The sequence below is a fragment of the Hydra vulgaris genome, chromosome 01 (assembly GCF_038396675.1).
Source record: "Hydra vulgaris chromosome 01, alternate assembly HydraT2T_AEP".
Classification (NCBI taxonomy): Eukaryota; Metazoa; Cnidaria; class Hydrozoa; order Anthoathecata; family Hydridae; genus Hydra; species Hydra vulgaris.
Genome location: NC_088920.1, coordinates 15,603,300 through 15,664,247, shown reverse-complemented (window position 1 = coordinate 15,664,247; position 60,948 = coordinate 15,603,300). Strand labels below are relative to the sequence as shown.

The window sequence follows — 60,948 nt, the reverse complement described above, 5'->3', positions numbered from 1 at the left end:
TATTCTGCACATCATAACATTTATGCTTATGCAAACTATTTTTTCAAGTGTTTGCCATTTTTTTAAAGATTTTTTTGTCATCGAAACAAAAAAATTCGAAATTTAGTTTTATTTCAAAAATAAATTTCATTTATTTCAAAAAGGGGTACCTAAAATATGTCAAGAAATTAAAAAAGGGATATTAAAAATAAATATAAACAGTATTAAAGAAACATTTTTGCTAAAATAATTTAATTTTTTTTAGTTATTTTTTAACCCAATGATTAAAAAAACTTACTAATTTTTTTATTAAATGTCAGAAAAAGCAAAAAATAAGAGAGTACTAAAGAATAAAAAAACAATTTGTAACATAAACTCTGTTTTTTTAAAAAAAAAAATTAGGTATCTCTTTTGTAATCTATCATAAATTCAATAAAGACTGATTAACCTTCAGATGCTGTTTCTGTTTCACTATTGTATTCTACAGAATTTTTCTGGTTCAATTTTAAGTCTTTTTTTGGATTTTTTTTTTTTATTCTTATTTTTACTTTGTGTAACATCTTTCTTATCACCACCTTCGTTTTTTTTTTCTTATTTAATATGTCTAAAAGGCTCTGGTCTAAAGCTTTACGAAGATTTAAGACGTTTTCACAAGGTAACTTGATATACACAGCATTACGAATAAATGGCACCAAACCACGAGCTCTAAATCTACTTATTATATTTTTCTCGAATATTTATTAATGAATGTCATTAAATCATTCAGTAACTTAGAGAAATCTTCTTTTGGTAACGTCGCAAATTTTTTGCTAAGAGAAGTAAGTTTCCAACCCAGAAATAAACTTCTCCATTCATTTTTTTAATGGTGCAAAGAATGCAACATCAAGATTTTGAAGCAAATGAGTTGAATTGGGCAGAAGGCATATGAATCTAATGTTATGTTCCCATTTAAGGCATAAAGTTATTCACAAGAACTTTATGAGAGATTGTCACCTATTAATACTTTTTTCCCAGTTTGTTTCTTAACGCATTAATAATGTTTGAAAATACCAATCCTTAAAAGTAACTTCATCAAATCAGCCAGATTGGGTTCTATTAAAGCGAGAATTGTTTGGACATTGTTTTATCCATATATCGTATGTGTGCTTTTGAAAACTGTGTATAGTGGGAGAATTTTTCCAACACCATTTCCACAAAACATTACAGAGAAACAAGCCTTTTTGCTATTCATTATTCTCTCAGGGTACTTAGTTCCGTGTTTCATAACAACTTTTTTATTTCCAGGGTCATCACGCAAATTTGTTTCATCATAATTCCAAATGTTACAAGGTGGAATTCCTTCAAGCTCAAGTCTAATATTGTCAAAATAAATTTTTAATTGTTCTTTGTTTATAGCTGCACGTTTTCTTTTAATATTTGATGCAATTCTATGGGTTAACTGTGAACGGTTCATAAAACTTGCGACCCCACACACTTAACCTTGATTCTAGATGAAAATAACTGCTCCTCATCATAAGTAAATATAGTTGGTGCATCGATGCATTTTTTTATGCTTTGACTTCATTTTATTATGTATAGTGCTTCTTGGTATACTAAACCTTTTTGAGGCTTGACGAATAGACATACCTTCAATAATTGCACTCATACACTCTTTCAAAAGAATGGTATCAGAACAATTGTTGTATGCACGTTTTCCAACATTATGGTTGTTATATTTACGAGGCATTATGCTTTTAACAAAAGTAAATATAAACAACAAAAGCAAACTGCAATGTAGTAGTTTTTCAAACTATTATATAATTTTATTAAATTGCAATTAAATTTAAAAATCTAAAAATTTTAATTTTGTTATAAAGTTAATAAAATCATGGTATAGCAACAACAACAACAAATAGTTAACAAAAAAATATACTTTTTTTAAAATCCTAAAATACATTCATACTAAAAACTGTTTTTCAAAATAAATTATTAGGAAATTATTATTAAATTATTATTATTAAATTATTATTTCAAAATAAATTATTTGGATATCATGCTTCAAAAAAATATTCTAGTTATAATAAACAACTTTAAAGTGCATATTATTTACTTGGCCAAAGTTACCCCGAAAAAAGTATAAACCTACGGGGTAACTTTGACCATCCTGTAAAAAAACCAGAATGTTGTTACTTAAGCCAAAAAATTTTTCGCTTAATTTTATCTTGAGTTTTTGACTGGGGATCTAAACATTGACCTAAAAAAACCTGCTTCATTATAATGTAAAATATTTTATAAACACTCTTCTTCAAAATAACTTAATTTCAACAATAAACAAGTAGGAGGGATAATTGCTCCTTTAGTGCACTTAGTGCGGTGGAGTTTTAGATGTTCCAGGGGACTGCCTACACCAAACTTAGAAATAATTTCACAAAAATGGTCAGCAATTGAAATTGCTGAGTGACAGCATATACACATAGCATGACAGCATATATAAATAGCATGACAGCATATACAAGCTGAATGTCTGCTTTTTGGTTTATCTGAAATTTTTACTTGACCTGGAAAATTAATCTTCTTTTGAAACAGATTCAAGGTTTTTCTTTTTTAAAGCTGCTTTTTGATGTTGCTCTAAGGCAGAGGCGACAAAAAGCTTGTTTAGATGCATCAGAGATTTTTTTTACCCAGGTAAATTCTTTTCCCAATCACTTCGATAACTATGAGAGTTTTCATAAGATTTTTTGTTTGGCATTGTCAACTTAAAGATGTTAATCTAAAACAAAAAATCGAGTATAAACTACAGATTTAAACTTAATAACCAATAGGTATGATCAATTTATTAGATATTTTAAGAAGAAAGCAAAGATAAATTAGTCGTTATTTAAATAGTAACAGTTACTAAATTTTCAATATTCGCAGAAACATTCGTTTTATCTTTTTTAAGTAAAGTATTTCACTTTAAATCGTCTTTTTAAATGCAAGAATTTTCTAATATTTTCCGCAAATGCAATAATTTATTCAAAAAAAACTTTTTAAAGAAAAAAATCGAATTTTAAATGAATGGAACGAATCCAAATAAATTGTTTGAACTTGTTGAAACTCATGAATGAAAGTTAATTAATTCTTTGAATTTCTGTAATAAGCCGTAATAAACAAATAACAAATTTTTTTACTCATTTTCGTTATTTTTTCCATGCTCTATATAAGGTTACTTTCTATATACGTTTGTGTGCCACAAAATTTGAAATCAATTTTTGAAAGCTTTTTTCTCAACCAATTTTGCTCAAATTTTGCACACTTAATCATTTTCGATGACAATACAAGGAAATGGAAAAATTTGACCAAAAAAAGTTAATTAAGTTAACAAAAATTTAATTTGTATTTCCCCATACATTTTATTTATTTGATATGAATTGCGTATTACGTCACAAAAATCATTGATTTGCAAATTATTTGCAGTTTCGAAGACAAGCGCAGCGATTCAAAACCTATTGTTTTTTAAGTCTTAAGTTATTAAGTTAAAAAACAAAAATTTAGTAAAAACAGTAATTTTTAAATTTAAAAAAAAAAAACAGTAATTTTTCCTTCTACAAAAGATAACAAAAAAAGAATTCCTAGACCCAATAGAATTCTGCTTGCATAAAGCATGGATTTGAAAAAATAATTTTTTTTTGATTTACTAGTTTCTTTTCGTTCATATTTTCATTCATTTTTGTTTATTTCGCTCAGTTTCACTTTTTTTATGAAACAAAAAAATTGATTAAATTGATTTAACAAAAACAAAAAAACCAGAATTAAACCAGATTTAATAAAATAATCAGAAAAGAAAAAAACCAAACACTTTTTAAAAAAAAACAGATTTAAACCAGATTTTCTAAAATTTCAACCAAAATCTAATAAAAACAAACCAGATTTGAGAACTCTGGCTTCAAAAAATACAGATGGCAACCCATGGTCTCTAAAAATAATTCAAAAAAATTATATATTCAATTCATGGACTTTATTTGTGGAAAAAGTTTCCTAATATTGCAAATACGAAAAAAATTAGTATACATCAGTTAAAAAATGAATCGAAACAGGTGTAATTATGGAATTTAACATATCCGATTTTAAATGTTTTCTTTTAAACTAAAATTCAATTATATAAAATATGTCTCAGAATTTATCAACTTTTTTCTTTTCATTATTTCAGATATGGTGTTTCCTCTAATCTTAAAAGTTTTTGTTAAAATCTAATCTGAGTTCTTAAATATTTCTTATTAAAATTTTAAAAATTTTTTAACTAATAATATATATATATATATATATATATATATATATATATATATATATATATATATATATATATATATATATATATATATATATATATTATATATATATATATATATATATATATATATGTATGTATATACAAGGGGCGAACTTAGATCACGAATTAAAAATTCCGTAAAAAATTATGGTCTTTAAATTTGTAAAACTTTTTTGATTGGTCCGAAAAAAACGTGCAAAAATGGTTTTCAAGAAAAACAAAATTCAAAGACCAGAAACTTTTACGGAATTTTCAATTCATAATCGATTCGCCCCTTTATATATATATATATATATATATATATATATATATATATATATATATATATATATATATATATATATATATATAATATATATATATATATATAATATATTTAATATATATATATATATATATAATATATATATATTATATATATATATATATTATATATATATATATATATATATATATATATATACATAAATATATATATATATATATATATATATATATATATATATATATATATATATATTATATATATATATATATATATATATATATATATATATATATATATATATATATATATAATATAAATAAGTAAGAAACACTTTTCTGACTTTTTTCTTCAACTTTAAGTTTCACCATTGCTGGATCATCAGGAAGAGTTATTAAATCTCAAAAAAATTCAATTTACAGAAAAAAATATTTTACAGAAAGTTATAAGTTATTATAAAAAAATTTTAATTACCATAGTTTTTTGGTTAACGGGAAGTTACAGAAAGTAATTGTTAAATAAATTTCTTTGGAATGGGGATAGTTTAATTTGGTCATTTGTTTTTATAACTTTTTAAGAGGTATTTATTTTCGTGCCTACATTTAGAAATTAATTCAGATTTTTTATTTAATAAATTTTCTTGATTTAAATGAGTAATTATTTCAAATTTCTCTTGCAAACATAGCATACATTTTTTGGAAATGTTATTATAGGCAGGGGCAGATTTTAGAATAGACCAAATATATTTTGACAGCATAGTCTCTTTTGAATATTTTTTGTGTTTAAACGATTGTTTGTGGTTGGCATAACGTTTTTTCCATTCCCCCTCGGTAAAGCCAATATATTGTTTATCAGGATTATTTTGTGAGGAAACAATGCACTTGTAAATTACATATTTTGAAAGGCATTTTTCATTTAGATGGCAATTTATTTTTTGTTTACAATTACAATAATCAGTGTTTTACGTTCTTTTTTATTAATTAACGCGTAGTTGTGGCCTTTTATAATTCTTTCTAAATTTTTTGTACAACTATAACTTACTTTAGTGGTATTTCTGTTAAAAATCTTATGTAATTTATAAGAGGGAGGGAAATGTTTGTCTACTAATTTTAGAAAAATTTTACCTATATTTGTTGAAACATTTTTGCTGTACGGGGGTTGAACCAAATTATGTTTCTATTTCTATTACGCTTTTTTGCAATTTTCTTTTCAAATTTTAGCTCGAAATTTTGAAAGCCACTTTTTTTAAGGGCATCTTCATAAACGCGTTTAGAGGAGTTGAAAATATTTTCATTAGAAGAGTTTTGGTTCAGCCTATTAGCAATTTTCATACGACGCGGTTTAACTTAGCGAATATTGCCTGTTGGGACAAAATTCTAGTCAATCAGATAATGTTTCTAGATTAAGCGATATTCAGTTTTTTTTCTCGATTAAACTACTAAAAATAGCGTAGTACTTGATACAATCGAGTCAAAAATATATATAAAAATTAAAACAAATATTTTTTTCAATATGCTAATAAAATAAGTTAGCGATATGTAACTATTATTTATTTTAATAAAAAGATATTAAACATTATTAGATATCAATTTATATTGATTGTATCACTTAAAAGAAATGATTAACTGGTTTTGTGGCGCAGCATTATGTTTTAACAAATTTAGAACCAAAACCACTAGCGGAGAACGTAAAAAGTTTTACAGGCTTCCCAAAGATGTTTCTATTCAGAAAGAATATATCCGAGTTTTAAATACAAAGGGAATGAATTTCAGAAATGGGCATATTTGTTGTGAACATTTTTCATCTGGAATAAGAGAGTTATGCACTGATATTCCAGACATAGCTGCACCACCGAGCCAAATTGTTATAATGGAACGAAAATACGCAAATGCTCTGTCCAAAATAACTAAATCAAGAAAAACTACTGAAGCTGATAAAAAACATTAGTAAGGGTTAAAACGTAAGCTTAGATATCCTTGTCTAAACCTTGTCCTATTCGTAAAAAACCAACAAACCGACCTTCTTATGTTACAAAATCTCCTTTATTGTTACTTAAACCAACAAAACAACAGTTATTTTCTAAATTAAAAAAAGAAGCAGATGCTAACAAAATTCTTCTAGAAAAAATAAACAATGCAAACAATTATATAAAACAGCTTAAAAAAGAAAAAAATAATAAACAAAGTAAAGAACGATATGTTACATAAAAAAATATTTAATTTTATCTGTAAGAAATCAAATTTCAAAAAAAGAACTAGACAAATTTGAACAAGGAATGTTTAAATATTCCAAACTTAAAGACACACCAAAGTAGTTTAAATATTTATGTGGCTTAACTGTCCTGCAATTTCAACTCCTTTATAATTGTGTAGCACCATACTGCCACTTAATTGAATATCCGGATTGCAAAGGAATTGCAGGAACTAGATTCCTTGAAAAGAAAACCGAATTGTTTTTAGTTTTAACATTGTACAGACATGCATTTCATCTTGGTGTAATTGGATTTATGGCTGGCGTTTCTAAAAGCACCATGTATCGTGTTTTCACTGGATGGGTTGTATTTCTAGACACAATATTTTCAGAGATAAATTTAAAAGTCGAAAGCACTTATATTTCCCTGATGATGCCTTCTGTTTTAAAAAACTGGCCATGGTGAAACCGATATTGTTGTGGATGCTACAGAATTTAAGTTTCAACAACCAACCAATTATGACCTTAACACTTTAATGTTTTCAAGTTATAAAAACTGTACAACAGGGAAAGCTTTAATTGGAATCTCTTCACATGGGTCAGGATTGCTTTTTGGAAACATATACCCTGGTTCGATCACAGATAATGAATTAACAGAACAATCTCATATTTTAGAACTAGTTGAGAAAGAACACGAAGTTATGGCAGATAGAGGGTTTTCAAATCAAGATTTATGCGCTTCAAAAGGAATATATCTGAATCGACCATGTCAAAAATCAAACCATCAGTTCCCACAAGCTGATGTAGCAGGTAATTTTGATATAGCTTCTACCCGTATTCATGAAGAGAGATTCATAGGATGCGTACGTGATTGGTCAATTCTTAATGTGGTGTGACCGGTGCAAAGAATGGACTTACTTTCTTCAACATGGAAAATGTTATGTCATGTTGTAAACCTTACAATGCGCCCCATCGGGCCAAAGGCAGAATCTTGTAATTAATAATATTTTGTGAATATATATAACCATATAAAAACATATTTTATTGTTTTATCATAATTTTAAACATTTATATCAATTTTAATAGAAAAGTTGATGTTTTTACAAGTTCTTTAATAAACGATCTAAGTGGTTTTAGTTCTTTAAAATCCGGAATTTTCCCCAACATTATTTCCAAGAGTAGTGAGCAAAGAATGTTCATGATGTTGCCAATTTTTTATTGGATTGAAATGCAAAATGCTATCTGATATTTCCTTGATAACTGACATCAGTAAATTATTTAGTTGAATAATAAAGAAATTTGAGTTTGAAGTTTCAGGATGATAAGATTGTAAAATGCATTATTTAGATTTTGTACATAGTAGTGCAAGCTGAGCCTGCACGTAATACTGAGGTTGGTTTTTTAAATGGGTCAATGGACTGTCACTGTTTTTTGCTCGTGTTTTAATTTCCAAAATAGTTTTATGTGACACAAGGCTATCTGGACTTGCCCCATAATTTAAATCATCTGGGTGATAGAAAAATCCACACATTTAAGGAGAACATTTCGACATCTTTGCAAAGTGCAATAAATTCATATTTATAACCACGCTCAAAATTTTTTATGCTTTGTGTGTTATAGATATCATTTTCATTTAATCCTTCCTTAACTATCTTCCAATAATTTGCAAATTTTTCCTGTCCATATATTCCTAGCAATGCTGGTAATCGACTCCCCGTTATTTTCCCTTTTCTTGTGTCCATCCACTCCTGGGTATTTTGTTTGACATTAATATGATTTGTGTAATGTCCTTGTGATGGTATCAGATTTATCAAATCAATGCAAATAACAGGATCCTCATTTAAATGTTGTTTATTAATTTTTTTTAAAACAATAACTTGTTCAGGCGAAACTATGATTACCTCGATGTTTACTTTATTTTGATTTAGTATTTGCTATATTGTTGGTATTTCACTATAATTATCTTGGCATTTTTGTGGGTTTACTGCTTGTTTATTTAAAGTACGACTTTTTGCATTTATAGAACTTAACTTATTGAATTTGGATTTAAAACTTTCAGGGTCATATCTAAATCTTAAGTGCCCCATTATTGAAGATTCATATCCAAGATCTATTGAACAAAGAGTATCATATTCGTGTCTTTCAAAATTGGGTTCCTTTTTCAGCCATTCCTTAATTTTTTGCTTCATTTTTAAAACACCTCTTTTAAAAGATGAACTTTCTAAATCTGGTGGAGTAATTTTTAAGTTTTCAATTGTTCTTTTGTTTCTTGCTGATTTTACTTTAATATGAGATAGTGGGACTATTGGAATAGAACCTTTTTTTGATCTTTTATGTCATTTCTGTATCACTTGTGTGCACGTTAATTCTAAAATTGTTATCTTTGTATCCTCATAATGCTTTAAATAAAGAAGGATAGCTAAAACATGACAACAAAGCCCACTACGACCAACGGGGCATTCACAATAACCTTTACGAGGTATCCCTCCTACAAAAAGTAAATAAGCAGGGCGTGCATCATGGCTATAAGATTTTCTTATGAAAGCTCTTACATATACTATATCGTTATCTAAAAGTATTTTAACTGATATAATTTTTCTGCTAGTTAACATTTGGTATGCTTTTTGCTGTTGTCCAAATGTACCCTCTCTTGTATTGAGTATGTATTCTTTAAAAAGTTCAGAGTTTACACAAGGGTAGAGGTTTACATGTGTGGTATCTCGTCTACATGTGTGGTGTCTCGTCTACATGTGTGGTATTTCGTCTTCATGTGTGGTATCTCGTCTACATGTGTGGTATCTCGTCTACATGTGTGGTATCTCGTCTACATGTGTGGTGTCTCGTCTTCATGTAAGCTTGTTTTGAATAAGTAGTTTTTTTTTGCTTTTAGATAAAGTTTCTTAACTAGTTTTGGATATGGTAAGAACTTCAAAATTCTGCCTTGCAACTCTATAACAGAGCCTGTGACACCCAGTCCGTGGTTAACAAGCCATTCAACACAAATCTTTCTTGATGCAGTTGAAATGTTACCTACATTAATATTTAATTCCATTTATAACAGTAATAGTAAATTAGTTTATTTTTATATTAGCTATATTTTGCTTCACTTTAAACTGCCATAAATGCAAACAAACGCAATAAAATTTTTTGTCCCTACAGCTCAATTATTAGTACCCAGACCTTCCCGTATGAAACTTGCTAATTGTTAATTGAAATTGGAATTTGTTTTAGAATTTTAGGGGGATGGTTTGAATTCAAATATATAAAAAATTTTTTCGTCATTAGGCTTTTTATAGGAATTTTCTGAGAGGTTAAATGTTTACATATATATATACATATAAATGTATTGTTCTTAGAATGTTCTCTTCCATCAAAGCTCTTCTAAATATAAGTCTTTGTTCCTTTAAATTCAATAGTTGGAAAGATTGTTTTACAATTGCGGCAATATTGGTATCCAACACTTCCTTAGGGCGTGCAGTTTTAATTTTATTGCCCTCGATCATATATTGGAGCATATTTATACCAAAAATATGTTTGCATATTAGCAATATCTCACCTACAAATAAACTTTTAATATTTATACACGGCAACTGAGTCATTATAATGGAGTAACATATAGGTTCATTAAGTAGCCTGATAAATAAGTTTAATTTGTTATGAATAAGAATGTTCGATACAGAGTCTACTTGGAAAAATGAATTTTACTAAGCTTAGAAATATTAAAAAATGATTTTAAGACAGATCGTCCAACTATATCAATATTCTGTAGAAATTTATTGATGCAATCACCCAGGGCTAATCCGTATAATAGCGTTGGAATAGCTGGGAATTAAATAAATAAATAATCGTAGCAGGCTGGCAAAAGCGAATTCCGTTTCTTATAAGAGCTGTTGCAACAGATAAAAATTGCTTTGTACGTTCATTTATATTTGTTTTTTGGAGTGTTGCCGTCATACTTTTGTTCTTATTATCCCAAAGGAAACCAAGATGTTTTAAATTGCTTTGAAACTTAATAGGAGCGTCGTTAACATAAACCACGTTATTGATAATCGAGTTTACTCCAGATATTAAAAATTCAGTTTTTTCTGTATTTAGTTTGATAAAGTTAGATATTCCATACTTTTGAACGATGTTAACAAGATTTTGAAGACCAGATATAGCAAACTTAATAACTTTGCAAAACTATATCATCCGCATACGCAATGACACCAGTGTATACCCCATTTATTGAAGTTCCTACTTTGGATTCTGAGACAATTTTCTCTAAAAGATTGGGGGGGGGGGGGTTGGTGCGGCGCTGGGCCCCCTGCGTTAGCCACAGCAGGGGGTGCGCCAGTGCGGCGCCTGGACTGGGGGGGGTCGGGTGATCCTCTTTTAGGGGAGAAGAAAACCGAAGAATTTTTTTTATTCCCTGTTTTTAATGGGTTGAGTGATTTATAAAAGGCAGTTCGTTAAAAGTATTTATGTAGGAAAATTTTTAAGAATTTTAATTATTTGATCCTCTAAAAGAAGAAGAGTAAACTAATGGAAAGTTATTTGGCTCATGACCAGAATATAAGGGTTCGATTCCTTTCTCTTTATTTTTAAGTTAAAGATTTAAATTATAAAAATAGAATAATCAACAAGAATAATATTAATAATATTGTTATAATCTTTTCATAAATGATTAGACTTAAAATGAACTGAAATATCTTAGTAATTATAAAATAACATTATGAAAGTAAAGGCGATTGAAATCATAATTTTTTCTTTGAATTTACAAAATAAAACAGTTGATTATATCTATAGAACTAGTATTGTGAAGGAAATTAATAAATAATTTATATTAAAAAATGAAAATCATTCACCTTTTGTATAATGGGCTTATAAAAATATAATTAGCAAGCTATAAGGCTAAATAATTTATAAAGTTAATTATTCCCGAAACTTAACGATCTAATTGTGAATAATTTATAGAATGAACCAATAAATGATAAAATTTTTTGGATAATTTGCAATTGGCAGTGAAAAACAAATCGAGTTAAGAAATAGCTGGTTTTTCATGAAATTTATATAAGTAATTTTTTTTAAAAAAAAGCAGTTATTTAATGCAAAGATTATTTAACGAGTAAAAAACAATTTATATCCAACATCAATGAACCTTATAAACACTTAGAAATAAATTTATGATTTAGACAAAAAGCAAATAAGCTTAGAATCAGCTATATTTTAAAAATTACGTAAAACTTTACTTTAGAAAAATTATAATTTTATAATATAGTCAATTATTATCATTTTTGTGGAAAATAGTAATGAAATTTCTTTTAATACATTATGAAAATTTTAAAAGAGTAATAATATAAGCATTAGTAAAATTAAATTTATCCTATTTTTTTCTTAATTTAATAAATTGATTAAGGTAATACAATTTTTCAATTTATAAGGAATATATTAATATATTTTTCAAGAAAATTTTAGTTCACATTTTGTAAAAATCTAAATCAAGTTGGGATGAATAATAAATTAATTTTTTCTTAAGGAACTCGGCAAAATAAAATATCGACTGTTTACCAAAAACATAGCCCTCTAAAATATTGAAGGTGAAACCTGCCCAATGATATAAAAATAATTATAATCTAATTTAAATAATATTAAATGGATGCAGTAACTCTGACTGTAATAAAGTAGCATAATTAGTTGTCATTTAATTGATGGAGAGAATGAATGGTTACACGAATTTTTCACTGTCTTAAGAAAAATTTTTTAAAATTGAAATAATAGTTAAGATGCTATTTAAAATTGTAAGACGAAGAGACCCTATAGAGCTTTACTATAAACTTTTTTTTTAAGTAATAATAAAAAATTATTAAAATTAGAAAGTTTGGTAGTTTAGTTGGGGCGACTGTTTTTTAAAAATAACAAAAATAAGCAATATAATAAATTTATTTATTGTATAATTAAACAATTTAACAATTACTATAGTAGGCTATAATGACCCGCTATTATAACAAACAATAAATAACGATTAATTAATAAAAGCTACCTTAGGGATAACAGGATAATTTTGTTTTAGAGTCCTTATCAAAAACAAAGTTTATCACCTCTATGTTGAATTAAGATATCCTAATAATGCAGTAGTTATTGAAGGTAGGTCTGTTCGACCTTAAAAATCTTACATGATTTGAGTTCATTCCGTCGCAAGACAGGAAGGTTTCTATCTACAATTATAAAATTACTTTAGACTTTTAGTACGAAAGGAATAAAGCTTCATTTAGTCAATTAAAAAAACTAATAAAATTTTTTTGAAAGAATCTAAAAATTTAAAGTAATTATTTAATAAAGAGGGTCGATTAAGTAGATCAAATAGTCTTCAAAATTATTAGTATTGGTTCAAATCCAATACCCTCTGTTTATGAAAAATTTACCATTTTTAATAAGTTTTTTCACTTGTTTATTATTTAATAATTTTATTTATAAAGACATTCCTGAAACAAATCAACTTTCTTTTCAGGAAAGTGCCTCATCTTGTAGTAATAATTTAATATTTTTCCATGATGATACTATGTTTTACATGGTAATTATTCTTGTATTGGTAGGATGATTATTATTTTCTGTAATTATTAACAAAAATTATAATAAATTTTTATTAGAAAATAATTTTATTGAGATTGTGTGAACATTAATACCTGCTATTATATTAATTATTATAGCTATACCTTCTTTATTTTTATTGTATTCTATTGATGAAAATGTTGAACCTTCTTTAACTGTAAAAATAGTTGGTCATCAATGATATTGATTGTATGAATATTCTAATTTTTCACCAAACATAGAATTTGATTCTTATATGATTCCTACTGCAGATTTAAATCAAGGTGATTTTAGATTACTTGAAACTGATAATGATCTTGTTTTGCCAGTCAATACAAAAATTAAATTGATTGTTTCAAGTGCTGATGTTATTCATTGTTGAACTGTTCCTTCTTTAGGTGTAAAAGTAGATGCTATCCCAGGTCGTTTGAATCAATTAAATTTTATTATTAATAGACCTGGTAAATTCTTTGGTCAATGTTCAGAATTATGTGGTCTTAATCATTCTTTTATGCCTATTTCTATTTACTCTGTTTCTCAAGAAAAATTTATAAATTGATCAATTAACAAAACTTAAAATGTCTCAATTAGATTTATCTTTATATTTCAATCACTATCTTGTTTTACTATTATTATTATTTTTATTAATAATTTTATTAAGTTTAAGATTTTTTAATTTTTTTTTGATTTTTAATATAAGAAATAAATTTATTTCAAATAATTTAGAGTCAAATAAAAATAATTTTAAACAATTTTCTATATTATGTAATATACTAAAACTATAATGTCTTCTTATTTTGATCACTTTTTAATTATTAAAATTTTTGGGTTTTTATTTGATTCTCATTTAATATTAGTATTATCTGTATTTATAATTTTCATAGCTTTAAATTTTAGTTTTATAATCCCCTCAAGAATTCAATTGTTTTTTGAAATGATTATTAACCATTTTTTTCAAATTGTAAAAGAAAATTTAGGAAATAATTCTCAAATATTTGTATTATTTCTATCAACTTTATTTTTTTATCTTTTATCAATTAATTTACTAGGATTTTTTATTTTTACTTTACCCCCTACTACTCATATTTCATTAACTTTTGGATTGTCGTTTTTTATATGATTATCAATAATAATATTTGGATTTTTTAATTTTAAAAGTACTTATCTAAGTATGTTTATGCCAACAGGAGCTCCTTTAGGTCTTTCTCCTTTATTAGTATTTATAGAATTAGCTAGTCATATTTCTAGACCTATAGCTTTAGGAATGCGTTTAGCAGCTAATTTAACAGCTTGTCATATTTTATTAGCTATTCTTTCTGATTTCATATTTAAAATGATATGTTTTTCTTCTTCTCTTTTAAATCTATTTCCACTAATGATTATAATATTTATGATTATATTAGAAATAGGTGTTTTAATTATTCAAGCTTATGTTTTTACTCTTTTGTGTTTAATTTATTTAAAAGATAGTTTAATCTTACATTAATGGAAAAACATTATCATCCTTTTCATTTAGTAAACCCCAATCCTTGGCCATTTTGTATATCAATGGGCGTATTATACTTAACTTTAAACACTGTTGCCTATTTTCATAAAGGATTTTATTATCCTTTATTATTAAGTTTTATTTTATTAATTTTATTCATGGTTTTATGATTTACAGACATATATATAGAATCCAGTTTAGAAGGGGCTCATACTAAATTAGTTTTAACAGGTTTAAAATTAGGTTTTATATTATTTATAATTTCAGAAATATTATTTTTCTTTTCCTTTTTTTGAGCATTTTTCCATTCTAGTCTTTCTCCCTCTATAGAAATAGGAATAAATTGACCCCCTTTAGGGATAATAACTTTAAATCCGTTTTCTATTCCATTATTAAATACTATTATTCTTTTATCATCAGGAATAAGTGTTACTTGATGTCATCATAGTTTAATTCAAAAAAACAGAAATCAAACTTTAATTAGTTTAATAATTACAATTACTTTAGGTTTATTATTTACATTTTTACAAGCTTTAGAATATTTAGAATCTAATTTTTGTATATCTGATTCAGTTTATGGTTCCATTTTTTTCGTAGCCACAGGGTTTCACGGAATTCATGTTATTATTGGTACAATATTTTTATCAGTCTGTTTGCTTAAAATTTATTATTCTCATTTTACTAATTCTCGTCATTTTACTTTTGAAGCTGCATCATGATATTGACATTTTGTTGATGTTGTATGATTGTTTTTATACATATGTATTTATTGATGAGGTTCCTAACTCTTTCAGATTGGTATAATTAAAGTTCGATTCTTTAACTGTAATAATTTTCATGATCTTTGATTATAATAATTTATTAATATTTTCACTTGTAGTTTTTGTTATATTAAATTTATATTTAAATAAATATAGTTTTTTTTGTTTAATACCATTAATAACTTCGCTTATTATAATCACACAATTTGTCAAAACAAATTCTTTTTTGTGAATTAGTATAATAATATTTATTATCATTTTAAATAATTTACATTTAAAATTAGAAAATCTAATCTTGTACAGTTTTATTTTATTATCGGTAATAATAATAATACTATCTAATAATTTAATAATACTGTATTTATCTGTAGAGATTCAAACTTTTTCTTTATTAATTCTTATTGGTTCAAATAGAAATAATATAAAAAGTCTAGAAGCAAGTTTAAAATATTTTATTTTAAGCAGCATTTCATCTGGATTTTTTCTCTTGGGTCTTGCTTATTTATTTAAAATTTCAATCTTATTGGATTTAAATTTATTTAATTTTGTATTTAATAGCACATCTTCTTTTCATTCTTTTGGTAACTCTATATTAATTCTTTCTCTTCTATTCAAATTAGGTTTAGCTCCTTTTCATTACTGAATTGCTGACATTTATGAAGGATCAGATCTTGTATTGATACTATTATAATCTTCTTTATGTAAATTATCTATATTCATTATTTTATTAAAATTTAATAATAATTTTGAAATGCTTATGCTTTTAGGAGCATTATCAATAATTATAGGAACTATTGCTGGATTTAATCAAACTAAAATAAAGAGATTAATAGCTTATAGTGGTATTTCTAATTTTGGGTTTATCATTATAGCATTAAGCTTAAATAATATAATAGGTATTGAAATTTGTTTATTATATCTTTTTATTTATTTATTTACAAATTTATTTATAATTATGATATTAGTATTATATAAAAATAATATAGAATTTATTATAGAACTAAGCGGATACCTAATGAATAATAAAATTTTAACAATTGCTTTAGTTGTAATAATTTTTTCTATAGCAGGAATTCCCCCCTTTTTAGGATTCTTAAATAAATTTATTCTTATTTCTACCTTAATAAATTATAACTATATTATAGCAGGAAGTTTATGTTTATTAATTACCTGTATTGGAATAGGTTTTTATTTAAGAATAGTAAAAATACTTTTATTTCAAAATAATAACTTCTATGTTTCTTGAAATAATATTATTTCTTTAAATAGAAATAGTTTATATCTGAATTTTATTTATTTAGGTTTTATTTTATATTATACATTGTTTTACTTATTAAACCCTAAATTTTTTATTTCTTTCTTAATTTATATATTAAATTTATAACATGATTTTAATCATAATTCTTTTACCTTTATTTAATAGCATATTATGTGGATTATTTGGTAGATTTTTTGGTAATAAAGGAGCTAAATTAATTTCTTTTGTTATTATCATTATAACACTTATAAATTCTTGAATTGTTTTTTATGAAATTAATTTTAATAATAACTTTTTGTACTATAATTTATTAAATTGATTTAATTTAGGATTATTAAATAATTCATTTAATCTAAAGTTTGATTTAATAACCATTAACATGCTAGTTTTAGTTATTACTGTTTCATTTTTTGTTCATCTATTTTCTTATTCTTATATGGAAAATGACCCTCATTTACCAAGATTTATTTCTTATTTATCATTATTTACTTTTTTTATGATTATATTAATATCAAGCTCAAACTTAATTCAACTTTTTATAGGATGAGAAGGAGTCGGGTTATGCTCATATTTATTAATTAATTTTTGATATACTAGAATACAAGCTAATAAATCAGCAATTAAAGCAATGGTTATAAATAAATTAGGAGATATTGGATTGCTAATTGGAATAATATATCTATGAATCTTTACAGGATCATTTGAATTCAATGATATATTTATAATTTCTACTACTAATAATATTTCTATACTTTATATTCCATTATTTTTCATTTTAATAGGAGTCATAGGAAAGTCTGCCCAATTAGGCTTTCATATGTGATTACCTGATGCAATGGAGGGACCTACACCAGTTTCAGCTTTAATTCATGCAGCTACGATGGTTACAGCCGGAGTATTTTTAATTATCAGGATGTCACCTGTATTTGAACTTTCATCTACCGTGTTAATCTTGATCATTATGATAGGAAGTTTAACTTCCTTTTTTTTCAGCAACTATAGGAATGGTTCAAAATGATTTAAAAAAAGTCATAGCATATTCTACTTGCAGTCAACTAGGTTATATGATAATGATTTGTGGTTTTTCTTTTTATGATCTAAGTTTATTTCACTTAATAAATCATGGATTTTTTAAAGCACTATTATTCCTTAGTGCAGGATCCATTATACATGCTATATATGATGAACAAGACATGAGAAAATACGGTGCTTTAAAAAATTTTCTACCTTTAGTATTCGTTTTTATAATTATAGGATCTGTAGCATTACTAGGGTTACCGTTTTTATCAGGATTTTATTCTAAAGATTTAATTGTTGAAGTAGCATTGTTTTCAAATTTTTTATCTTTTTCTGTTTGAATTAGTATTAGTGCTGTACCCTCTAAAAAATGAAGCGTTGATTTGATGTTGATCAACGTTGATTTTGCGTTGATATTAGCGATCAACGGCGATCAACCATAAATGGATGTTGTAGCAACAGCAATGTTATCAACAGCAAATCAACGTTTATTTACAAACACTGAGCGTTCGTTGATTTACTGTTGACAAAAAACAAATTTATTGAGCCGTTTACTAACAGTAATTTGCTGAGCATTTTCTGCTGGGATTTTTTTTGTTATTTTTGGTGGTTATAAAACGTTTGTTCAAATTTTAATTGTATTATACGGTATAAAATGAATATAAACTTATTGAAAAACATATATTTTATTAAGTAATTATTTTTTCAGTTCTTGAATAAAGATTATCCTAATGAAATTAGGGTGGTTTTTTAACTATTTGAGGATAATAGAACATCTTAATATAAATATTTTAACAATTTAACATGAAAAAGTCACAACTTAGCAGCAATTTGGCTTATTAATGCTTATTATAATAACATTACTATTATCATAGCAAATTATTAATGGCTGCAAGTATTTGCCTGATAAATTCTGACTGCAAACTTAAATCATATAGTACAAAATGCAATTTAAATTGATTTTTTCTGTATAAGAGTAATAATGCCTTTATTTTTTTTTCTTTTGTGATGTAATAAAATAAAGATAATAATGCCTAAATATGACAGAAGCCTATATATGAGAGAATTTATGAAAGAAAAACGAAATACTGAAAAAAGAATAAAATATCTTCTTGAAGAGTGCAACATTGTTGGTAGAGGAAATTGCGTTCATCTAGATTTAGACATTCAAAAGATTTTTGAAGTTTCTGAAGATGTGCACAGAGATATATTGATGTTTTCAATCACTTCGCCAGAAAATAAATTTTGTTTAAGTAAAGTTGAATCTAATTATTGTGATGTTGACGACATTGCATTTAAAAATAGTTTATACAGTAGTATTGATACTCTAACTTCAACGAAAGATTTTTTATATGAGTGGTTATTAAAATACTGTATAAAAGATGATGCTTTAAATGCACTTTTATTTCACTTAAATAAATTTACTCCATCTATACCAAAATGCTGGCAGACATTACAAAAATCTCTTCAAAAAGTTAATGTTTTATATGTCAGTGGAGGCGATTATATATATCTTGCAGTTAAAAGTGCAATTGATTATTACATATCAACAGTTGGAAATAAGGAAAAGCTTGATCTAATTGTAAGTATTGATGGTGCACCTATGTGCAATAGTAAAAAGACTTCCATTTGGCCTATACTAGTTACAATTAACAGAAAAGGATCCTATGCTGTTGCAATTTGGCATGGTCAGGGAAAACCAAACAATTTGGATGAATGCTTTGAAGATTTTATTCTTGATATGAAAAAATTGCAAACTAATGGGTATAAACAGCTGCTGGTGACTATTAAAGCTTTTGTTTGTGATGCGTCTGCAAGAGCATTTGTTAAATGCATTATAGGGCATAGTGGCTATCATAGCTGTGAAAGATGTATGGCAGTTGGCACACAAAAACATGGCGTAAGATTATTGGAAACGACTACTTTACTTTGTACTGACATGGCTTTTAAAAATAATTTTTATAAAGAAGGTCACCAGCTTGAGAGTCTTTCTCCACTTGTTCAGTTAACTTTCCCAATGGTAACTGAATTCCCATTAGACTATATGCACCTTATATGTCTTCGAGTAGTTAAAAAACTTCTAATAAACTGGTGTAAAGGTCCCCGATGTATTAGAATAAGTCAATCTGTTAAAGACAGTATTTCAAATGAACTCATAAATTTACGAAGTTATACACCATCCATTTTTCAACATAGACCACGCTCTTTAAATGAACTTGAGAAGTGGAAAGCAACAGAGTTTCGATTATTCTGCTTTATGCTGGACCAGTTGTTTTAAAAAGGAAAAATAAATAAAACTATGACTTTTTTATTTCTCTTTCAATTGCTATGCACATACTGCTTTCTAATAAAATGGCCAAAAATGAATTGTTAGTGGCATTTGCTAAACAGCTGCTTATATAGTTTGTCAGAGAAGTACACATTTTGTATGGGGAGATCTTGGTAACATACAATGTTCATAGCATGATTCATTTAGCTGATGATTGTGTTAACTTTAGAGAGAGTCTTGATCATCTATCAGCTTTTCCTTTTGAAAACTTTTTGGGCTGAATTAAAAAAATGGTGCAAAAATCACATCAGACTGTTGCCCAAATAGTGAATCAATTAGATGAGAGAAAAAAGTTGGATATTTTTCTTAGAGAAAGGAATGGTAAAGAAATTTCTGCCCAAGTGGTAAATAAAAAGATCACATCAAATCTATGAGACAGAGTTTATTTTATTCAAGACAAAGGGTTTATTTTAGTAGAAGAGGTTTTGGTAGATCTTGTAAAATGCAAGGCTCTAAATCCTCATTCAGTTCGAAAGTTGTTTCCTGGTTGTTTTGAAACATCTTATTTAGACGTTTGTTATGTAAATTTATTAGCCAACCTAAAAACAATTTTTCCGAAAAAAAAAGAACTTTTGAAGAAAGGCTTGATGATACCTGTTTAAAAAGGTGGTTATGCTTTTTTTGTGCTTAGACATTGTGATATTGCTTATGATCACTGATTTCTTGAATTAAAAACACAAACTTTGATTATACTTGCAGACCATCAATTTTTAAAGAATGTCTGTGCATGTGTCATTTTGTAAAATTTGTTGTAAATTTGTCAAATATGTAGTTCATTGAACAAATTTAAAGTGAGTTTAATGCATTTTAATTTATAAATTTTTTGTGTGAAACAAATATCTGGTATGCTTATAGAAATAATAAAATATTTACACTGGTGTTTTACATTAATAAATCTAAAAAGCGTTTTACAAAGTTCATTGTTTTTAATCTCTAATGTATTTTTAATTTTATTTTGTAACTTATATAAGATTGTTTAGAATTAAATTGCACCAGAATATTGAAATTTCATTTGCCATTGTTGAACTTTAAATGGAAAAATTAAAGAAGTGGAAGTGATTGCTAAAAGTTGGATGAAAAATGATGGGAAATGCTTCTGGCTGCCATTTAAAAGTTCCGCTGCGATTCGTAAAGCTGTCACAACCTTGCAGGCATCAACCTCTGATTGGAAGATATACCTTGCTAGGATTTTATACACTACAGGTTTGCATATTACTATAAAAAAATGTAAAATAATTGAATTAGATATTGAACTGTATGTTTTGACCAGGGCACTGAAGAGGATAATCATGTGCTGGTGCAAATTTATTTTAGGCCTGCTTTACAATATGACTATAGTCTCATTTAATATCACTTATTTTAAATCCAATATTCCAACGGGCATTTGTTTAAATTATATGTTCTGAATGTCTTTAGAATGTTTAAAGATGATTTCCAACGATTAAAAAAAGTTTTTTTAACTATGTTTTTAGTTTTTTTTTTTAACTTTTAGTGTTTTTTAAAAATTAAAAAATTCATTAATTTTCATGGGTTTTTCATTAAAATTCATTAATTTTTATGCGGTGCACCAATCGCACTCCATTCTCATAGGACCTGCTTTTGCCGCAAAAATTTCAATTACATCTTCATTAGATATTGATAAATGATTTTATGTACATAGATTTGTGTTTATGAAGAAGCTCAGTCACACTTAGAGAAAGCAGCAGATACTTCAAATATTGAAACTGACATCGAAGAGAAAAAAGGGACAAAGCAAAAGTAAATTTTACTAAAATTAGTTTTTAACAAATAAAAATTTTGCAATAAAGAATTACACAAATCATGCACTTTTTTTGTTTATAAAGTAAAGTTTATATTAAAGGAGAAAGACAGCAATGACATTTTGTGAAAGTGATTAAGATATTGTGATTGGTGATGAAGAACTATACGGAAGATACTATTTTGATAGTTCAAATAGCTAAAGAACATCTAACGTGATTCCAAATATAGCAGGTTAACTATTTTTGTAAAAGTAAAATAATGGTTTGTTAAAATAAAATGCTTTTTTTTAAATTGAATTATAGATGTTTTTAAATCAATATCAACTCCCCATTTACACAGTGAAATAGCAAGCTTTTCAGTTGCTGAAAATAACAATGACTTCTCGAAAGAAACTAATCTACCTCAAGGGAAAATGATGTTGTCTTCAAATATATTGGTAAAAAAAAGTCCTAATGTTGCTTTTGTTCTAATTAAAATCTGTGTGCGTGTGCAGTAAAAAAATTAATAGAAATCAGAACTATATGTTATAGAATATAATTTTGTTGACAAATATTTTATAAATATATGTTTGTTGACAAGTTTAAATAAAAATCACTATATAATGTTTAAAAGTTTTATTTAATTTTTGCATGTATAATTTATCTATACCTAGGTAGAAAATGGCTCTAAAAATTGTGTTTTGGATAAAGAGGATAGCAAAGAAAAACATTTGTCTTGCCAGGGTAAATTAAATAAAAGTTTTATTTATTTTTTCCATTTAGGTAATTTTTCATGGTTAATTTTTTACAAAATATTTTACATAAATAATAATAATATTGTTTATTTTACTACATTTTTTTTAAAAGATTTTCAAAGAAGATTTGCGTTGAGTTGCGTTGAGATGGCAAAAATAGTTAAAAGAGAAAAGTGATTCAAGAGTCAATTTTAAAAATCCATGTATTGAAATTAAGATAATTTCATTCATATAGAATAAACATAATATATGTTCTGACCCTTAAGTAATTTTTATTTTTTTAATAATAGATAAGTTCTCTTAGTCGTTGTGGAGGTAATATAAATCGGCTTTTGCTTTCGGAAAGTTGTTGATGAGCGAGGACGCTGGGGCCTGTTTTAATGTCTCGGGTGGTTCATTGAAGATAAATTTTAAAACATACACCCTGAATCATATGATAGTGGGTAAGAATGGTTTTATGCATTTTTTTAGATTTTTTATTTCACAGTTTTGTTTATCCTAGTCAGTCATTTAGGTAACTATTTGCTATAATTTCTGCAGTTTGGTTTTTTTCAAATTTGATTTGAATTTTTGATTTAGATGCGATTACACGACAGTATCATGATGCAAAAATTTGCGAATGTTATTCAGGCATTTCGAAATTTTTAAGTCAATCAGGAACACGACTCAATCGAAAAGTTTTGAAAATGAACAATGCTGCAAACGCTAAATAAATTGTTTGAAAATGTAAATTTTGTGTTAAATTCAATAAAAAAACTTTCTTAATGTAGTGCCTACTTTCTTTCATTATTCTTTTGAGTTAGCTTTGAATTGCTCTATCAATAACTTTTTTGCTAAATCCTTTATTTACAGCCTGTTTTTTACAAAACAAATTAAGATTTGAGCAATATGTATAAATTTTATATACAAATATTTTATATATATATACATACATAATATATATATATATATATATATATATATATATATATATATATATATATATATATATATATATATATATATATATATATATATATATATATATATATATATATATATATATATATATAAATTATAAATCAGTAGAAAATCACTCAACAAAGTTTTTTTTCATTTAACACTGTGTTTCATAAATAAAAAGACTCATCAGAAATACTGAGTTTTTTATTGATGAGTGCATTTCTGATGAGTCTTTTTATCGATGAAATACAGTGTTAAATGAAAAAAAATTTTCTTAAGTGATTTTCTACTAATTTATAATTGCTTAGTTCTTTTAAGAACATTGAGCACTCTATTTTGTAGAATACATTTTAAAGTTGTTTAAATATATATATATATATATTTCGTAAACTGTTGATATATATTTTTTTGATATATGCATCAAAAAGCGATATCAAAATACCGTCGGCTATTATAAAAATCAGTGTTGAATCACCAGGAAAAAATGATTGTTTATTAAATGTTGAAAAGCAACATTCGATCAACGTTTTTTGTAAACACCAAATCAACGTTGATAAGTGGCTAACATTTTGGACAAAAAATCAATATGGAATCAATGTTGACGAGAAACATTGAATCAACATCAAATCAACGCCTCATTTTTTAACGGGTATTTATTACAGCCTTTTATTCTTTAAGATTAATTTATTATACATTTATTAACAACCCACAGCAAAGTAGAAGTAATTTTTCTAATATTCATGAAAGTGATTATAAAATTATTATTTCATTAACTTTATTAACATTATTTTCTATTTTTTCTGGTTGTATGTTTCAGTTCATAATTATAAAAGATAATTTTCCTAATATGGTTTATAATATTAGTAAATTACTACCTCTTTTTTTTGTATATTAGGAATTATTATAGCTACAGTAATATTTACTAATTTAAATAAAACTTGAAACGTTATTTTTGTCAATTATTTTAGAAGTATTTATTTATTTTTTATAAATAATTGATATTTTGATATTTTAATCAATTACATTTTTTCTAAAAAATTAAATCCTTTAGGTTATAAAATTACTTATAAACTTATAGATAATCAAATTTTAGAAAGTTTAGGACCATCTTATTTTAATAAAATTATAGGTATAATTTCAAACAAATCAAGTAAAATTTATTTAAATTCTATTTATTCTTATATTTTAATTACATGTATTTTTTTTATATTTTGCATTTTAATTAATATCAAAAATTAAAATCTATTTCTTAGGACTAGCAGGAATGCCTAGAAGATATGCAGATTTTCCAGATAGCCTACTTACTTGAAATACCATTAGTTCTTTAGGTTCTATTATTTCTATTATAGGAGTGGTTTGATTTATTTATGTAATTTTTGATGCTCTTTATTCAGAAGAGAGATTTATTTCTTGAAATAATTTAGACATTGAAAAAACTAATACTTTAGAATGATCACTAAATTGTCCTCCTAACCACCATACTTTTAACGAACTGCCTTTTATAAATCACTCAACCCATTAAAAACAGGGAATAAAAAAAATTCTTCGGTTTTCTTCTCCCCTAAAAGAGGATCACCCGACCCCCCCCCAGTCCAGGCGCCGCACTGGCGCACCCCCTGCTGTGGCTAACGCAGGGGGCCCCGCGCCGCACCAACCCCCCTGAGACAATTTTCTCTAAAAGATTTTCAGTATAATTATTGTAAAAATGAGGCGAAAGTATGGACCCTTGTCGAACTCCCTGAGACAACCTAAACTCTTCTGATGTGCATCCAAGATATGATACATTAGCAGTACCTGCCCGATATAAAGATGAGATGGTATGAACTACCGATAGTGGGATTTTTTTCTGATGATATAGTTTCTCAAATAGTAATTCCCAGTTACAACTATCAAAAGCTATGTTAGCATCTAAACTGCGTATATATACAGGTGAATTGTTAAGTTTATAGTGTTTTATTGTTTCACTCAGAAGAAATTCTGCGTAAAGGGTAGAGCTATTTTTTCAAACCCAAATTGATATGAATGATTCTATGTGATATCTAGACACATGTGTACGATAAGATATTCGAGAAGTTTCGTAAAAATAAGTAAAATACTGATTCCTCTGTAGTTATTTGGATTTTCCAGTGATATTTCATAAGACTTAACTAATGGAATAATTGTGGCGGTTGATAAACATTGGGGAACCTTTCCATTTGTTAACATGCTGTTATAAAAAGAAGCGAGTAACATTAGAAGACTGTTACTGCGAGAGTTTTTAAGATGTTCAGCACTTATTTCAAAACAATCGTAGGATTTATTATTTTTAAATTTTAAAATACATTTTTTAATATCAGCTGTTGAGATAAATTTTGAATTAGGCTCTTTACTTTAATGTGGAATTAGTTGAGGATTAAATTCGTTATTTGTATATTGCGGCGTTTTAAGTATTTTTTAAAAATGATGGCTAAATTCTTCAACGATTTCGTTTTTGTTTAGCAATTTATTAATTGTAAAGAGTCGAGTATTTTTTTTATTTTTTAATTTGCGAATATTGTCCCAAAACCTTTGAGGGTTAGTATTACGTCGGTATTCGATATTTTTAGTTTTTTCGTAGAGTTTTTTGTTATGTGCTGCTTTAACAGCTTTACGGAAGTTTTTTCGGGAATAGATATATCTTTGTAGACAATGCCTTCTGACTTGTTATAATCGGATTTTTGCCATTGCTTATAGTGAAAGGATAGGTTATCTTTATATCTTTTAAGCTCTGGTGTCCACCAAGGTTTTGAATACTTACATGTCTCTTGTTGTCAAAAACACAGTTTTTTGATTTTAGAACATGTGATTTTAATTTCTGCTTTTATTTTTTCATCTATAATTGCTAAATGCTATAAATAGATTATGATTATAAAAATCAATAAACTTTTCATTCGTCCATGCATGTTTTGGAACTGAATCATACTTTTCCATTATATTATTTATTTCCTTAGATAAGCTGCTACCTCTAAAGTTGATACTCGTGGATACCGAAAAGTGATCACTAATGTTAAACGGGGAAGGGGGAATAACTTGACAATTTGTAAAACATAGCTCTGTATCTTTTAACTTGTAAAACATAGTTCTGCAAAGATGCTATATGGTCAATGTAAGAAGAATTCGAAAGAGTTTTATGTTGATAGGTTTAGGTAGGACGAGCACCGTTGATTATATCGACAAAAACCAACTCATTTGATTTAATAAAATTTGTGAGATGTTTAGAAAGATTGTTTCGTGTTTTTGTTGTTACGAAATTCTAAATCATATATTTTATAAGGTAATAACTGAAATTCTCCAGATATAATGCATTCTGCTTCATTCTCATAGTTGTTCATGATAGAGGTAATTGTTTGTAATTGAGAAGAATATTTATCGTACGATTCATTATTGTTACAACAGCATGAAAGGTAAACCCCAATAAAAAGTAAATGAAGCTTGTTTATTGTGATTTTTATTGCAAGAATGTTTTCATCCTCATGCATTATATGAAAAGACGACATATCCTTTTTAAAAAAGAATGCGTTTCTTCCATACGGTCTACCGTGTGAATTTTTTTCTGCCGCATGAAAGATAACATTATGTGTTAGTAATACAACATTATCTAACAGAAAACTCTCGATGTTTAGCAGCCAGTGCTTATAAAAGTATTTTTTTTCAAACTAGAATCCTCTGCAAAGGGGCAAACAGGAACATCTTGCAGTGTATTTATTTGGTTTGCGGAATGATAATTTATTGAATTTGAAACAATAGATTTTAAAACTTCTTGTGGTTTACAATTACTTGCGTTGATATATTGTGACACACAATGATTTTTCACAATTTCGCTATTTGTTTTTAGTATTATGTCGTATTTTCCCTGTAATAAATGTAAATCTGCCCTAATTTTTTTTATTTTTCAATTGTAATGCCTTTAAGCGTTCGATAATTTCTTTTAAGATCAATGTCATATTTATATCTGACAATTGATAAATTTGTGGACTAACTTATTTGGAGATAGAAAGCAATTTAATGAAGTCCTTATGAAGTTAATTTTCCGCTAAAGTAATCGACATCAGATAAATATCATCAAGACAGGTTGTTATCTTATACCCTTTCTAAGATTTTTTTCACTGAGTGTTCTGCGTCTAGAATAATGTTTAGCAACGAGAACTGCTCCATTTAAAAGCGCTCCAATATTTCTGTAAACAATTCGACTCTTAATTTAAATTGCGAAAACCCATTGGTAATGACATCCTTTGGATGGGAACAAATTTCCTCTACATTTATTATATAGTTCTCTAAAATATTGTTACTCGACTGTATTGTTTGAAACAACTCACCAATTTCTCTTGGCGCCATATAACATAAAGTTTAAATACATCGAAAATAAAAGCTTGTTTTTTGTTTTTTTCTGATATAAATCTCTTCCGAAAAAAAAACACGTCTGTTCGCCGCAAAAGCAAATGCGTATCTTTATAATATATAATATAGTATAACATATTATTGAATTGTTATTTATTTTACTTTTATTCAAACTGGTTTTAAAATATACATAAATATTACGGTTTTTGTAAATTAAGAGCCATTGTCTGAGAAATCTAGGCAAAGTCTGGAAGTGATGTCTTCAAATTGCCCTCATTTTCAGATATTTTGTAAAAGACAATGAAAGTAGGCCACTGGTAAATTTTTTTTAGAAAATTCTTATTTATTTCGGAGATATTGGGTTCCAAAAATTAGCCCATTTTAAGAAAATTTTACGCTTGGAATGCAATTGCTACTTTGACGAGCAGTTTTAGCAACATGAATATGACAGAAATATTTCTTTTTAATTTTTTTGCTAATCTGGGTATATTTCTACAGTAAAAGTAAAAATTCAACATGGTTACATTTTTGGTTGTCTAGAAATCATGGTCCAAAACCATAAAGTTTGAAATTTTATCCTAACTTTGAGCTCTTATATCTCTTAAGGCTAATACTTGCACGTAGTTTTCTTAGGTGTTTTTGAAAGACACTAGGACATACATTGATTTTATGGAACAAAAATTATATTAAAACAAGGACCTGGGAAGGAGTAACCTGCCAAAAATCACTTTTTGCGTTCAACGCGCTTTGATAGATTACCCATAACAACCGTGGCCTTAGATCTGCCATGAACAGTATAAGTTATTTAGTTTCCTTAAACATGCATCTTCCAATATCTGAAAAAAAATCCATGTGCTTGGGTGATAAAAAGCCTACAGAAGTCCTAGAAGTAGTCTTATTTTGCCATTTTTATATACTGAAAAATACCCTAGCAACGGCATAGGTATGCTTAGTAACGGCTACTTTACAGCCTTAATAGTTAGTACAGTAACTAAAAATTTTAATATAATACTTTTTTTATAGAGGAACTGTACAAGAGTACTTGATAAAAACTAGTTTTTTAACTTTATCAATAAAAGAACCATTAAACTTCAAGATCAACGTTTTCTCCGTTTAAAATTGATGGGAAATACAGTTTTCTAAGAATTACAATAAAAATATAAGAAGTTTATTAATGGCCAATCTAAATTTCCACGTTGTCAATATCGTCTTTTGAGAGTGAATAATCTCCTCTTTGATAAGTTTGTGTTGGTGCATCAATCTTACAAACAACATCAAGAGACGAATATTGGAGAATACTTTCTTTGGTTGGCCACTTAAAGCAGTTCTCTCTGGGTGCAGCATAATATTCTATACAAGAAACATAAATATCATGATCATTGACCTAATAGCTGAGGTAAAGATAAAGTGACGTCTAATCACAACTGCTTCCTAAACATTCTTTGAAATTAGTTAATAGGGTTAATAAACCAATAATATTGTAATACATCAATACTTTTTAATAATACTTTCTTTAATAATACTTTTTTTATAAAGGAACTGTACAAGAGTACATGAAAAAATACATATAGCACTTAAAATAAATACAAATAAAATTATATATAAATAAATACAATGTTTTATCTAATATAATATAATATATTTTATCAGGTAGAACAATATATATATATATATATATATATATATATATATATATATATATATATATATATATATATATATATATATATATATATATATATAAATTAGTAAAAACACTTTATTATTTAAACAATTATATAAATTATATTATAATTATATTATATAAACAATTTATTATTGCTCTGTTCTTATAGAACATTGAGCACTCTATTTGAAGAATACACTAACATAATTTATAATTTTTATATATATATATATATATATAGTATCGGACAAAACGAGTGCAACCAAATAATTCTAATTTAGTTTCTTTATATAAAAGTGCTGCATTTTTTCAATTTAGAGAAATAACTATGAAACTGTTTAGAGACAAAGTTCTTCAAATTTTATTCATCAAAAAGTTCATTATTTGTACACGAAAATTAATAAATTATTCAAAAGTATTAAAAAAAGTTGATTTCCTTCTGGACAAAACAAGTGCAACTCAACAAAATGTTGACCAAGCTGTATTTCGCTATCAATATTTCGTGGCGAATCCTTTGTTATCGATCACAGCCTTGCATCTTCGAGGCATAGATTCGATCAGGTGATCAATGAAACTTTGTGGAATCGCTGCCCAGGCCTTTTGGATTTGTTCAAACAGTTGATCCTTATTACGAACACCTTCACGATTAATTCTGCGGTTGACAATCTCCCATAGGTTCTTGATAGGGTTGAGATCCGGAGATTGAGGCGGCCAATCCATCACCGATAGGTGGTTGTCTTGAAACCACTGCTTGACTACTTTTGCAGTGTGTTTCGGATCGTTGTCTTGCTGAAAAACCCATTTTATTGGCATATTCCATTCAGCATGAGGTAACATAACATCTTTCAGAATATTTTTATACATGAAACGGTCCATTATTCCATTGTTTCGATGTATTAGACCTAGACCGTTAGCAGAAAAACACCCCCAGACCATTACGTTGCCTCCACCATGCTTCACGGTCTTATGGCAGTAACGTAATTCGAGGCGTTTTCCGGCCGGTCGACGTACACGGCAAATGCCATCGCTCCCACATATGTTGAACTTCGATTCATCACTGAAAAGGACAGTTTGCCATTTCTGCACATTCCAGTAAATATGAGATGTAGCAAACAGGAGTCTTTTCTTCTGGTTTTTTAGTGAAATCAGCGGTTTCTTTGCAGGGCGTCGAGAAAACAATCCGGCTTCAACAGCACGTCGTCTGATTGTTCGGTCCGATACAGGCAGCTCTAATTGCTTTTGTATCTCGACTGATGATATCCAGGGATCCTTCTTGACGTATCTGACGATCATAGAATCCTCTCTAGAAGTGGTGGAACGCGGTCTTCCACCTTTGTTATCTGCTGCCAACTTCCCCGTAGAACGATATTTGGAACCAAGTCTTGATACGGTCCATTTTTTCACGCGATATTTATCACAAATACTTTTTTGTAACATTCCACTTACGTAATCGCCAATAATTTTCTTTCTTAGTTCCAATCCAAGACTGTCGGGAGCCATTTTTGCACTTGAAGTCATAAAAATAATAAAAATAAATAATCACGCTTCTGAAGGCCTACCGTGTTACATTTACCTTGTGATGATACAATAATACTCTGTGGAACACAACGTCTTGGTTGGATGTGGACTGTATTGATGTAATGAAACACTTGTTGTATTTCACTTCTTGTATTGATGTTCTTCGATAAAACACTTTGATAAAACTCACTTCGATAAACTGTCTTGATAATACTGACTGATTGACTTCCATATACTGACTGAATTACTATATAAGAGTCATATAAATCGACATTACATGTCTCTGGTATTGTAAAATGAACCTGTGTGAACCTGTTCTGGAAGATTCTAGATCCTTCTTTTTGATGCTTCTGGAAGCTTCTGGATGCGTCTGGATGCTTCTGAATGTTTCTGGATATTTCTGGATGCTACTGGATGCTTCCAGATGCTTCTTCTGGAAACTTCTGAAAGCTTCTGCATGCTTCTGGAAACTTCTGGAAACTACTGGATACTTCCTTTAATTATTAAAAAACTTCCGTGACGTTGACACGGACCAGACTTAAAAAAATGAAACAAACCAAAAAAGTTGCACTTGTTTTGTCCGCTGCAAAATGGCACTTGTCAACGAAATTCTGCATGTGTGCTGTCACCTGTCAGCTGATTGCTCATGTCATGGCATGCTATGACTCCAGACTCCTGAACTGTTTGCTGTGGTAGTATAGTTCGTTTCGTTTTTAAGACATGTAAAATTAGGAACACTGTTTAGCAATGTTTGATGTCGGTTGCAAATGTTTTGTCTAATACTGTATATATATATGTATATATATATATACATATATATATATATATATATATATATATATATATATATATATATATATATATATATATATACATATATATATATATATATATATATATATATATATACATATATATATATATATATATATATATATATATATATATATATATATATATTTATATATATATATACATATATATATATATATATATATATATATATACTCTTGCGTGTAGTATGAAATCATATTATCATCATTATTACACGCATAAGTATATATACTCTTGGGTGTTGGATAAATATACTCTTATCATTTATATACTCGTATCATATATATACTCTTACATATATATATCATATATATATATACTCATTACCATATATATATACTCAATCATTATTATATATATACTCTTGAAAGTTATGATCGTTAAAAAAGCAATTAGCGATATTTTTTTTCCCACAATTTGTTGACAAAAAAACATTTATAACTTTTTATAACATCAATGTTTAATGTGACGTAAAGGTATTTAAAATATTGTATTGCGAAAGAAAGTTGAAAGTCCGGTTCACTTTTTTTTGTTTTCATTGAATGATTTTGTAAATTACAGCATCTTTATCTATTTTAATAACTTTTTTTTAAATTAATTTTAAATTTAATTAAATTTAAATTAAACCAAGCCTACATATTACATTTTTTTTACTTAAAATAAATATATTTACGGTACGGGCAAGTTGTAAAAGCGTTATCAAAATGGTACAACTATCTAAAAATTTGCAGAAACGTTGTTAAAATGCTAAACTATTTAAAAATTTTAAAGAATTTTATTCCTATTACTCAATCGTTTTAAAAACAAAATAACAATTCTGTCCGGACATGAATGCTTACCATGTCAATGAAACTGAAATCAAATTGCAAGCCTTATTTGATCAAGCTGCAGAGTAATTTGTTTTGAATCTATAAAACGTGATAGCAACATTATATAGGCAGTGATATAACACTATATAGGCGTGATAGCAACACCATATAGGCGTGATAGCAACACTATATGATAAAACGTGATAGCAACACTATAAAAGCACTTATAGGCAGAGAATTTGACATTGCAACTTATATAAAATTAAGGATGTGGGCTCTCAATAACCCCAATTTAAACTAAAGCTTTTTTTAAGTAATAGTTGAAATTGGGGTTATTGTATAATTTAAATTTTAGTTTAAATTTTTCGAAAAAGTATTAAAAAATTTTCTCTCAGGCTATTACGGCTCAAAGTGTTCCGACCAGTACACTGTTTTATACACTGTTTGTGTGCAAAACAGTGTTTTACGCACGATCAGTGTACAAAATTTTGTACACTGTTTGTGTACAAAATTTTACGAAGAAATAATTTTTTTTCTTTTTAATTTGAATTTTCTGGGTAATATTGAATGAAAAAAATTAAAAAGAAAAATTTTTCTTTTCGCAATTAATCAAAGATTTGTTTTAAAAACATTAAGCTACACCACCCGCCGCCTCCCTCCTTCCTGCTTGTTTAGGATTCGAAGTTACACGACTAGATGGAACTAACGTAGTTTATAAACACTTTTTATGAAACATTCTAAGCAACATTAACAACAATTTTCCAAAATAAAAAAAAAGGCAATAAGAAATTAGTTTAAGCGATCTAAAATCACAAAAGTATAAACATGTATTTTTATAAAATATATAATAAAGAAAACGGAACAAAATGCAATTGCAGTAAACTCCCAATAACTCGAACCTCCAGGTAGTACTTTTAAAAAGCCGCTATTTGGATTTATTAGAAACGACTAAGAATGATTTTTCCTTAAGGCTTGCCCAAAAGCAGCCTAGAAAATTTTACTTAAATACTAGCATAGAAGCGTGATTTTCTTAATGTTAAATTTAAATAAATTATATATTATTGTTTTTTTTTGTATTTTTTTTATAATTCACCTCCCCAAGGCCGAGAAGGCCACTACAGATGAGGAAGCTACTTGTAGTTATAACCTTCTCTCAACTCTATAACTCCAAAATCAAAAAGGGATTTTAGAAGATTTGTTTATAGCGATAAGCGATTTTATAGGTTTGCAACACAAACTTTGCATTGCAGTGTTTTAGAATGTTATTAAATTTGTCATTTCGACTAAATAAGGATCAAAGACTAAAAATTAAATGAGTAAAGAGTAAAACGAAGTAAAAATGAGTAAAGCTTTCACATTGCATGAAATATTTAAAACCAATCAATAAATATTTAATTTATCATTAATTTAGGAGTTAATTTCATTTATTTACAATAAAATCTTTTTTTTAAATCAGGTAAATGCTGGTGTTGGCACAATTTGAAAATGTAACTTTTGGCCCCCTCCACTTTAAATATTCTTTTTGTTTTTGCCCTAATAATAATAATAAAATTACAATAATTTTTTTTTTGTTAACTCACCTTCTCAAGGCCAAGAAGGCCACTACAGACAAGGAGGCTACTTATTTGTGGTGTAACCCTCTCTCAACTCGATAACTCAGAAACACGAACTTTGACAAACAAGGCCGATGCGCGAAGAAACGAGTTGAGCGCGGTACTACCAGGGACGTGGTGGGGATTGAAAAATCATGAAATGAAACTCAAAATTAAGTCAAAGTACCTTGTTATTGGCCCCCGAACCTTTTTACATTAAAAAAAGCGTTAACGTTATTTAATCTGTGAAGTAAGTGATCTAACTACTGCATCACGATTTCTCCTAAAACTGCAGAGGAGGGAAGGGTAAAATTTGATTATTTATGTTTAAACTTCAAAATGAAATGATTCCAAAATATTTTTTTAAAAGTTTCACTCGAATTAATCATAAATATGAAACAAGACATTCAATGAGTAATTACTACATCCCACTAACATCACTCAAAAAATCTGACTTCTCGACTATATGCCGGGGACCACGCTTGTGGAATTCGGTTCTTGACGAAAATATGAAAAAAATAAAATCTATTGCTACATTTAAAAGAACTATAAAAAAACACTTACTAAATTTAAACATTACGTACATTCTCTCTTTTTTTTAAAAAAAAATCGAAATAATTTTGTATTTTTAATTTTTTATGTACTTTATTTAATTTTAATATTGTATTGAATATGTATATGCATATGAAGCGAATTAATTTTTTTTTTTTGTTTATTGTCTTTAATATGTATACGAATATGTACAGATTTGTAATTTTTTATTTGTTATTTTTTATTTTAACTTTATCTTAAATTTCTTCTTTTTTTAACTTTAAGTTCTTTTTTAACCTTCTAAAATTTCTAACCAATTTTTTTTTTTTTTTTTTTTAAACTTATTAATTTCACTCTTTTATGTAATATTGGAAGATGTAAAATTTAATTGTATTTTTTTTTGTATTTCACAAAGGGGCTTGATGATAAGTCATTTTGACTTCTACTTGCCCCAGTCAGCTTGTAATTATATATATTTGTTTAAATTTATAGGTAACATTGTAAAATGTGTAAAATGACGAAATAAATAGAAATTCTATTCTAAAAAAACCCACTTTTAAAATTGCTACGCAGCCACTGCTTAAATTCACATAAAAGTAATAATTTGTAAAAAAATGACTTAACTCGTAAAACTATAGCTGAGTTTTAATGCGGAAGTTACGCTCAATGCATGGCCGTAGACAACTTTTTTATTCGGGGGAGGTGGGGATCATGAAGATTAGGGGCGCAAGCAATTTGTCTCAATAATAAAACATTTTCAGATTCTGTAGTAATGTATATAAATTACGTGCTACGTAATCTATCTTGTGTTAATAGCGATGTAGCACGTTTTTGGTTGACACTTAAAAACGTGTTACATCGCTATATACATAAGAGGTAGAAATGTAGCACGTAAGGTATATATATTACTATGGAATCTCGAAAGATTTTATTGTTAAGAGAAACTTTTTGCGTCCCTACTCTTTGTAGCCACATCCCCACAGATTAAAAAAGTCATCATCTAAAAGGATAAGAAAGCCGCAAGATAAATTAGCAACCGCAACTACATAAAATCAAATTCTGCAGATAATGGGTCTTACTATATTCAGAAAAACTACATCCAAAGTTAAAATAAATTTATTGAACAGCTCGATAAGTTTATTTCAATTTTGTATAAAATATTTTACACCTATAAACGTGATAAATTGCTATATTAAAATAAATTTATGGAACGGCTCGATAAGTTTACTTCAATTTTAAATAAAATATTTTACACCTAAAAACGTGATAAATTGCTATTGTTATAAATCTCTAATTCACTAGATAGTAAGTCTAATTCACTAGATAGTAGTCGCTATCATTGCTATAAAAGTTTTATAAATGTGCTCAGAATTGCGTAATGACTTGAAAACGAATTTGGGAATTGCGCTTTGCTATCTTATATATGTAATTATGTTAATTTAGTTAATGATTCGCAATCAGCTGAAATATAACGTATAAGACGAAATATATGTATATATTAAACAAAAGTGAATCTTTAGCGTCTCAGGGAAACATAGAATAAATTACCCACACTATATACGTAAGAGTAGATTTATGGAACAGTTCCAAAAATTTACTTTAATGTTAGATGTAATGTTTTTGAGTATAGTGAGACCCATTATCTGAAGAGTTTCGCTTTAGGTAGTTCCACATATAAATTTATCATTTTGATTTTCTCATCCATTTACTTAAAGCGGGATTATCTTTAGGACTAATCTTGAAAGAATCTCCCTTACCAAGGTTGTACTGGATTACATGTTACTAGTAGTGAGTTGACCTAGTTTGACCTGATCCTTATTATAAATGTTATCATATTTATAAAAGCTCACTTGATTACATTCTTAATTAATCCCAATTTCGAGGATGATATTAAAAAAACAAGAGCATTATAATTTAGTATTTAATACATTTATCTATAAAATTATCTATTAGATAATTTTATAGGTAAATGTATAACTAAGTAACTAAGTAAAACTACTGTGCTATAACAGCATTTTAAAATAGTTTAAGTTAATTTTTTTAATTCAAATAATCTTTTAAACTAATTTCAAATGCAACCTATTGTACACGAAAGAGATTTTAATTAAAAGAGTTTATAATTTAAACTAAAATAAAACAAAAATTCTTGTTATGCATATAATGAAAAATAAAAAGCCAAAATAAAATATAACAAAAATAAACACAGACAAATTATTTAATTTGAGTTAGCGCGTTCATTGATTTCAAGCGGTCTTCTAGTCGTTTTTCTCTGTTTTTTATTTTTCCTTTCTTTATTACGAAGATTTATAATTTTGGTTCTAACCACATTATAGTTTTTTTTTGGCAGAACTTGAAGTATAAATATGTTGATTTTTTTTCTTGCTGAAAAAAAAAGTAAAGGTGTTATAGATTTTTATGAGTAGCGTAAAAGTGTTCATTAATAATGCGATTTTTTGTGTAATATCTTACTTAGCCATTGCTTCACTTTTTCAGTAATAAAATCGTTAAATTCTTTTATTAATAGCTTTGTTTCCATCTCAGTCTAAGATGAACGTGGATTTACTAAATAAAAAGTTGTACTATGATATACAGAAAAAAGGATGTACTATTACAACTGAACGGTAAAATTTAGGGTTGAATTCAAATATAGATTGTTATATTTACTTTTTAAAGTTAATTTTGTTTAAAGTAAATTATACTACAATTAGAAAAACATAAAAAAAATGTCACATTTGGAAAATACCACTCAAAAATTTTAATAAAAGAATGTAAACGATTGTTTTAAAAATAGGCAATAATAAATGTCTTTTAACAATAACTTTGTCAAACAAATAATAATTTTTTTATGATGATATATGTTATATTTTGTTACAGATGTTGTTCATTAATAAATATAAGCCAAATATATAGCCAAATGTTGATTGTGGAATGTACATTGCATTAAAATTTGTTGCACATTTTTACCTTTATTAGCTGCTTTTGAATTCTCTTTTGAAGTCTCTGTTAAATATTTATTATTTCCCATTATGGGTATTGATTATCGGGTGTTTTTATATAAAAGTTTTATTAAAAGATTTATATAAAAGTTGATTTTTTTAATTTAGACCACAAGCTTAGTTTTTTTAATTTTTTTTAGTTTAAACAAAGTTGAATAGATAAATATTTAATTCGAAATTGAATTAAGACTTTTTTTTATAAGTTTTAACTAACCCATTTAAAAACTCCGTTACTTTTCTTAACGACCTCTATAAGCCCAATTCTATAATAATTTTTATAAGAAACTTATTAAAATTTAACTTCATAATCACGAAATTTTATTTTTAAAACAATACTCGAAAAATCGAAGTAGATGTTGATTGATAAGTAGTTGTTGTGACGTACAAACGTTATATTTTACGACTAACAATCGAGTTTCAGGTCGATACTTTTTTCCAGTGAGCAAATCTAGGTTTCGCGTTTTTTGTAAAATCAAGATCCGAATTATTTAAATTTATGTAAACCGTTTATGCTCATTTTCTTATAATAATTTGTAATAGATAAATAATTTAATATGTTTAATTTATTAAACAATTATCTTTAATATATTATAGGAAATTTGTTATAACATATTATTATTATAAACGAGTTCCATATTTAAGCATTTATTATATTCGGGTCAAGATTTTATAAAAAACGCAAAACCTGGATTTGCTCACTGGAATTGAGTTTCAACCCGAGTTTCAATGGGAAAAAAATCAAATCAAAATGACGTCATTTTTCAGTGATTTCGGCGGGTATGTTTTGCTTATATCCATATATTATTACCATTTAGTTAAAAATATAAAAAAAAACTTACATATTTTTTTAAGCTCTTTTATTTCAAAGAATATGTTAGGAGCACTTAGGGATCCCTTTAAATCTTTTTTTAATTAAAGGAACAATTTTTATTTTTAAAAATTAATTTTTACATATTTTATATAAAATCAAGTAAATTCAACTTATCGGTAAAGCTACAGTTAAGCGGGTTAAAAAGATTTTATTTTTTCGCTTGTTGTGCACTCATCAGAGGAGGCTTTTTAAACATTAGGAATATTTAGTGAAGTAATAAAAGAAAAAAAAATGCTGCCAAACTCTTAGTCGATGTAGCAACACTTCCTTGTAACAGCAGGCTTTAAGATAATCGATGTAGCATCACTCTCTTGTAGCACACGAGAGCGCAACAAGCGAAAAAATAAAATCATTTTAGGCCACTTAACTTTAGCTTTACCACTACTACTACTACTACTACTACTACTACTACTACTACTACTACTACTACTACTACTACTACTACAACTACTACTACTACTACTACTACTACTACAACTACTACTACTACCACTACTACTACAACTACTACTGCTACTACTGCTACTACTGCTACTACTACTACTACCTACTACTACTACTACTACTACTACTACTACTACTACTACTACTACTACTACTACTACTACTACTACTACTACTACTACCACCACCACCACCACCACAAAATAAAAAATTAAATAAAACTTAAACCAATCGGAAATTCCATGGTAAACATGGTAGATGGGCTCATTATCTCATTATAGGTTTTAGAAAAATTGTAAAACATAAATTTTACAAATAAAAGAATAAAAAATTTAAATTTTATATAAGCATAATATTGTAATCATGTTTTTTTTGTAAATTTTTTTACCTTGTATTGACTTTTCTACAGTTTTCAGCTTTTCGTTTACTTTTGGTAAATAAAATTTTAAGATTCAAAATATTATTTTTTGAAATCTGAAAAAAAAAAATTGTAATACATTTTAAAATTAGCATTGGAAACTTAAAATCATCAATTTTTGTCTTTAATTCTTTCTTTTTTTTTACAGTTTTAATATGATTTTTAATCAACGTCATTTATAAAAATAAATTTCAAAATTTTATTTTACTACCAATTCTTGCAAAAGAATTTAATTTTTAATTTTAAATCGAAATAAACTTTTAAAATAATATTTATATGGCAAGCAGCTCTAAACTCAATATTCTTTTTAAAAATAACATTTAAATAATTTAAGTTCATTTAATAATACAAAATTTACCATTTGCGCATCTGTTTAAAAAATACTCTTTTGTTTCAGTATCAGAATCTACCTCTGAAAAAGATTTGACAATCAGTCAAAAATTAGTCATTTGTATTGTTAAAAATGAATTTTTTTTTTAATGTTTAATTCTCATTTAGAAGTAACAGTTGCATAAAAAATACCTTTTCTACTTCTTTTTTTAGAAGACATCTCGTTACAATTAAAATCAAAATCATCACACGATAATAAAGAAAATAACAATAAATAAAAACAATGTAATTTTAAAAATTTTCCTTACAACGAGCAAATTAAGTGATCGCCAATTGGAAATTCTGGAAATATTTTTGGTCTTCAAATTTTCAGTTTATTGAAAACCAAAATAACTTAAATTTGTCGTAACACAAAATTTATAAATATAGTTTAATAATAATCAAAATAAAATTTATTTGAGTCTAGAAAAATTACGAGCGTTTATAAACATCAACGTTTAAATTCAATACTTGTCAAACTGTTACTAATGATCCCAAAAAAACGTGCATTACTTTTAAAATTAACCAATGAGAATTAAAGTAAAGTTTATTACAAGCAAAGAGTACTTTCTGTACCGCTAGTACCAATATTTTCGTATAACTGAAAATGCCTTTGAAGTTATTAGTGACGTAAAGCTGGTGGTTTGATGTACATAATTACTTATTTCTTTTATTTTATTATTATTATTTGCATATAACATTAAGTAATTGAATCCTGTATTTTTATTATCAGGATTAACAGCTTTTCATAAAAGTAATATTTTAACTTTTTAAGTTATGAGAGTGAAATTAGTAGGTACGCATGTAAAAATTTCAAAACATGTATATGTTTGACTATAATATACCATGAAAAAGATGCTTTACATTATAAGAAATAAATTAACATCACAATAGTGAAAATTTCATGAAAAAATAAGAATTATAAAAAAAAGTTGACTATTTCGTTAAAAAAAATTAGATAGCAAGGTTGCTTAATAAAACTGCGGTCTATTTTATGTCACGTTCCACTTATGGTAGTTTTGTTATACAACTTTTTTGTTATTTGCAGAATATTTTTCTTTATTTAAAATATTTTAACTTAGGTACCTACAAAGGTGACTTAGAGGCTACAAAAGCTTAGATATCTGCTACATAATATTATTTCTTGGAATTTGGCTTGCACTTATAAAATAAAATTATAAAACAGGCCCGTAGTAGATTTAAAAAAAGCCCCAACAATTAAAGCAGTTAACTTATTTCATCCCCTAATATTTTGCGATCTGGTAGGTATGTGTTATTTTCCCCTTTATTTAAGTAAAGAATAATTTAAAATCAGAACTTTTTAAAGATTTTTAATATACTGAAAATTTTAAGACCACAAATGTTTCTGGAATCTGAAATTTGCAATAACTTAATTCGCCCCTTGCCTTATATTTTTAATTTTGTTATTTGTTTATGAACATAATTTAAAAATAAATTATTTCCACAAGTACAACAAATAGTTTTAAAAAACTGTTGTGAAATTGTTCAATAGTTAACTGTTTAAATTAAATTATTCACTCAGTATTTTCAAACTTTTTTAGTATTGGTTATAAAAAGTTTTTTCAGCATATAAACTAAATTATTTACTTTCATTTTTTGCTGATTCGCTTTCCATCAAGCTTTCAAACTTATCATCATTAATGTCGTCATCATCATCATCTTCTTCTCCTCCTGAATTAAAGTGTTAAAGTAAATTAATCTGATTTAAAGTAATTATTTATATACTCCTAATGTAATTATTGTTAATACTTTTAAGTTATTTTAAAAATCTAATTATTAAAATATTACCTCTATCAATTTTTTCCAAATTTGCTCCAAGTATGGAAATTATCTTTACTGATTGAGGAGCTTGGTACCTGTTTTTATGTTGGTTTTGTTTGGAGTGGCCCATAATTCATAAAAAAGTGTTCTAACTTCTTCTCCAACATCTAAATCAGCATGGAGATAGCTGATTCGATGTCGGTTTGATGTTGTTGCAGTAATATTATCTGAGTAAGTAAGATTTAATTTTGAGATTACTGTTTTTACAGAGTGCCATCCAACTATATGCTCTTCCGAGTATTGTGTGCTAGGAAAAAGATATATATTTTTTGGATGAACACCTGCAACATTTCTAAAAATGGGACATGTCAGATATTTCATAGCTGGATATGTGTCTAATGAGATTAAAACAGGCACAATAGATCTTCCTTTGCCTTTTACGATAAAATTTTTAAGTTTGCAATTAATGCTTTGTATTTTGTCATGACGTCTTTGCATCTTTTTTCATTAATCCAAATTCCTTTTTCAGTCATATTTCAATGGTGCAGAGATATTTTTGCCACTTCATTTCCTCTTTTACCATTAAACATTGTTAGCCTGACACAAGCAGAATTTCAAAGTTCGACATATGTATTTGTATTTTCAAATTTATAATCATTGTTATTGAGTTTATTGTTTTTATTACATGTTTTCTTACTATTTGTAAGTCTTGTTCCAAGGATAAGTTTTCTGGCTTCCTTATATTAAAGTGCTGATTTTTGTTTAATTCATAGTCAGCATTTCCAATTATTTCAACATGACTTCTTTCCAACATTATTATAAAATTTTTTAAATTTTCAAGTTCACTCTCTGAGTCATTTTTGATATAGTTGAACTCCAAGCTCTCTGCAGCTTTTTTAAGCAAATAATAAAGCGTTTTTTTGATCCCTGGTTTGATTGAACAGTTTTTGTTATCTGAATTTGCTGTATATATCAAAACAGCTTGCATTGTTTGATCAAAATTTTTCAAATTCAAGATAAATCAGGGGAGGTACAAACCTCCCCCGATTTATCTTGTTTACTACTTACCTTTAAAAATGTTCTGTAAGCAATATATAGCAGAGGTTTATCATTTCTGCATAAGTTTCCAATGTCATCATCTCTTAGCTTGAAAAGGATTTTCTATTAAATAATTTCCAGCGGTGTTTTGAAAATTGTTGTTGGAATTAATGTTTTTAATTGGCATTTTTTTGCATGCCGTGGGAAATTTCGTTTTGAAATTGTAGCAGTGGCTGCATGTAGTTACTTTATCCTTATCAATTCTTTTATTTTTTTTTAATATTCGAGCTTTTACTTCTTTGATATAGAGGTTTGTCCTCCAAAGCTGGTTTTATATTAAAAGCAATGATGCCCTGTTTTCTTATTAAAGAAAGATCTTTTTTTAATGAGTCTTCATCCAGATTTTGAATTCTCGGCTCATATTTGTATGCTTTTTTACATGACGCAACAGATTGCTAAACATTTATTCACAAAAAAGGCAAAACCTTTTTCCTCTTTTTCTTTTTGCCTGAAATGACAAAAAAACAAACAAATGACTGTCTTGAAAGAAATAGTAAAACTACTAAAAACCGATGAAACCTTCTTCACAAAAAACTGAATAACTTTTTTAATGTAGGAAGAAAACAAATTGCAACAATAAAATTTTTTGTCAAAATTTTTACAATGACATCGTGTACTAAAACTCTTAAGAACCAAACAGGCTTGTATATGAAGACTCACAAGCCTATTATTCTCTTGAATATGAACAAAACATGTCTAGGCACTTGGTAGTCCTTTTAAAATATATACATAATATAATACAAACGGAAAAAACTAATGGACAAAAAATAAACAAATGGACAAAAAATAAAAACACACAACCAAGGTTGAGCTTGTAATAGTGGGGATCAAAGTGAAATCTAAAGATTATTTTGTTTATATTATAACTTTTTAACTTTTTTTAAATTTTTCAGTAAAATTATATCAAATTTAATTTCCGAGAGTTTTAAGTTCACTTTTCAAAAAAAAAAATTATTACGCATTCTAAAACTTAAGAAATTATAACAAAAATTGTTTTATTAAAAATAAAATTTGATATCATCTTACTCAGAAAAGTATATACTCTACAACGTGATCAAAAAATATTTGCAAAAAGATTATTACATGATTTATTAAGAGCAAGAGAATAAACATTGTTATAGCTAATTCATTCTACCTGCTATTTCATATTACCCTGTTTTACTCTATATTTTATATTATTTATTACCAAATATGTTATATTTTAAAAACTAGACATGTATATACATATTTTTTCATAGAGTACATGTTTTCATAGAGTGAAATTTTCACATTTTTTCACTATTTTCACATATTTTCATAGATTTCATAGAGTTCATATAGTAGCTATTAATAAATTAACAAGGGTTTTAACGTGTTTTAAAATAATAATTATTTGAATAATAAAAAACCTTCTCAATCCCTTCTTCAGATTCACTGCTTTTTAGGTTTTAAATATTATCCTTTAAGGTAAAACAATTGTTAAATCTTTTATTTATTTGGTTATATATATAATAGTTAAGCTTCATATTCAAAATATATAATTTTTAGCATTATTTTAAACACAAATGAAAATGTAATAAAAAAACTATTATCTTGCAACGACAAGCTTCCTCCTCTTTACCCATTTAATTATTACTCATAGACCTTGAGTAAGTGAGTAAAAATAAAATCAAGAGTTATATTACAATATTAACAGAAAATTATCAGTTAATCATTTTCAGTTTTTTAGTATTTCTAAGTATAGAGAATGGTCTCCTAGATTCTACTTGTAAAGAATAATTTAAATCGTATCTGATTATTCCCATGAAAAGTTTGAGCTTTTTTTAGCTAAATCCTATTCATGGCATTTCTTATCTTATTTATATAGAAATATTTATATATTATATTATAGTTTGATATATTATGTGTACTTTTATGATGTTGTTTCTCATAGCTAAGCATTTAAAATGGTTTTTTAGTTGTTTCTTTAAACACACTTTTTCGGTTTTGGAGTAACATTGACAGGAATGTTAAAGTTACCCTATGGGTCTAGAATAATAAGAGCGTTTCAAATGTCTTGCATCTGATGAATCTGCTGCATTATCAAATAAAATATAATTAAACAAAGCAACACATCAAAAAAATTCAAATAGACACTATAGGAAAAGAAGCTAATTGGTATCTTTTAAATAATAATGTTTAAATATATTTCCATGGCAATTTTACAAATTTTTTTACTGCTTTTTTTGAAAACATGAAATATAGGTTGGTGCTAATATATATTTAAAATGATTTCCCTTTTTGTTTTTCAAAATTACAATTATAATTAGGCCTCTAACAATTTAACCTAAAATAAAGTAAATAAATATCCAAATAAATTTAATCAAACGTTCAAAAGTTTAACCGAGGTAAGAAGCACCAAAATGATTTGAATGTTTTTTAATATACATTATAAAAAATGCCTTGAATTATAGATTTCCCTAAAGTAATGACTCAATTCGTGAAAAAAAAGTGTTTTGATTCGAAACAAAAAATGCCAATTCGCAGAACCCTACTAGCTGTCTTCATCAAAATAAAATTTTTATTTCAAAAAATTAGCCAATTTTGTATCGGGAGTGCAAAATTGGGATTTTATACTCCCATTTATGTGCAATGCTAACCTGAATGGATTAATAAAGATAACATATAAAAAACAATAAATTTTTTATATTTTTTATTTAAATTAATTCTCTTACTTTGAAGTTACGAATTGTGTTTATAATTATGGATCTTTGCAACAAATCTTTCACTGCAAATTTTGAAAATAGTTCTTTGATAACGCTATTGTCAAGATTTTTTATATCATCATCCAAATAAAAACCAATTTCTTAATTGTGATAACAAAATAAATTTGTAATGGATGATAGAAAGCAGAATAAGATATTTAATAATATATTTTAAATAGAAAAATATTTTGTATATACATTGAAGAAAATTAAAAATCATATTCCCTTTTAAAAAATCAGCGCAATCATTGTTATTTTTTTAATTTCATTCCAAATATGTGTAGACATAATTATCTAAAATATTACACAACTTTCAAAAATACCACTTTGTCAACTAAATAACTAAAATTAAAAAAATAATATTGTTTCACTAAATATTCTAATTATTATCGTCATAAGATTATTGGAGAAAATTGTATTATGCTATAGAATAGCAGCCGTAAAACGGTTACAGTAAGATTGAAAACGAAGAGGTAAACTTAATAATGAAAAAAAGAATTGAATGCTATTTTCCATGTAGCGCACCGTGGGGCAGAATAACTTAAAACTGAAAAAATTTAATCATTTTTTTGTTCTGGATTTTTAAGTTAAACAATTATTTTAAGGGCACTTGTTAGACTTAGAAAAAGTTACTCCATAGTCATTTAAACATTTATTTACAATTGCCAGATGTTTTTAATGTATTTTCGAGTAATTTAGAGTTAAGTTTTTTAAAGACCGGTAAGTGATAATATTAAAAAAAAAAAAATCAAAAGCTTGCATGAATAAATATTAAAACGTATTTTAATTGATTCACTAAAATAAATTACTGTAATTCAAATTTAATGTAAAAAGTCACTTAAAAAAGGTTATTCAAAAACTCAATAAGTTTTATTCGCTTAAACTTGCTCAAAGTAGCGTTGTGAAGGTAAAATTTAGTGAATAATTTTAAAAAATTACCGGCCTTGCAAATTTTGAATTTTTTTTTCATTTAATTTTATTTCTCTTTAAAAATTTCTTTTTCCCTAAAAAAAATTTACCCTCTCCGATATAAAACTTACCGTTAAATTTTATTTTCTTTAAATTTTAAATCAACATTTAACGAAAAATTTACACTAGCTCAAAGCAAATTTTTCTAAAAAAAAAAAAAAAAAAAAAGAACGTCATTAGTTAAAGCATTTATGACTTAGTTAAAGTATTTATGACCTGGTTTCATTACCTAGTTCTACTGATGTATTTGACACTAATTTACACAAAAGGACTCAATAAGTGCAAAAACAAACAAAAAAAAGTTTAACAATCTTTAATCATCAGCAATTTTATACAAAAAAAATTGAAACTGTATCTTATTGACAAAAAAATTGAGACTAACTTATAAACAAAAACTTATAAACAAAAACTTATAAACAAAAAGCGCATTTAAAAAAAAAGCGCATTTAAAATAACAAAAACTTATAAACAAAAAGCGCATTTAAAAAAAAAAAAAAATTTAAATGCATTTATTTTAAAGATCTAATAATGTATATTTTAAGCATTATAAAATTATTTTTTCATTACCAAAAGATAGCGCCAAACCTAAAATTAAAGAATATCTGAAAAAAATTTTGAACTTTTAACAAACGTCAGATTTAACACTACATAAGCAAATTAGTACTAATAACTCGCGAAAGCGAGTCATTTTTTTTAACAAAAGAATTGAGCTAGATTATGGGTTTTACAGGGTTAAAGGTCAGTGCTACCCTAAAAAAAACACGTCAATAAGATGGACCAGAGACTCTTTTACACATTACCACCAAAAAATGTTTTATAACGCCTTTTTTCATTTTTATCTCATGTCAAGCTTAAGAATTTCTGCCCATTGTGTGGCAGTGCTCTGTATAAGACCATTAAGACTTCTTATAGCACCTTAATAATAATAATAAAAAAAATTAATATGTCGATGAATTTAAAATTAGTAAAAGATTGGGAATAATATTTTTCTATTAACTCTTTGCTCATTTGGGGTATGAGGTGCACATTTTGTGAGGTTTTATTATTTGCAGGCCCCAATCATCTCAAGTTTTTGCAAAACATTTATGTTTTTTACAAAATTGTGATATATTATATTATTCTTTTTATATGTAAATATAATAATATTTAACTATAATTAAATAAAAAATTGAATAAACTATCTTTTTATTTATAAATAGATTATGTTTGCATTATAATATCATAAACATATACACATTAATATTAAAAATTATAAAATTATATATAAAACTTAACAAAACTATTAAACAAAATAATTCCTTTATAAAAATTATAAAAATGTGCTTATTTTTTTTAATTTTAACATAATTTTCATGTTATTAAATTAAATTTTATTATAAACATTGTTATATTTATAATTTATAATAACATATAATATACATTTTACTTAAAATAACATAAAACAGATTGATAATTTTTTTAAGTTTGAAAAAATACTTTATTTATTCATATTGTCATTCGAAAAAAATATAATCATTTTTTTTATATAAGTAGATAAAAACAAAATATGTTTTATTTATACGCAAATTTGAAAAAAACTCAGTAATTTCATAACATACTACTTCATTTCTACAGAATTTGTGGAAATTTAGAATTTACAATCAAATATCTCCTTTGACAATCTTTTTTTTATTTATTAATTTTATTTTGAAGCAATTGATGCTATTTAAAACAGTTTGAGTGAGAGATTTGAACAGGATGGATTAACAACTGTAAAAGTATAGAAGAAGTTTTGATTTCATCAGTGAATAAACAAGATTTCCTACCCTTTTTATTTGGAATGCCATTTTTTAATTATGTTAACATCTTGGAACTAAAAGTCGAGTTGAAGGGGCTACCTACAATTATTAACATGTATAATGCTATGGCATCAATCAAAATACAGAGTGTTTATAGTGGCAACTATTGCAGATATTTTCAATGTCATGCCAGCTGCTAAAGTCGCCAATAAACAAATACAAATTAATGAAGCTTTACTATACCATCATCATGTGAAAGAAGCTTTAGTGTAATGAGGAGAGTAAAAATATGGGTTAGGTCACAAACTGAAGGTAATCACCTGAACAACACCATGTTTGCCCAGATACACAAAAAAAATATTTACAAAATTAACATTAAAAAATTGCCAAACAGTTCGTTGAAATGAATGACAGTAGAATTAATTATTTTGGCAAATACACTTGAAATCGTTCTAGCACCTTGTAAAGCTAAGAATGGCATAGGATGAAATGTACTATTGACATCTAGAAAATAGTTAAGAAACAGTTGATTTATTTAGTAGACTATTTAATAGCATGTTATGTATAGAGGTTTTTTTATTTATTTATTAGACTATTTAATAGCATGTTACGCGAGGGGTCATGCTATTAAATAGTAGACTATTTATTAGCATGACCCTCACGTATGCCTGAATTTCTATATACTTAAATATACTTAAACATGAGGTAATACTAAAGTAACTACTTAGAAGTAAGGTGTTATATTGAAAGTTAAACTTTTACTGGATTGTTATTATTTAGACTTTTTTTTTTTAATTACTATATTGTTTATTGGATAGGTACTTCAATCCGATTTATAAACCTATTATAGAATTATGCACAAATATTAATTTTAATTTTATTGCATTTAAAATGTTATTCTTGATTCAAAATGGATTTAATCAACTTTATAGCACTTCTGGTAATTAAGAAATTTGCATTTTTATACTGCATGATTTGACTTTTTTTGGACCAAAAAATTCGTAATTATGAATTCAGTTTTTTTTTTACATTTTTTTTTGTCATCGTATATGATATCTGCGTAAAAATTTTGAGCAACAACTTCAGGCAATAATCTATTTGTTATTTTTCATGCATAAAATTTTAAACAACAATAAACAAATAAAACAACTTTTAGTTTAAAACTAACTGGTTAGCAGAATTATTCCGCCTACCCCTAAAGTCTGTGCTTTGGAGGCCTCTTACAAGACAATAGCTGGATGCAGTTAACATCTGCCCAATATGAGTATTTTCATTGAGACAACATCTCTAGTTTTATCTCAACTAAAAGCCCCAAAGCAAGGGATTTCTAAATGGCAGTTTGTTTCTTCTAGCCTTTGCTTAAAAAGAACACTCTACAAGGCAGCAAGGCATGGAGCAGGTAGTACTGGGTAACATATAACCCAGTACTACTGGATAATATGCTACCCAGTACTACCTGCTCCATGCAGGAGCATGTAATATGTTACCCAGTACTACCTGCTGAATTATTAAAATGTGTTATTACTAAAATAGGGTTCCGATATGTCATGATTTTACGAAGGAGAGTGCAATAAAAAGATTAACTTTATTTAATTTAGCGCTGTGTTTTCCTATGTAAAATCAGGACATATGGGAAACCTATACTAAAACATCATAAAATCCTGCATCTACCAACAAAATACTACAACTTTTATAATTCGGAGTTAGATATATATAAAGTCAAAGCTTATTTTACTTGCCTTGGATATAATTAACTTTTCAAATATAACCACTGTATATTTTCAAAATAACCTGTAAGCAACTTAGGGTGGTAGAATATTACATAATAATCACAAGTCAAAATAAAGGCTTTCTACTATAGTATAAAATATAATGTGATAAACATATATAATATAAATACATAATATGATAATGCTGCATAAAAAATAAGATAATGGATTAAAATTCTTCAAGATGTTATTAGGAGAGAAATTACTAAATGTAGTTACATCTATCTAAAAATATTGTCAGGGGTAGAATATTCAGATGATATTGGACATTATATATTAAATGATACTAGAGTAAAAAAAAAAATACAGATGATCTTGGACAAAAGTGTACAGATGACCTTGGACTACTCTGTTGTTAAACAATGTAGTAATCTTTTACAAGAGATTTTACTTTAAGACAAAGAAAAAGAAGAGAAATAAGATAAATAAAAATAAAAGCAAGGCATAAAAAACAAAAAAAAAACAAAAAAAAATCGTGGCTATGTGATAATGATATTAGGGATATAGGTTTGATAATACAAAATAAGGTGTTGCTTTTGCAGTTGCAAATATTTCCATAGATTAACACAAAAACATTCAAAATAAATAAATGTGATAATAGTAATAATCGAAAAAGTAAAGTATTATAGCGAGTGAAAAAATGATTGCATTAAATGATTAAAACTGATAGAGATTCCATGCTATCCTATTCTTCAGAATATGAAAACCACAAACTTTATGAAGCGAAAATTAAAAAATATTACATAAACCAATATACATAATTTGATAAACTGATAAATATACGCTTTAATTGTGATGTTTGTGAATATGATAATTGTCTAATAATTGTTTACATCAAGTTTTTAGACAAAATTGGTTATTTAATTAAAAAATATAAAATAGCTTAAAAACAAATTGAAAACTTAAAAAAGCTTAAAAACAAATTGAATAAAATAGCTTAAAAACAAATTGAAAGCTTAAAAACATTATTGAAAAAATATTTTGATGTCTATTTATTTTCTCCTTAAAAAATAATAACAAAAAACAAAATTTATTGTCTGAACATATTTTTATTTATCAAAAATCCACCAAAGTTTCAAAACAAATTACTTACTAATCCAGAATAGAAAGCAAAAGTGAAGACTCTTCTTTTGGTTTTTATTGCTTAATCCACAAACCAATCATAAACAACTTCTCAGATTTGTATCGGCCGTAATGTTGCATTTTTGCATTGGTTTATATACTTTGGTTTACAATACAGACAATTATAAAACTACAATACACTTAATTGCGCACCCAATTAGTTGCGCGTCCCAGTTAATTGCGCGTTTAGGCCCAAAATATTTGTTTTTCAATTTTTTACTGATTTTTTTGTTGAAAGTGTAATTAGATCAGAAAATGTAACTATTATTTTCCTGCGTTAAGTTAAAAACTAGTTTTTATCATAAATAATTTGAGATGATGATTTTATCAGAATGTAAATAAATAAATAATTCTAATTCGAATCGAAGTGATTTATCTTGTTTTATTGATAAATCACTTACTTCGTTTAATCCCAATATCACAAAATTTAATAATCCCAATATCATATGGTTGCTTTCAACTTGTGCAATTTGGAGGGAAGAAAACAACTTTTACAAGATTTCGCTCGAACGCCTCAAAATGTCCAGGTGCATTGTCTAATAATAAAAGAACAGGCAAGCCAGCTTTGGGTTTAACTTCAGGATAAAAGACTTCATTGAACCATTTCCAAAATATAAAGACATCCATCCATGCATTTTTCTGACAAAAATACGGTATAGACCATGACTATACAAGCAGGTCGTGCAGCTTTTCCAATCAAAGAACAGGGTATTTTGTGAGATCCTGTTGCGTTGAAGCAAACAAGTAAAGTCACTCTTTCTTTAGATTTTTTTTTTACCTCTTGTAGTTATTAGGCTTTCAGTAAGCATTAACAAAGAATATCTAGGCAGCAAGCGAAAAAAAAGTCCAGTTTCGTCCATATTATTATAATATGGACGAAACTGGACTTTTTTTTCGCCTTTACTCAGTTATTAAAATGTACAGACCCGAAAATGTATATAATAATTATATACATTTTTGGGTCTGCACATTTTAATAACTGAGTAAAGGTCCTCAAGTTGCTGAAGAAGAACAGAATCATCTTTGTCAACTTCAGCTCCTTCTCTTAAGAGATGCATCGATTTTAAGCCTCGACGACGACGAAAGTGTGCGAGCCATTGCCAAGAAGCTTTAAATTCTTCTTCTTTTCTATTTAATTTTTGCGCCATTTCTTTTGCTTTTATAATTGCTAACAATGGAGACACTTCAATCTTCAAACGACGCAATGCATCAATCCAAATATATAGCTCATTTTCTATTGCTTCAAATTTTCCAGACTATAATCAAAACACTTTCTTTCTAGCTTCTTCTGTCATTAGTAAACTTCTTTTTTCTATTTGATCTCGATTATTCGAGAGATCGAATTGAATTTTCAGTTACACTATATTCTCTTGCAATCGCTCGTTTGCTGATTATTGCGGCTCTCAAAAAGCGATATAAATATCTATATTTCTCAGACATATTGTCATATTACAGCCTCGATGTAAATACAAAGGAATGTCTGAAAGAAAGTTGTCTTTTGTGCAAAAGAGGTGCAGCAGGGGTTGAATATGGGAAGCCCGCACATCTTCTTGACGCTGCTAAGTATGTCGATTTGGCTTGGAAATCAATTCAACCTTCATCTCTCAAAAACTGCTTCGACAAGGCAGAATCATTTCAGATTTCCATTCCCGTTAACACTGAACTATGCTCTGAGTAGGCTGACTTTGCATCTTTTAATATGCTCCAGCTGCTGAACGAAATTGAAGGAATAGGGAATATGATCAGTTCGGAAGATATCAGCAATTTTGAATCAATTAAGGAAGATGTTGAAGATTATTTGTCTCTCGAAGAAAATAATGATAACGCAGTTCCTATGGATAACAATTCTGTTGAAGAAGAAGCTAATAATGATGAGATAGACGATGATACAGACTTCTTAGATATTGAATTTATACGTTTATCTCTGATCGATATTGGCAAGCAAGTAAAATGTCAAAAAGCTAAAGCAATTTTAAAAGACGACAACGATAAATTAATGAATAGCTACGAATAACTATCATCAAACATACGGTCAATAAATATGAAAATTAAACGAGAAAAGCTGCAGAATGCATATCAGCCTACATTTCATGACTTTTTCTGTCATGCATAATGTATTTCTTAATAAAGATTTGTTTATATAGTTAATAATTAAGTTTGCTAAATTTTTTCTTATCTTTTTCTTTTTCGCGCACTCCTAGTTAATTGTGCACCGCAGTGCCTGTTTCAATTTGCACAATTAAGCGAGTGACTACGTAGTCATTAAAATAATAATCATAAATGAATGCGCGACTTTCATCACGTTTATCTATGTGACTTTTACCACGTATACGTAATAATTTTAATTCACCAACTTTAATGGAACTTGCCCTCTTGGTGAATTAACTCATTAGTCTAATCGTTGTGGGGCTCTTATTATTTGTCCGGAGCGCGTTATCTTTGGTTCGTTGCATTTTTGAGAACTATTTCGAACTTGAACGGCATTTTCTTTATAACCTACTTTACCGTTTTCAACTTCATCTTTTGGGATATCAAGACCATCGTTAAATGTCATTTATATTCTGAGTCTGGAATACGGCGACGCGAAGTGTGAGATATGTCGTGCGAATACCTTATTTGCGGTTTTGACGTCAAACGACAAGTTATTTTGCTTCCGTACTATACCTGGTATCCACGACTGATCACATTTTGTTTCTTGAGCTGGTTTTACCCAAATATTTTCACCCTCCTTGAATATGTTGTTTACTTCATATTTTTCAGCTTTCTTACGTAAATTGGTACCTGGAATAAAAGAAGTTGGTTTTCGCTTAAATTGCTGCGATGGACTTTTACTACAGTTTGATGATATTGTCTCATTGTATAGCAACACTGCCAGAGCAATTGAACAACGTGAGCTGGCGACTGCTTTTTAATTGTTCTGTGTATGCGTTCAACTATACCATTACCTTAAGCTCGATGGGTTGCTCGATATTCTAAATTAACGTACCATTCTTCAGCAAACCTTGTTAACGTGTGTGAACAAAATTCATTGTCCATTAGAAGGCAAACTGCCGGGCAAAATAAGGAGAACATTTCTTTAAGCTTTCCAACAACTTCAGCCGCTGTTTGGTTACCAGTTTAAGCCACACCGTATACCGTGATGGGCCGCAGTCAATTATTGATAAGTACAGTTCTGCACCTACATGCGTTACATCGAGGGCAACCCAATTCCATATCTGTTTTACACTTAGCTGACCATGCTTCCATTTTACGGAATAAGGATTGACGGAGTTGCACTAGTTACAACTTGCAATTGCTGATGAAACCTCCTTACGTGATACATTCTGGTTGTTTTGTAAACAAAGTTGCAATGTTCAAGTGACACCAAAATGACCAATTGAATGAACTTTCCATATGTCTTTTAATTGAATTAATTCGGTTGCACACACTGTTCTGCACCATTTTTGAAAGATTCGTGAAAGTCGATTGGCCAAATTTAGTTCAGATGGAATCCATTGTACAATAATCTTAATATCTTTTGCTATTTCCTTTATCGTATTCAACCGTCTTTGTACTACCAATTTAAAAATTCTCCGAGTCTTTACGCGATATTCTTCTTTTAAAACTGCGTTTAACCATCCCACGGTGCTCTTGCTATCGCTGTATACTGTTAGTTCTTTTATATCCCATTTACTGGCTAGTTTTAGTCCTCGAAGTATCGAATCTAGTTCACTTATATAAATATGGTGCGTATCACTCGTCGGTCGTAGCCATGCTGCATCTTCAATAACTACTCCTCATATTAGAAGAACTATACCAAGTCCTATGGATGATGCATCTCATTAAAGCTCAGCTTTTTCATTCACTGTTACCAGCCTTTTTGCACTAACCGAGCTCTCTTTTTTTAAACAGTGAAGCAACTCATTCATTTTTTCTTTGCAATCTTCAGAAACATACTCATTCCATGAAATATTTTCAACTAATCGTTTGATATATGAAGCTTGTAAGCGCAAACTTCCTGCCACCGGGTCATGTCCAATAAGTTTATCTAAATTGCTAAAAAGCTGTGATCGTGTGATTGCATTTGAAGATTCGAATTGTACTACATTGTCCCGCTTCGATATCAGTTCCCCACTTTTATTTCGTTCGACTCTTAATTCTAAAACACGTCTTTTTTCTAGGTCTTTTGGAGGTTTACACTACAACCCAAATTTATCAAGATGCTTCGCTATATTTTTAGCTGTTTCTACACTTTCATCAACAAATATATCATCAACGTAGTTATCACATGCTTTCTTTACGGTAGAATTCATATTGAGCACGTGACGAAGAATATTAGTCATTATTGTTGAAGCCACGTTGATGCCAAAACACATTCTGGTAAAACAATACCGTTCCCCATTTATAATCACAGTTTGATTTGGCCACGTTTTTTGTCAATGTGAATTTGAAGGTAGGCTTTCTTAAGATCAAGAATTTTTGCCTTTTTAATTTTCCTCCAATGACGCAGTTTTTCTTGACAAACGTCGGGATTTGCTGTGTGACAATTTACAAATTCGTTGAGAGCTCGGAAGTCTCCCTTTGGGCGTATCTTTCTACCTTTATTTTCTTGCACAACACACATGAGCGGAATCAATACTTTAGGTAGTCCCAATACATGCTCGTTATACGGCACAAGAATGCCAGAGTTGATTTTCGGTGACTACGTTTATGTTCTTTGCTCATCTTGTATTCGCAGATCATATTATTAAATTTTATTCCAGTTCCACGATGCCGCCCAATTTTTTCCGACAAACATTGCCGTAAAGTCCTGATGTTTTATTTCGTTGGCTTCGTTTATTTCGTTCTCTTCGTTTATTTTGTTCTTTTCGTTTATTTCGTTCTCTTTACTTCTTAAATTATTTGCACCACATTTTGCCGTGTCACATGCTAACATTCGGACAGTACGGTTTTTATCACCATAGATTTCGGCCCCTCCGAATTTTTTAATAGCATCCATTCCAAAAATCAAATTTAACCTGAATGGTTTGTTTTTGACAATTAACGAAGTAACCATCCAATATATTCCATCAATTTCCAATTTGATTACAATTTCACCTAGTATTTGCACAGTTCCTCTTAAAGTTGTGATGAAGTTTTGACTTTTTGAAACAAGTCCATGTGTAGACTCAGCATGAACCACTGTATTTGAGCATCCAGAATCAATTAATACTGTTGGGAACATATCGTTTATTCTAACTTTTAATGATGGCAACGCCGTTTCCCGGAGAATACTGGATGCCATTATTTCCAAATTCTCCCTTTTCCTTTTTAAACCTTGCTATGATTTGATGCAGTCTTTGGCTCGATGATTGTGTGTACAGTTCTTGCATTTTGCCTCGCTATCCCGTGCAAAATGTCCAAATTTCTCACAATTAAAACATGTTATTTTATTTGTTCCGTCAAAAGCAGTTGTTTGGGGAAGCAGCGATGTTGCTGCAACCATCACATTATCTGAACCATCCAATTGTCGGGTTTCTTGAGTAACTCGTTCCAAAGTAATAGCAACCTCAACAGCCTTTGCAAATGTAAGTTCTTCAGGTTCCAGTAATAGCCGTTTGATCGTAGCTCCATCGTTAAAACTAGTAAAAAATTGGTCGCGCATCCTGTCATCTCTATCCGTAAACTTGCATCCTACAGCAGCTCTTGCAATCCGTTGTGAAATTCCATCACACTCTCGTTACTTACTTTTTTAATTGTTGTAAATTCAAAGCGTCGTATTAAAGATGACTTTGGTTTAAAAAGCTTCATAATATTTTCCACGATCTCTTCGTAAGTCACTGAATCGTCTTCTGGGTATGCCGGCAAGCATAGATCTTCTAATGCAGAATAAATCTGTGGTGGAAAACATGTAAATGTTATCGTTTTTCTTTTCGCTTCGTCAATGTCCATATGCTTGCAGTTGACGGATAAACCGTTAATAGTTGCCATTAAATATTAGTGACATAATGGCCAAAATTATTTGTCGCATTCTTGCATTAGTTTATAAATACATTAAAAACAACTATCTGAGCGTTTTTCAACCTTCTGTTCTATTACATAAAATCGTATATAAATTCAAAGTTATAATTCCCATGACAATTATAAAACTATAATAGTCATTAAAATAATAACCATAAATGAATGCGTGACTTTCATCACGTTTATCTACTTGACTTTTACCACGTATACGTAATAGTTTTAATTCATCAACTTTAAAAAAAACACATCTCTTTATTGCTTAAACAATTGTATGCATACATAGATGCACAAAACTCCATTATCAAGTTTCCGTTAGAAAGATTACACTAAAATTGCAGTTTAAGTTTTTTAAAGTTATTTTTAGGGATTCAAATTTTTACTCACACTTCTGATGCTCAAATTTAATAATGAAAAATTGGATAATGAAGAGTTTAAATAACTTGAGGCATCACTTATATTAAAATAAACAGTATCTATTAAAAAGTTATTAAAACAATTCACGTCAGGGTCAAAGTCATTTGTTAAAATTATCGTGTTTTCTCTAGTAAATATATCAAAAACATTCAAAATATTATTTTCCGCCATTTAAAAAAAAATGTGTATGTATGTTACCTTTAAATTTTCATTTGCAATATATATAACTTTTTAATTTTTATTTGATTTAATATTACTAAATTTACATAAAGAGTTTTTTAAAGTAATAACATAATACCTAAGATAAACATTTTCACCATTGGATCGCCTTTTCTTCACTTCCGCCAATAACTTTTTTCTTATATCCACAGTTTCACGGAAAAAGTCTTTTTTCACATACACGTTAGTTCCTTTAAGCTTATATGATTCTTTCAAAATTTTTATCTTGTCTTATTAATTTGCTGAGGTATACCTCAGCAAATTAATAAAAATTGTTCTGGAGCGTCCATTTCTTTTTAATCCTGTTCGATGAGCCCGCTCTACAACGATTCCAGTTAACCTTAATTTATTTGCAAAAAGCGATTCAATTTTTCTTCTGTTTCACTCCAGCTTTCTTTTGCAGTTTCCAACAACCCATCAATTCTCAGGTTTTTTCTTCTGGATCTATCTTCAGATATTCTTTGTTTTTCCTTGATATTTTCACTAAATGATGTTTCTTTTCTTGATTTTTTGTTTTCTCGTTCGTTGATAATGGCAATTTTTTTATCGAACAGCTCCTCGTGGAAATTCAAGCTCAGCTTAACATCTTCTACATCATTAACTAATAACTTTATTTCGTTCAAATTATCATTAACTTTTCGTTCAACTTTTTATAGTTTTTCATTGAATATTTTAGTGTTTGCTCTTTGTTCTTGTTGCAATTTGTTCTTGCTGTTTCAATATAATCGCTATTTCATTTTTGTATTCTGAAAACATTGCTACAGTTTCTTTTTTATATTCTAAAAACATTTTTTTTAGCATTTTTTGAATTTCAACAGTAGTGACTGCTATATTTATCAAACTTTCTTGTTGTTATTTTACTTTTTCTTCTTTTTTTTGTAAATAAATTTATGTTATTATAAAATTTGTTTTAAGATTAAACTTTTTTCAGCTGTAAAAAAAAACACGTCCGCTTATATTCCGCGCGCATTGCGATTGATATATATATATATATATATATATATATATATATATATATATATATATATATATATATATATATATATATATATATATATATATATATATATATATGTAAATTATGGTAGTGTATTTTACAAATAGAGTGCTCAATGTTCTTAAAGAACAGAGCAATAATTAATTAGTAAAAAACACTTATCTAACTTTTATCTTCGACTTGGAGTTTCACCATTGCTGGATCATCTGTAACTCTTCCTGATGATCCAGCAATGGTGAAACTCCAAGTCGAAGATAAAAGTTAGATAAGTGTTTTTTACTAATTAATTATATATATATATATATATATATATATATATATATTATATATATATATATATATATATATATATATATATATATATATATTCTTATAGAAAACTGTCCAAATTTGAATAAAATTACTAATACTAACTCTTTCTCTATTGTGAGAATAATTTTCCTTATTTCTCATTTTGGCTGTAACGAGCACTGTTTGGGCCCAGATTGGGCTTAAATTACATACTGGATACACAGATTATTTTTGAATATCTCATACAAAAAGATTCTTCATTTAGATTGCATTTTACAAGAATTTGTAAAAGACAATATCTGGTAAAATGTTATAACTTGCTATCTTTTAAATTTTTTCTTGTTTTAGAGAGTCTATAAATTCCTTTTGATTTTTTGAAGCGGTACATTTATTCAACCTGATCAGCTTAAGTCAATGTTTCTGAATTTGTGGTAATAAGTATGTCTACTGTTTTCTTACATTTGCTTCTTTTACCTATTTCTTTAAGTCTCTTCTTTGGCTTACCCACTAATACAGTATTGCAGCAATAATTTCTTCAGGTTATTTGCTTTTTTTTATTGAATAAATTTTTAGTCCCCGTTTCTATTGCCTATTGTTATTTCAATTTGGAACAAATTTGAGATAAAATGTCCTTTACATATATATATATATATATATATATATATATATATATATATATATATATATATATATATATATATATATATATATATATATATATATATATATATATATATATATACATATATATATATATATACATATATATATATATATATATATATATATATATATATATATATATATATATATATATATTTATATATATATATATATATATATATATATATACATATATATATGTAAATTATGTTAGTGTATTTTACAAATAGAGTGCTCAATCTTCTTAAAGAACAGAGCCATAATAAATTAGTAAAAAACACTCATGTAACTTTTTTCTTCAACTTTAAGTTTCACCATTTTCACAATTTTAAGTTTCATCAGGAAGAGTTACTAAATCTCAAAAAAAATTCAACTTATAGAAAAAAATATTTTAGAGAAAGTAACTAAAAATAAAACTCGACTTGCATCAATTTTGGTAGTGGAAAACAACAAAGGCTCTAAAAATAAGAAAAGAATAACAGTAAAGGTATATTATATTTTTGACAACAATTTTCTTCTTTTATTATTAGCTTTTTTTTTAGATTATTATAGTTAGATTTTCTATTTCGAATAGTCTTCAGTTCTTTTCTTCGAGTATTGCTAATTTATTCTCTAGTTTCTTATAGCTGTATTTTGCCGCGAATTCTTAAAACGCTTACTATATAAAAACGTTTTCAAGTTGTAAAAAAAAATTATTTGAGGCGTAGACGTACAAGGCGTGCGACCGCACGCGCTTCCCGGGAAGGCTTGATATATATATAAATAAATATATATATATATAATATATATATATATATATATATATATATATATATATATATATATATATATATATATATATATATATATATATATATATTACGTCATAAAGTGTATTATGAATGTTCTCTTTATTTCTTTCCCACTTTATTTTTACGAACTTATCTTCACAATTTTTTTTAGGTTTAATGCTGTTTACCTGATTTCTACAGCAAAAAAGAACTTTAAAATGCTGTTGGAATTATTCTAAAGCGCGCACCTGATCTAAAAGAAGGCGAATGACGTCAAGTGTTCGAACAGTCGATTCTTGAAAATTAAAGTGGATGAAGAAGTTTAAAAAAATTTATTTTATTTTAAAAGATTATAATTTATAAAACTTAGCACAATTATATTATTAAAAAG

At 27.3% G+C, this 60,948-nt stretch overlaps 1 pseudogene; it reads left to right on the top strand.

Annotated features, from left to right (window-relative positions):
• Window positions 1-17,620: 17,620 nt before the first annotated feature.
• On the top strand, window positions 17,621-24,818 carry LOC136074147 (NADH-ubiquinone oxidoreductase chain 5-like; annotated as a pseudogene).
• The last annotated feature ends 36,130 nt before the right edge of the window (window positions 24,819-60,948 follow it).